This window comes from Abrus precatorius, unplaced genomic scaffold (genome assembly GCF_003935025.1).
Source record: "Abrus precatorius isolate BTA unplaced genomic scaffold, Abrus_2018 Scaffold11, whole genome shotgun sequence".
NCBI lineage: Eukaryota > Viridiplantae > Streptophyta > Magnoliopsida > Fabales > Fabaceae > Abrus > Abrus precatorius.
In genome coordinates, this window is record NW_020874303.1 from 11,274,793 (window position 1) to 11,346,881 (window position 72,089).

Genomic DNA, 72,089 nt, shown 5'->3' on the forward strand with positions numbered 1-72,089 from the left:
AAGTGATTTTGTAGAATTGATTTTATTAACTTTTGGGTATTTATGTATCAACATTGCTATGTTAGGTGTTGATGAATGAAGATTTGATTTAGAATCAAACGCTGGAGTTGTTAAATGTCAAATCCATCAGCGATGTTGGCACTATTACGACAGAGATGAAATTGAGAGAACACCAAAACGTGGTTTCAGAGAGAGTTGATTGGTCTCAGCGTGCCAAGATATGTTATGTTTAGATGACACCACTTCCCATTCCCAATTTCTGCTTTATATCTTTCTTTAGACGCAAATTGTTATGGCAACCCACACCCACTCCAGCCACCATCAATTAGGAAGGGCACGCAATTTTTATATCTTTGGACGAATATTCAAATAAAAACAAACAAGATCTATCAAAATTTATTAATTAGAATAATAATAATTATATTTTTATATACACATGAATAAAAATGTTGAGGTAAATTAAAAATCATATAGTTTAAATTAATTTTAAAAAATATAAACCTTTTATTATAACATCTTTACGTTCCTCTCTCTGTACAAACAATCGAACATGTGATTTAATTGTATCGTCTACAGTATAAGAAAAATATAAATTTATTAAAAAATAATTGTATCATTTATATATAATTTATATAATATCTTGTTATTAAATCCATTTCAAATAAAAGAGAAGATAACATAATATTATCTGAGTTATATAGTGTGCATCAAATATTAAATAGGATAAAATTTTATCACGTTATTTTATTTTTATCTTATTTACTTTTTTTATTTTATCATATTCTATTTTATCATTTATATTAAATAGATCTTTAAAATATATGAAAAAATTAGATAAATTAAATATTCAAGTTAATAAATCATAATTGGAGACAAGGATGAAAAATATTTTTAAAAGTATAAAAAAGAAATTAATAGAATTAGTGAATTTTAAAAAATAAAGGTAATTTTAATGCAGTTTAAAATCATTTATTTTTATGAATTCAAAATGATTTAGTAATTTTAATTATTACACTTTTTTAAAATTTTGTTTGACAATTTAAAGGAAAAGGAGGGAAAAGGTTTGAAGAAAAAAAGGAAGGAAAAAGAAGTTAAACCCCTTTCTTATTTAAATGTTTAATATTGAGAAAAAATAATAAAATATTTAATTATATAAATGATATTATATTTTTTATTTTTTATTTATATTTTTACAAAAAATAAAAAATAAATATTTTTCTTTCTTTAAAAATTAATAATTCTTAAATTAATGTTTTTAAAATTAAAATTTTTAATTTTTAAAATTTTTTAAAAAATAATTATTCAAAAAACTACTTATTTTTTTAAAAAAAGTTAAAATTATATTCGTAAAATAATATGAAAAAGTGAATGAGAGATACTTTATAAATCGAAAAAACTCAAAAACTCAACGTTTAGAGAATTTTTAAAAGTTTAGAAAAATCTCAAAATCTTCTTTTTTTAATTAAGCAATTCTTAAATAAGGGTTAATTTTTTCTAATCCCTTTCTTCTTCTCTTCTCCTCTCCCGAATACAACTCTCTAAAATGTTTTAATGTTTGGAAATTAAACATAGGTGACTTATAAAAGAGAGAAAAAATTTTACTTATCTAATTTAAACTTTCAAGCATTATAATATTAGATGCAGTTTGAGAGAAGACATGTACTATCAAATTTCATTCTTCGAAGATTATAATATTTGAAACCGATGCAGCACAAAAAGATGAATAAAATTGAAAATGCTAGTAGGTGCCAATTGAAACAAAGCCATTAAATTCTATTTTTTACTCACCAAAAATATTTCACAACCATCAAAGAATTTTTTTAATGTAGAGATTATTAAAAATGCTATAGGCTTTTCATCATTAAATTATATATATATATATATATATTCTGTCAATATACTTATATAAAAATTTATTGACACTTGGAATGTAACTTGGACAATTGATTATAGATAAATATTAATCAGGATTTTAAGAATACAAGATTAGTGAATTAAAAATATTATTAATATACTAATAACTCAATTTTTAATGTTCTTTTAATTTTTTTAAAAATAAATTTATAAATTAATTATTTACTTAATATTCTTAAAATATTAATTAGTATAAAAATTCATTAATACTTTAATTACACTACTTAATAAAAATATTTACAATAATTTATTTTCTTATTCTTAAAAAAAATATTACAACGTATTATAATTTTTCTTTATTTAATATTATGGAACTTAATCTAACTATATAGTTTATCTTTAATTATTTGTTCTACTTACTATATTTATTTTGATAAATGAATGAAAGAAAATAGATCCTTCATAAAATTTATAAAATAATTCATAATAGTTATCATTAAAAAAATTTAAACATAAAAGAAACTAGAGGTATTATAACATAAATTAATCATACCATCTAACTTTTTTATAAGGTTACGTTTGAGAAAGGGTTTTTGGAGAAGGAAAAAAAAAAGCATATTTTTAATTTAAAATTAAATAAATTTATAATGATAAATGTATTATTAATATATTTTATGTTAATATATTAAATTATATTTTTTATTTTTAAAATATTAATTTTAAATACATTTATTTAAAATAAAAGATTTATGTCCTTTTAATTCTCTTCAAAATTCTCCTTTCTCAAATATATGACAAAAAAAATCTTCCATTATTATCATCAAAATTTATTTTATAATTTTGAAGTCATTTCTAAATCAAATATATCTTTTATGTTTAATATCATGAAACTTACCAACTTCATTTATTTGAATAAGGACACTACTTTTAAGCCTGATTAGCCTGACTAAAGAAAGTTCACAAATTAGTATCAAATACATGTAGGATGAAAGCAACATGCGCAAATTTTTTTAAGTAAAGTTGATAGCTTTTTTAGATTGTGCATTTAAAGATTGAATTTCATCTCCTGTAAACTTGAACTACTTCTTCTGAGGGGAGTCCAATATTTGAGAATATAATTTTTTTTTATTTCTTTGCTTTCCTTTACCCAAAAATCAAATATATCTTTACATTATTAATAATTATTTCACCTTAAACATGAAAGTATATGCTAATCCTTTTTTTTATTATTAAACAATATAATTTTTAATAAAAAAAATCTTACGATAATTAATATTAAGTTAACAAAAGTGATTAGGGAATAAGTTGTGATTTCTGGTTAGGTGAAGCAAATATTTATGTAGATTATGGTGTCTTGCATGGATGAAAGGAGAGAGAAAGAGTAGATTGGGTAAATGTTGTGGTTGTTGAGGCAACTAATTATGAATATTTATCAATGTTGTGGAATTAGCATATGCTTTGGGTCTTTGTACTTTCTAAATGTCCAGTCTGAAAGCAGTATATGCAACAAGAAAAGTTGTTCCCACCAATCTGATACTATTAATTGATATCATCACAAACAACATTCTATTCACGCATGGCTCCTTTGTCCCCATCTTAGATTAATGGAAGAACCGGACTAGTTCGTACACACACTATTCAACTCAGGCAATTATTTATTCACTCATAAGACATGTATTGTCCACAAGAACCCTTATATATGGAATTTTGTGGCAGACAATTGAAAATATGCAACTTCAAGACATTCCTTTATCTTTCAGTATTATATTATTGTAATTATTTTTATTTTTTGTCATGGATGAAAACAAATGTTTAAACCCCTCTATACCATTGTAGAGCAATTGCTTTACAGAGAATGTTGATTTCTTTAAGGATATGATATGGTTGGTTGTATTAAAATAAGAAAATTGCTATCGATGTCATGCTCAATATATAAATTTTATATTTTAAATATTATTTATTGTTTTCTTAACTAATGTGCACGACCTTAAAATAAAAATCCCAAATTAGTCTATTAGATAATAGCGATTATGTATATTGATAATTTATTTATTTAATTTTTCTTGTCAGTCACTCACATATCACTCACTGTGCGTTTAAGTCTTTGTTGTTAACAAACATGTGAAAAACGTTAATTTTTGTTGTAAAATGTCGTATAGAAGCCTACTAACGTCGTGTGATACAATATCAAAGACTAATATGATTAATTTTGTATTATTGCCTATTCACTCATCTTTGATGTTCCCTCTCAATCCCTCCTTTCTCTCTCTCAGACCTTTCGAGATAATAGGGCTTCAAACAACAATCAATAATGCTCTTAATACAAACACAAAACCTTCAAACTTTAACAATGGCGACACATTTTTGTAAATCTAGAATGTGAGAACTAGTTATTTGTGAGAAGCTGATTGTTGAATTACAAGAGTGTGGCGATAAAAGAAAAGAGAGAGAGAAAAAGGTGGTAAGAGCTTTAGAGATAGGATCATCGTGATCACTGTGACTCTAAAGAGAGAAAAAATTTGTTAACTATAGAGACTATATTGTTTTAGATCATTTAATGGTAAAAGTTAACTTTTTATTTTTTTTACATATTTGTCAACTATAAAGACTTAGTGAACATGTAAAAAACTATTTAAATAAGATTAATATGCTATTTGATAAATTAATTTAAAAATATACTCTAAAATCGAATTAAAACTTGGGTACATTAATTTGCTAAGATATTGAGCCTTCAAGTGTTCTTTTGAAAACAATTAAGTTTTATTTTAAATTAGTTCACTACGATTTTTCTTTAGTTCATCAATAAGTGTTATGAATATAATTTTTGATAATTTCTTTTAAATTTATCATTTAAATTTTTTTTAAAATAACACATTTAATAATTTTTAATAAATTTAATTAATAATAAAGAATTTATTTTTAAAAAATTATATTAAAAGATATATTTCTAGCATTTATCTGGTTTATCATCGCCCATTAATCAATTAATTACTAATATACACGAGACATGTACAGTGAAAATAATTTTTATTTTAAAAATACAAAAATTATAAAATTGGTTTATAAAATTATACATAAATGATTAAAATTAACAATCACTTAATGACCATATAATTATTTAAAAATTATGTAAATTTTTTTTTTAATTTTAACTATTTAAAAAAAATTTAATTATGTATGACATCCGAACCTGAACGTGCATTAGATTAGAGAAAACACCCCTAATAAGCTGAGATTGAATTTTTAATTGAAATTTAATAATTTAAAATCAGGGGACTTATCCAGAGGATATAAATTAACGTTCATTTGTATTTAAATGATCGTGGCCAACAACAGAAGGGACAAAACGAATTCTTCATTATAAGTTCACCATAAGATGTGTAAACATCCTTTGAAAACCAACGGAAGAGTGATCGATGTTGTCGAATCACAAGCCAAAGTGATGCTTTTATCATTTTAAATAAGAAAAATTAATGATATTAAATTAACAGAACTGTAAATTAATTAATTTATCCTTCGAGGAAAGCATAGGCACTTTTGTTATCGTTTTATCTCTTTATAATGCGCATTTCACTTCACAATTATGGAGGTTGTCATGGCAACGTCTCATTTCACTTATCATATGTTTATTATTATTATTATTATTATTTTGGAGTTGTTATTTTCCCTTTTTATATATGCTTATTCTAATGCGTACAGCATATAATTCTAATAAAGTTTTGGGTTGATTGCATGCGTGCAGCAACAGATAAAATATCTCATCGCCAACTTGATGTGCATTACTTACATATTTACTTTTAATAAACACCTATTTCAATTTCAAAAAAATAAAATAAAATTCACTTGACTCAATTTTCCTAAAAGAAATTAAATTATTAAATAATTCTTCATAATTATAAATATGAATTACTTTAATCTTTAAACTTATTTGAATTGTTTTAAGGATTATTTTGAGACCAATAATTTTATTTAAATTAATACAGAATTTACTTTATAAGGGACTACATGTGTTGGATTTAGAAGAAAAGTTGACTAAAGAACTACGATGACATTTAATTTGCACAAAACCAATTTTTCATATAATAATAAAAAATATCAAGAAAATGACATATATATATATATATATATATATATATATATATATATATATATATATATATATATATATATGTTATAAAATTCGTAAGTGAAGAACAACTATATCATGTAACTAAAATATCTAGAACGTCTAATCCCTATATATCACAGGGGCGACTAAAGCGTATTTTATAATCTAAACTTACATTACATTAGCTATTGGGTTCACAATGTAAATATATTTTAAATTTATACATTTATTTTTTTTATGAAAAATTAGTTGTTAAATTTATAAATATGTCTAAAATTCAATCTTTTAAATTTACTAAATAAATATATTATTTCATACCTTTTAGACATATGTGAACACAAATAATATTTATTAACTTAAATTTTAAAATTTTTGTTGTAACTACAGTAATAAGAATGGTTAATAATGTTTTTGTAATTTATTTTCACAGTGTGTGTGAGTGAGTTAAATTATTTTAGTCCTCACTAAAGGATGGCAAGGCATTGGCCTTAATTTGTTGCCTATGGTTGAAGGTGAGACTACACAGTTTCTATAACAAAGACATGCATAATAAATCTTTATCATTAAGTTTACAATGAATGATTAAGATGAAAATATATAAATTACGTGAGTTTCTTAAAATATTTTAAAATAATCACATGAATACTCAATTTTTTTAATCTTTACCGTGTGTACTTGTTTACTCCTCTCTCTTTATGTATATATGCTTTCTATCCCTCTTAATAATAAATAGATCGTGGGCTCTACATTTGACAATTTTCTTTTATGCAAGAAACAAATTCAAAGGTTCTTTAGACCCCAAATTGAGGCAACTTTATGCTTGAGATGAATTTATTTTTTTATGTAAGACAAAAGTTCATGAAAAAAATAAAATAAAATGCCTGACTACGAATTGTAATAAGATTATCAGGCAAATTACAAAAGTTTAACTAAGTATTCCAACCAGCAAGGACAACCACGACAGATTAGAGGCCTACATCTAAGCAGAATTAAAAATAGTGCATCGACATTTTCTTGAAGAAAAGGTATTATAGGCGTAATATGCTTTTATCTGTCTTTAAATTAGAGAAGATAGGTTAAACAACATGAAAGTAGTTAATGACAATGACTGGAACATAAGTTAGATAAAATAAAACAATTTACTTTCTTTCTTGCTTTATTTAATGTTATGTGAAGGAACCGCGTTAAGGATAGTGGTCTAAATTTTATAAACTCATGAGCTTATAATGTCAACATAGAACATTCATGCACTTATCAGTTCTATTATATTCCTTTTATGCGACTTTGCTTCTGGAAGAAGAATGAACCACATCATTTACTATGTGCGCAGATTGTTTAAGCTTTTGATGTATTAAAGCTTTTCTGTGAATAACATTAAAATTTTTTATTCTTTAGAAAAGGAAGTGATTTTATATGCACGTCCGTAATGCAGAATCTAAAGTGGGATTGGCAATACAAGTTTTGGCACTTTCAAGTTCAAGTGCATACCTCATTTGACATGTAGGTTTTAATAAATCATTCAGATCAGGTCAATCATAAGAGTACGATTTATAGTGACTAAATAAGTATTTTATGAATTTGTATAAGTTTTAAAAGAATCGATATTTCATTTTAAAATTTAATTAGCAATTTAACATATTTCTAATTAAAAAGTCTGATTAGGTTTAATATTATTTATATAGTTGATCAAGAGTTATTATTCATAAATTTAATTTGAATTTAATTTTTATTTCAATAGGATTATATTTAGAATTTTATTCATATTTTTTAGTAGAGCTATATCAGGATTTCACTAACATTCTCCCAAAATTTGGTCATAGTTTTTTAATATTAACAATTTGCATGTATAAATAATAAATCAAATTCAAGCAATAAAGAGAGAAAAAATAATTATTTTTTAATAAGAATATTTCTTTAAGTTCTTTCATTATGGGTGGAGCATTTTCTCCTTTTATGAGTTAAAAAATTCTATTAAAATCATAAGTGGATTCTAGTGATGAACTCAGGTCCTTCGAGTTCATGATGACAATATCTCGTTAATCAAAAAGTATTAATAACTTTTGATTTGTGGTTGTAAATGGTCATTAGGTCATGTTTTTCAGCTTTAAATTTGTAATTAAGCATAGTTAGAGTTTATGAGTTTTGCTCACTATATCTTAAATTTTTTATTTGTAAATATTAGTGGGTTTAAGAGAGTTGTATTTATTCATTGTTACAAAGATGTTAATAAATTGCAGTTTATAAATTCAAAGTTTTTCTTACCTAATTTAAACATTTCTATCATTATCATTCTAGAGATTTTAACTTTAAGAATAAAAATTTTGATATGATAATGTACCTTACTTGAAATAGTACTCATTTTTTATTGTAATAGTAAGAAACTTTAAATGCATATTCAGAATGCCCCCATCTGTCTGACAAGAATTGAACATTGCTTTCGATAACGGAGTGTAAACCAAGATAAACTTGTGTGTTCATTTTTCTACCTTTTGGTTAACTCTAGATTTTCTTTGACAATATTTGAAATATCACCTTCTTTTTTATGTAGTAAGTTTGTCAGCCTTTTTTTTTTCTTTTGAATTTATTTTATTTTTTAGCTTAATGCTTCCAAAACATAGTTTTCAATAAGAATAAAAAATAATTTTATAAGATATTACTTTTTCTTGGGCTTCATTAAGCACATGATCGTTTTCTTCTTTAGAAGTTTAAAGAATTTTGCTTAAGAAAATGATAACAAGTTTATTAGCACAGGTAAACACTATTTATCATTTAAGTGAATGTTTATATGATATTTTTTTAGCAAATTTTTAAATTGAAATTTTGACTCTTCAAAACTGATTTTGTACCGTATGGAGTTAGTTATATAATTAGCTATTTAACAAGGTTTAATAAAAATGATTTGATTTTAAATAATGTTAAAATACTAAAATAAAAGATAAATAAATTAAATATAATTATAAATAAATAAAATAATTCTTATTTTTTTATAAATTTATAGAATAATTTAAAAAATAAATACATAGGAATTGATATTAACTAGTAAAAATAGTAGAATTTAATGATGAAAGTGACTTTTATAAATATTGAATAAATTAAAATAAAAATAATTTATTGCATTCTAAACATATTTTAAATCATTTAAAATAATTATAATAAATTATTGCTTAAATATAAATTTTAAAAGTTTCTAAAAGATTTAAACAGTTAAATTGCGGTAGACGAATGTGAAACGGTAATTTTAAAACAACAAATAAATTATTTATTTATTTACAAAAATTTATTTATAATATAAAATTATATTTTAAAAAAATTTGGTTTAAAATAATGTATTTATAAATTTTTACATGCAAGATATGCATTACTAAAATTATGTTTTTAATTCATTGATATATAGACAAGAGATGTTGAACCATATTAAATTTAAGTTTTTTTACTTTCATTTTTTTGTGTACTTCCAAGGACAGAGGGAGCAAAGGGTTTCTTTTCCACCCCACTGCCTAAACAATTGGTTCATAGCAAGATTTAAGGACAACAAAAATAAGAAAGACAATTGATAAGGCAACATCATTTTGTTTGGTGAAAAGTTGGTTCTATTTATTTTCTTATGTTCTATTTTATATTCAGGATTCCGTGACTACATTGAAAATGAAGGTCATTTGTTTGATGGGAGGATATATTCCACCTTATAACAATGTATAATTCAAAAATATATAGTCCAACACAGTCTTAATTAATTATATATTAGAACATAAAAAATCAAGTGAGATAAAAAAATTTAGAATGGAGTATAATCCACGAGAAGGTAGTGAACAGAATTCTATTGGGTCTACCTCTACATATTAAAATAATTGTGTTAAAAGAAACCCTCACCAAAAAAATTGTAAGAATAATTGAAAAGTATGTTTAGATGAAATACATTAATGAATCAATTGATGATGAAAATGAAATTGTACTTGCTTAAAAGTGTAAGATAGATGAAATGTTATCCACAATATTAATAAGTTTAATGAATTAGTATATAGAGTAATGAATGCTAGATAAACCATCAAAGATAAAAATTAAATTTTTTTTTTTCATTATCTCATAAAAACTTTAGAGAACAAATTCTCTGAAGTTACATTATAGATAAATATTCTCTATTAACCGTTCTCTATCGTTACTACTATCTAAAGTTTAAAATTATACTGCTGTTTAAAATTATTTTTAAAAAAAATACTTAGCAATTTTTATTTTATAAATGTAAAATAATGAACTCATACCTTATTAATTTCTTTGCTTTTTTTTATCTTTTATACGTTAATAAAATTAATTTTTTTTACAATATTTTTCTTATAGTTATTTCTTTTTTTTTCTTTCTATTAACAATGACATTTTTAATTAATTAATTTAATTTTTTTTCTACACTTACTAGTGTTTAGTTTATATAAATATAAATTATTTTATTAACACAACATACAAATTCTAATATTATCTCTACACAAATTTGATACCACTCTTCCTAATATCAAGAGAAGTATTTATTCGGATTCAACAATGAATAAGTACATATATAGAAAAACAAGACCTTTCTATAACGACTGCCTGTAAATTTTACTCGAACATAAGGTCGAATAACACAAGGCCAATTACAACCATTCAAGATTATTGGGACCTATTCTCCCAATTACAAGCATTACAAATATAATAACAAAATTTACTATCCTACATCATATCTAATAAACATCCAAAAAGACACTAAAGTCACTCAATTAATCATGATACAAGCGTTAAAAATCATACAATATTATTGGGGCACAAAAATGAATCCATATCAATTCTATAATGTTGAGCAATGGCATAACACCCAGTTCAGCAACCCAACCAAGGAAAATTGTATAATGTATATACAAATAGCATACCCGTAACACAATCACAAAACAAATGCAAAGCCGAGTAATTCAACATAAATGTAGGCGAAGGCAATAAAATAATGAAATGAAGGCTAGGAAGAGAATGTAGATTCTGAAATTGAAAATAATCACATCGATCAAAATGAACTAAGGTGCCAAAGTCACAAAGGAAGGAAAATATGGAACCAAAAGAGCAAAATCGAGAGAGAGAGAGAGAGAGAGAGAGTTGCAGACTTATAAGCTTGAAGAGGAAACTGTGAGTAAGTTTTAGCTTGAAGAGGAAATTCTAGTATAGTTTAGATTGGAATCGTGCAATGATAATATGCTCCAACAGTAAGCTGCATAGGTCGAGTTATAGGCAGAAGCATTATTATTATTATTTTATATATTTATTTTAATGCCAAATATAAAATGAAAATATTATTTTAAATTTTTTTAATAATTATTAATATTATAATTAATTGAATGGATAATAATACAGAGAAATAATTTAATAACAAACAAATTAAGTCAAAATAAATTTTAAAAATATTATTTATATTATTACTTGTAAAGATTATTTTATTTGGTTAGTACTTGTTTCAATTTTAATTTAATATTGATTTATTTACACATAAATTTATTAATTTATAATTAAATTTTATTACATAAAAGTATAATTTAGAAATATGTTAATATTAAACAATGTTATCGAAATTTGTTAAAAAATTATTAATTAATAAAAATATTGCCTGAGATTAAATTGCAACACAAATACAATTATGGTATAATGATGTAACTGTAAATTTATAAGTATATTCAATCTGTACCAACTATTTTTAAAAGAATATCTACTAATGTTATTATAGTTTGACAAATTAAAAATGGTAAGATAATTCAATCTGAATTACCTCATTTCTCTCAATATCAATTACCCAAAGCGAAAAATGATAATAATAATTCTCTTATGGTTACATCTATTTATAATAACCTTAATTTTACCAATAATTAAATATCTCCTAAAAATATTAAAGATCTGGTGGAACAAGTTGGTATAAAGGCTAAAAATAAACTACATCAAAAGCCATACAAGAAGAATCAATACAAATCATGAATGGTTAAAGGAAATGGTGGAATTTCTTGACTACAACGTAGAGGTTATACCTTTTGAATATTTGGGGATTCTGATCTGAGCAAATGCTAAACGTGCTGCTACTTGGCAAGCCTAGTAAAGACAACGAGAAACAAACTAAGGAATTGGGAAAACAAGTTCATATCATTTGAAGGAACCCTTGCTTGCCTATATATCTATTCTTAGCGTACAAAGCCCGAATGAAATTTTTTAAGTTGATTGATTAATTGCAAAGAGAATTTCACACGAGGGAAATAAACATAGAAGGAACACTGCTTGATTACGTTGACATCATATATGTAAAGAGAATGATGATGGGATTCAGATGTTAAAAAAATATAGAAAAGATGAATCTAGCACTGTTGGAAAAGTAGAGGTGGAGGTTGCTTCATGAAATTGACTATTTATGGTATAAAGTGACAAAGGTGAAGTATGACGTATTTAAGGAAGGTTTAATAGGTGATGTCACGAGTGAATCACTTCTGTGAAGGGAAATTCGAAGGTTGGAGGATGCAAATAAGCAGAAAGTGTAGTGGTTAGATGAAACATTCCAACTGGTCATTGGAGATGAAGAAAGTACTTAATTGTTTTTTGGAAAGAAAATTGGGAACATTTAGAGACAATCAATAGAATATTTTCAATATTTTTTTCACATATAAAAAGTAGACAAATGATTTTATAAATAATATTCGGGGAATTAGATGGAGAATGAAGATGAAAGTTTAAGTGAAGGAGAAATTTATTTTAATGGCAGAGAGAACTAAGGAACAATTTTATTTATTTTTTGTCTACGTTATTTTTAAGAGTAAATCTTATTTTGATTGACGAAGTGGATGAAGGTTAAGGGTCTATTAAGTGATGAAAGCATACAAAACACTAAAAACAATTACTGATGTAGCCCTCAAATTAAGCTTACACAAGAACAAAGTGGTATCCGAAAGGTATACATGTGCTCTCATGTGGAGGATCATATAGGATAGGATTCTCACGAAATTAAACTTATGTAAAAGCAGAATCATTTCTGATGAGGAAGAGCAAAGCGATTGATGACATAAATAATTTGTTCTTTAGATGTGAAATCAGTAAAAATTAGGTATTACTGTTCCAATTGGTGGGTATATATGTTGTATTACTAGGCTCATCTGTGGATTGATACGGTGCACTCAAAATATGTTGTGAAAGAGGTGTGGTCCCTATTAGTTATGAAACCTAACTTTTGATTTTTTTTATTTTTATTAAATATTAACATTTACTAAAGACAAATTTAGAGTATAAAATCATTCTAATATGTTACAACTCTAAAGAAAATTAACAATACATGATAAGAGATTATTAATATAATTCACATATACAATCAATCTTTCAAAAGTCTTGTTCGAATGATACTTAATAGAATTAAACATTTCACTAGTTTTTAATACACGGTTGAAGATAATATTATTTCACTAAAACTAAATTGTCCATACTACTTTAAACTATATAATTATAACTCCTCTCTATTTTTTTTTCTACATTAGATTTCACACATTCTTAGTACTTTAAACTATATAATTATAATTTCTCTCTATTTTTTTTTTTCTACATTAGATTTCACACATTTTTAGTAATGTTAATGCAAATTTTCAGGTAAATATAAATTAACACAAAATCATTCAAATACCATGTACCACAGTTTCATGAAGATATTACAATGTAAAAAAATATGCAATATATTCTCATATTTAGAATTACACAACTCACAAGCTTCTAAAAGAATCGTCAATTTATGTTTGGTTAAGTTCTTCCACACCAAAACTGCATTAAACAATAGATACAACTCTAACTTTTGATTAATTGAGTGTTGGAGGAAAAATATTTGGTTTTTAAACTCACTTGGTCAATAGGATGACAATGTTGTTTAGAACATAAAATGGATCGTGTGGAATTGATTATCTTCTCACAAGCAAATATTCTAATGTCACGTTTTAGGATTATGACCCGGTGTTTCAAAAATTTTCAAGGGACGTTGTAACTAAGAAACATTTAGGGTGTAATTATTTATTGGGAGAAGATTAAAAAGGAATGTGTAATTTCTGCTCTTTATATGCCTAATCCAACATGTATTATACAATACCTTAAAAAATTGTATTATATATATATCATAAAACCACAGATAACTATATAATAGATATATGCTCGTGCATGTATGTTCTCTTGAGATTAATAATAGTTTGTTTTTTTTTTAATTAGAAGAAAAAATATTATTGAATATCATTGGAAAATATAACACTTTTAAATGCTATTAAATGTAACATGAAATGCTATAAGATGTCTTTTTGGTATATCGTGATTAAGAAATATTATCTAATGAATGACAACAATAAAATGAGTCAATTTTATTGATTTTTATGATTCTAGTATAATTTGACGTGCTAAAAAAATAGAATAAAATAAAAATAAAGCACAAGAGATTCAATTATATAAAGTTGCTATGTTTTGTGCACGTACTCAATTGAAATATGTGGATAATGGAATTAAATTATATGCTGTGTTTTGTCATGAATGGTTATATCAAATCATTGATGATCCACCCCAACACGAAAGCCAACCCCATTAGTGTTTTATCGTGCCTCAAGCAGAAATATCTACGATTAAAAAAATTACACAAAAATTATTAAAATTAATAAATTATTTAAGTTAAATACTTATATAACTTAATAACTTTTATATAAAATATAAGATTAATTAATTTATTGGATTACAATTTTTAATTATTAAATAAATTTATTTTATAAAATTTTATATAAAAATAAAATTAATTAGTATCTTGTCGCATTATTTTATTTTAATAAAAGTTATATTTTAAAATATAAGCTAATATTAAATTTTGAATAATATTATATAAAATTTAATATATATATATATATATATATAACTATTAAAATAATATAAAATGATTTAATAGTTAAATTGATTAATTTTAAATGTTAGTATATATTAGACTTTAAATTTTTAAGATGCAGATAATTGCCAATGCATGTATTTGCAAATTATGAAGAGAGTAATTAATCTTATCATTCATTAATTAAGTAGTATTCACGAACACGGCTTATGGCTATAATATAAATGCATGAGTAGTGACGAAAATATGTAAGGAAGGCCAATCTATCACCGCTTGACGTTATAACAGTATTTTTTTCATACATAAATTTTAAAATTTTACCTATTATTATATTTTTAAGATCTAAGTTTCTTTCATTCAATTAAACTAACATAGATTAATATAAGTTAGATCAATTGATACTAAATGTTAAATTTAAATATTTATAACCTTAAATAATTTTTTTATAAAATATAAAGTTAACTAATCTAATAATTGAATTATCTAATATTATTTTTATTATATATATATATAATTTTACACAATTTAAATACTTATAATTATGATATTTAATAATTATTTTTAACTTATATTTTAAAATTATATTATTGTTGCTGTTTTTAAATGTATATGAAATTTTATAAACTTAATTTATTTTATAAAATCTTTTAAATGAATGGTTAGATTGTAAAAGTTATTAAATAATGTAATTATATAATTTCACACAGTTTCAATAAATTTTAACTTTATTAATATATGCATAATTATACGTAAAAGCTTTTAGGCTTACGCAGTGTAAGAAAATCTTTTCTCCTATATAAATATTACTTAATTATAAATTACACTCTTTTATACTATTAATAACTTAATATAGCAAATAATTTTTATCAACTTAACTATTAAATTATAATTATATATTACATATGTTATTTGTGTTAAATTTTATTAAAATTAAACATTTATAAGATTATTATCAAATAGTCTTTAATTTCATAACTTTTAAAATTATATATTACATTAATTGTAATGTATATGAATAAGTTATTTAATAGCTGTGAATAATCTAAAATTTTGTATATATAATCTATGTGATAGAAAATTTTAATATAATGATTAGTTTTATAATTAATTATAAAAAAGTTATTAAATAATATAGAAGTAATTCTTATATATATATATATATATATATAATATTTAAAATAACAAAATTTTATAAAAAAACAGATATATTTATAATATAAAATTAATCTCTATATTATAAATAAACTATTATTTAAAAAATAAAGAATTAGTGAAATATATTCTCTTCATAATTCATATTTTAAAATTCAAAATTGATTGAAAATGACGTATAAATTATATTATTTTTTACTTTATCTTTTACTCACATTTATATTAATTTTATTTTAAATTTTAGATATTAAAATTGATATTTAAGTTTCTTTTATTACTTTATATAAATTTTTATATTTTTTATAAATATTTTTTATATTAATATAAATTTTTTTATTTAGAACTTAATTTAAAGTGTCTTATCTTTTAAATATATAGTTATTGATATATTTTAATTATTAACAACTATTAAATATATTTTATAATATATAATATTTAATTTTATTAAATCTTTATTATTTTTTTGCTAATAAAATCTTTATTATTTTAAAATATATTATTCATAGTTATAAAATCAAGTCAAAATAATTATTATTTAAAATAATTTATCATATATAAATATTTTTAAAAATTAAAATTTTCATCTCTAATTATTAAATTATTTATATATTTATTATAAAATAAAATACATATATAAGGACTACTAAACTAGTTAATTTAATCACAATCCAATAAAAGTTAATGTTAGCATAATAAATATGTGGCAGTGGTGGGAAAGTTCGCTGTGATTTCAAAGCATTTGGAATAAAAAACTTCACAACACAAAGTATAATTAAATATATCAATTAATTATTCTTGAAACCAATCTTTCTCTCTCTCTCTCTCTCTCTCTCTCTCTCTATATATATATATATATATATATATATATATTCTTTTTTTTTCAACAGTATTATTTTCAAACAAAATTATGCATATTTTTTCATAAGAAATAATTTTATTTAAATGAAGACTATTTAAATATAATGTGATAGAGTTAACTGTCTTAATAATTTTTTAAAACAATTACCGTAGACAAATCAAATGTATGTTAGTTAAATTAATCACTCATTAGTTTTAGACAAATGTTCTAAAATAAAGTGAGTGAATTAGGCAGAATTCTATGGGAATTATTATATAAATTACTAAGTAAACCTACAGAGCCCACAGATTGTGGAGAACGTAATGATGAAGTTCAATGAATTACACCATATCCTTCATGTCCTTTTGTCTTTCTTTAACTTTTCAACTTTTGCTAAGCACGATCAATTAAATAAATAAAAAAAATACTAACTTTAATTCTTAGGATTGAATTTAATTAATTAATAATATTTAAAAAATATATCATAGTTTTATAATTTTAATAAAATAAATATATTTTTAATTAAAAATTACTACTTTTAATTATTTAAATTTAACTTTAAATTTTGAAATGAATAAAATCCATTAAATAAAAGTAGGAAAGATAGTGCTCCTAACTAAACCCATTAATCATTTAATTTTGCTTACCCAGTGTAAAAAGTTGCACATAAAGAGGAAAGACATGGGTGACATGATACTAGTGCAACAAATGTAGTTTAGGAAGATAAAATTTCAATGAATAAAAAGGTTTCAATTTCGTTAACCTATATAAGTTAGTTTTATATAAAATGAGTTTTATGAATTAAAGTTCTAAATATTAAAAAAATAATTTATATGTAAATCTTAATTAGAACTTTTATTTGTATAAAAAAATATTTTGAAACCAATAGAAAGAGAAATAGCTAATTTAAATAGATGATCTATCACTGAATTTCAATTGTTTTCTGCTCATATTTTAATCTGTGAGCTAGTGATTCATTAGTTTTCAATGGTCCAATCCAGCATTTTATTAATCCTTGTGTGCTCCACGCGAAAGTGTATAAACTTGTGATATTTTTATTGCATGAGTGCGTGCCTTCCACAGGTAAATGGAAATGCCAACTAAGTTGCTGTGTAAAGTATTAATTACACTTACAATGTTGATCAGTGTGCACAATATTGTGTCCATATATGCATACTTTTAGTTCCCATGTATTTAAAGTGATGCATTTTGTTGAATATAAAATATCTAATAATGCAAAGAAGGTTCTTTGTAATTGTAGATATATGCAGCATAAGCTATAAATAAATGTATGACTAAAAAGGTAAGCCATCAATAATCTTTACATGGGATTGTTTAGTGAAGGCATAAGCAGCATCGTGTGTCTAACACACGAAAGTATACTAAGTGTTATTTTTTAATATATCATGAGCACGCGGTTTCCACACGAAAAGGTGAAAAATTCCAAGTTAGAGGTGTGTTGTATGATTATTATTATGATTATGACCTAAGTGATATCAGCATAAACACATTCTTTTCAACTCTTTTAATCCATTGTGAGATTTTTTTAACACCACTTGTACCTTTGTACTGTCGCTCAATTATAATGACAAATAGTCCCATGGATTAAGTCACCCTATAAATCATTTTGATTAGAGTTTATTCATTCAATAATCTTTTATCTGTTAAATTTTATTGATTTAATTGTTAAATAAAGTTATGTTTTTATATTATTTCTACGTATTAAATTTTAAATTAATCCAAGATTCGTAAATATGTAATTTTAGAATCAATATTTTTTTTAAATATCTATTACTTATTAAAATAGAGTTATTTCATAAAATTTTAATTATTTTTTAATTTGTATATTTTTATGTAATTTAATATTTTTATTAAATTTATCAAATTTTGCATATAAAAATATATTTAAGGGGTTTTTATTTTCATATATTTTAAAAGTATAAATTATATATATGTTAATAAATTTTAAAATAATATATTAATTTAAATTTTATAAATATAATTTATATGAAAATTTTTAATTAAATACCATACAACTATTCAATAAAAATTATTAAAAAAATTACATTAATGTTCTTTGATGTTAAAAAGATTTACTTGATATATATTCTTCCTATTTTTTAACATTACTTTATTCCCTCATTATTCATACAATTGTATAAAAATTAAATATAATTAATGTAATTAAAAGGAACGTACAATATTGCATTCATAAATTAAAATAGATTTAAGTAGAATAAAAAAATATAAAATAAAATAAAATTTAAATATAGAAAAATTAATATAATTAATGTAATTAAAAAGAACGTATAATATTACATTCATAAATTAAATAGATTTAAGTAGAATAGAAAACAATATAAAATAAAATATAATTTAATTTAATTTAAATTCAGAAGTTATTAATGTAATTTGGCTAAAAATATTAAATAATAAAAGTGAGTAGCCTCACATCACTGTATTTATAATATAATAAGTATATGGAAGTGATAAAGACAATAAAATTATATTTTTAATTAAAAAAAGAATTTTTTTAGCATTATCTTTATTTTTTATTTTATAAAAAATCATTTTTATTTATATATCTTTGTTTTTTGCTATTATTTATATATCTTTTTAAAAGTTTAAAATGATGTTAATTATTATTTTCTTGGTTATACCCTTGTAAAAAACGGAAAATAGTACCGTATGAAATTTTAAAATAAGAGAGAGATAAATGATATTAGAAAATTACTACAATAATTATGATATAAAGAAAGCGATTAATAATTTTTTTAACGTGTGTGCTATAACTTAAATGAAAAGTTTTATATAAAAAAATAGAGGGAGAGTAATTTAAAATATTTAATAAAATAAATTTAATATTTTCATATTATATTTATGACACAATCTCTTAATTAATTATATTAATACTAACTAAAGTCTGATTCTTAATTATGTATATCAAAAAACTTAATTTGGTAACAGAAATAAAGTCCATTCCAAAGATCTCTAAACCTAAAAGCATTAATCCTTAGCCATCATCTAGAAGATGTCCTTGATTTACAAAGATCAAAAGAAAGAAAGAAAAGTATGACACACCTACTCCTTAGATAAATTCATTGCAATTAATATATTAGTGATCAGTGTATGAAAAATGGGTTCTATTATTTATATTATTAAAAGATTATATTGTGAATGAGATTCTATATAATTATTAAGAACGTACTCTACTTATAAAAGACACATCTTAAAATATCTCATTTGGTAATTCAAAAAAAGCTTTTTATAGAAAACATATAGATAGAAATGATAAACAGACAAGGAGAGGGAGAAAAAAAGTAAGAACTCAACTACTTCATTATACATGAAAGAAAATATATAGATTAATAAGGGTTTGGTTTATATTAAATTAAGATCAGAGTAACATGATAATTAAATACAACTAGTTAGAATGAGTGCACCGAATAAACAAAAAGCAAAAAACAAACAACCCCTGGGCGCACGTACTCACAATTGAAAGTGATGATATGCATATTCAAACCAGAAAAAATTAGGTCAGATTGTGGCAGTAGAATTTAATTTCCAAGATTGGGATATTGGAGCTTAATGGGATTCCCACGTAGCCCACAACGGTGTTCCCTATGATCCCAATGAGCAACGAATGAAAAGCACCACAATTTGTAGCCTAAAGTAGAACAATATTATATACTTGACCTTACAGCTTGCTTATCAATCTATGATAGTGGACATCAACATTTTTTTCTTCTCATACACTTTTGTAAACGACAAATATCTAATTACCCACAACTTAACACCTGTAAATTGTGGGCAATGCCATAACGTGTCAGACTAATACTGCACTCTATTTTTTTTTTTTCTCTTTTTCCCTTAACTTCACCTCACTCAAAATAATGCTATGTGCCTCTTTGTTTTCTATTAATGATATTTTTCTTCATGTAGTGGCAAGAGTCAAACTTAATGTTGAATTTTGTACCCGATCCAAGTTTATAGTATGGGAATTAGTGATTATTAGTCATTTTATAATATGAATTTTGAGTTTAAAATTACAACTTTATCTAAAATATCTAAAATTATTAGTCACTTTTTTTATCATCAAACAAGTTGTGAAACTGTATGGACTTTGATATTGTGTTAAACTTTATGAGCTAGTTCAAATCAAGTAATATTATAGAGTGAGTTATTGATCTTTTGAATATGGATTTTGGGATTAAAGTTACAACTGTGTCTATTTTGCACTTAAAGATTACAACTTTGTTCAAAATGTTCAAAGCAATTAGACTCATACCCACATCTTATTTATATTTTATTTATTTCTCCCATCGCTGACTGCAAGTCGTTTGTGGGTTAAAAGTTATTATTTTTGTCCAAAATACTTATTTATATTTCCTTTATTTCTCTCATTTTCAACCAATAAAAAATTTCTTAATTTTAAATACTAAATTAAGGTAAAGCGAGGTTCATCGAATGATTTGTGTACTCCATGATGATAATCAAGAGTTATGAGACGTTGGCACCAAAAAAATGTCGTCGTAGCTCAATAGAAATTTCAACGGTAAAACCAAGAGACCTTAACAAAACGAAAATAAAAGAACAACTTTTGAAAAACAATAAACTATAGAAAACAGTGATCTGGCTCATGGATTACATATACATATACATATTTTGCTCATGTATTAAATATATTTAGAATACGTAGGGAATTACAGATGGGTAGGTTGAGTGGGGCAAAGGGTACTTATAAAAGGGCAGTAGTGTGAGTTGGGTGTGTCTGTGTGGAGTCTGTGATCTGTGTGAGCGAGTGATCATAGTTATCGCAGACTTGCATTCAAACTCTGAGGTGAAGGATCGAACAGCACCACTATTCAGGTATGCTTTGTCCTTCACTATTTGCTTCCTCATGCATGCATTTCTCATTTCAGCTCGTTAATTCATCCATTTGCATGCACTCCACAAGTTCATTTAATTTCTTACTCTTACTTTTTGACATATACATGTTTATTCTCATGGACGAAGATTTACCAAGCTAAAGCTTTGCATAATATTCATGTTCACCTCTTTAACCTCTTATAATAGTACGAAGCATTATTCTTCCATGAATGAAAATGGTGATAGTAAATCATTACATCGGACAAAGATGCATACTTTTACTTTTTCCTATCTCGTCATAATTAATTCCGTACTTTAAAATGGAGAAACTCCTTTGTAAACCATGCCAGTACTATAGGAAAATAATTTATAGTAAAATAAAATCAGTAACTAGTGTCTTAATCAATAAAAAAAAATTATTCTTTTATAAAAAAATTATAATATTTTAAAATTTTTGATAAAAGTATATTTAGTTTTGTAAGAACATATATTTTTAATTCTTTAATTAGTTTCTGTAAGAAATTAATTAATTTTATCTATTTAAAAATGAATTGTTGTTTTATTTTGTTACATACACAAGTTTAATACTAATATTTTAGTAAATAATTTAAACTCTTCAACTTCAGCCCACACTTGATCAGTAACAAAGCTAACTTGATCATTAATCACACCTCTAAAGCTAAATTCATGCAACTTGCATACTACTACGTAGCTTCCATGTCATCTAAGTGCTGCTTAATTGTTACTTATTGGTATTTTATATCATGCTCTCTTTTTTTGTCTTGTAAAACATACTCTAGCCCATAAACATTTTAGTGATTTGTAATTATACAGACTGTAAAATTAGGCCTACGAAGTTATTCACAAGAATAAATAAATTTAAAATTATTAAATTATCAGTAAAATTGATCTCATGTCCGGAGCTTTTTTTTTTTTTTAAATAATAAATTTTTTGCCAAATTTTATAGAAAAATAAAAAAAGTTATTTTTTAAGATAGATTAAGCATAACATTCATTAAAAAGAAACTTAAAGAAAATTTTATCAACAATATTAACTATAATAGAAGGAAATAATTCTGTACAACATGACAATTTATGTGGTATATATAGTTTCTTACTAATGAAAATCCCTCTCTCTCTCTCTCTTCCTCTCTATCTGTCTAGTCTAATTATACTTTAAGTAGCATTACTCTTTATAGAAGATACGTGTGGATATATATAGACATCTTATTAAGTACTCATGGAGATAAGAGGGAAAACAGTGAGAGATAAAAGTCAAAATTATTTTTGTATATATGTATTGAAACATTGGATACCCTTGTTATAGTAATTCTTATTTGTTCATGGTGGCAATCAATGTTTTAAAATTTAAACAAATATTAAACTTATAAAATATATCATTTTATAGTTTAGTAGTTCAACTAGGGTAAATTAGAATCGAACAAATCATAATTAAATATATATTTTAATATTATATATTATGGTAAATTATAAATTAATATAAAATTATAAAAAGTCTAAGCTAAATAAAATTTTAAAGTAATGCAAGAGTTTGAATTGCATTAAATATTTTAAAATAAAAATAAAAATTAAATTAAATAATAATTATTTATATAAATTTTAAATATGATTATTTCAAAATTATTTTTAAATTAAGAAATTTAAAAAAATTGAAAAGTATATTTTTAATAAATTGAACTGATGGGATCATTAACATTATTCATACTCAATTTTAGTAAAATCATCACCGATTAACACTATATTGATTTTGGAGGTATCTAATTAATGACCAGAATAATTTATGTTACTACTGTCTAAATAATTTATTTGAATAAAAAAAATTAAAAAAACAAATAATAATATTTTTATTGAATAAATAAATAGTTTAAAAATTATTCACAACATGTATGGATTGCTTTGGGACCCACCAATAAAGAAATTACCCCGCTAAACCTTGTTCCGCTTCCTAGGGGCTAATATATGTTTGTTTTTTTTTTTTTGTTTTTTTTTCTAATTTCCAAAACATGTCACCTATAACTTTATTCTGTTTTCTTTTTCTCATTTAATAATAGTTTAAATATAATGGTACAATTTATTCTTCATTTATTTATTAATCTTAATAATACTCTTTTATTATTATTTAGGATACAGTAATAGATTATTCTTAAATTATATTTCCATAAACATTTGATTATAGTTTTCATAATAAAACCTATGAAATTTGTTTTATCATTGTAGTAAATACTTTTCATAATCTTATATAAACAACTGTTGAAATGTATTATTTAAAAATAGTAAAAACTACCCATTACAAAGACAGAACTTGGTCAAAACGTGTCATTTTGGTTCTTTTATAGTTTCGTGATTTGCTAGGTACAATGAAATGTGCAACTTTATATAACAAAAGAAGTGATTTAAATTGGTGATAGTGGAGAGATAGTGGCGAACAATGTGGTGCATTAGTTCTTTAGTTTGTGGTGCGTGCATTTTGGTGCGTACACACAAAACTATATATGCAAGGGGTAATTGGTTATATATATAAGGTCATTATCCTTAGAATTCTATCTTATCTTTAAGTTGTTGTATGTACAGTGAGAATCCCATATTCTTATATTAAATTTTTGTGTTAAGTTGTAATAATAAAACCCCTACTTGTTGCAGCTTTATGTGCTTAGGAGGAATTTGGATAAGCTTATAAAATTGAGATTAAATATAGTGACAGTGTAAAATCAAGAGATCTAACATATATTTTCAGTAGTTTTGCTTCTATATAAGCTGTCTACATAAAAATATTGTCAATCTCTATAATTTAGATTAGTTCTCTTATGGTACTTTTGACCATGCATTTATGTATTTATTAATAATAACACTTTACTTTTGTTAAAAATAGATGTTAAGCTTTAATTTCATTTTCGTCGATTTTTAAATTTATTTCTATTTTAAATAATTTTATCTGTTATTAGTAGGGATTAAATTATTATTATTAGAGAGAACTGAAAATTATTTGTTTATGTTAAATCTCAGTTGTATATTAATTATAGATTACCTTTTTAAATACTAAAACATAATAGAATTTAAAACTAATAAAATTGAATAGAAGAGTTTTTTATTTCGAAATATTTATTTTGTTTTAATATTTAGAAAAAATAGTTATAACCAAAAAATAAAAAAGTAATGAATGAAAAGATTTAAAGAAAAATAATAGTTAACATTTATCTTCTTTGTTAGTAATATAACTCCAGCTTAATAGAAGAATGGGAAAGACCAATCAGCATAGATCTAAAGTTTAATATGCCTATTTACATAAAATATGAAGTTTAAGAATCAAATTAAATGAGTTCAATATATCTATTTATAAAATATATAAAACCAAGAATCAATTGAATAAAATAAAAGTTCAGGTATTTGTTTACAAAAGGAATAAAATTTAGACATGCTGAATACTCTTTTTGCTATAAGTAAAAAAATAATAATAATACTCAAAATTAACTAGCAAGCTTATGAACTTGATAATGAACAATTCGATGTACACATTACACTTACATGGCGACAAATATAGGAAAGCAAGAACAAATATAAACTAGGTTCATAAATGCTAGTAGAATTTTGTAGTCCCATATCTGGATTTGGGTCGAGCGATTCAAATTCGATAAGTTTATTTGAAATATTTTTTTAATCTCTTTAATTAATAAATAATCAACTCATCAAAATTAATAAAAAATAATTATATATAAATTTATTTAGTATTTTAAAAATATTATTAAATGGTCATGTTAACACAAATCTTTTAATAAATAAGGATGCAAGAAAACTAACAATGTATTTAAAAATCAGTCTTTATTTCTTATTATTTAAAAAATTATTTATATCTTTCTATGTTCATTCTTTTTCGAGTTTGAGAACAATGGAACCCGCTTTATTGAGTTGCTAAAGAACCTTAAAATGTTAGCTATTGTTACTATCGATACTACACTGCATATATCTAGGTGCTTTTACTTGCATGTTCAGTGTATTTAATGTTAGTTATAAACAATTCATCAAGTTCATTCTGTTTCTTTTGTTGATGCTCATCTTTAAAGTGGAAAATACTAAAGTTAGATGAAAATTGATTGTTTTTTCAAAACCTGCTCTTTCTTATTTTCGTGTCGGTAATTTCTTGGTCGGTGACATGTTCTTAGTTTACATTAAGCATATTGTAGTGTCTTTGAGCTTATCAAGATGAATAGTTCCATTCAAATATATAATTATTGGAAGAGATAAAGATAAGTTGTCATTTTGAAAACGCCATACGCTTTTTATGCAACACATTAAAATTTACATTATGTCATTTTCGTTGAAAGTGTGACGGCATTCCCTTTCTTTTCTTCCTTTTCTTTGATGCATAATTGATGAGTCATCACTATAATTTAAAAATACAACATCATATGTAGATTTTTGTCATCCCAAATTTCACTCACGAAAGTGCATATCTTTCTTTTTTTCTTATTTAAATTTCAACATATTATATCGTCAATAATTCAGGTTTTTTAAATAAAACAAAATTACCTAAATAGGTTGCAATAATAATCTGTTCATACTGGGAGATGGGGACTTTTCAATGATTACAGAATGGATTTCCTTTTATGAATGTGCAGTCAGTGGGTAGAAACTTGGCTTTCATGATTTATTCCCATCCTACTCAGCTTGTTTTGAAATAAGCATTTTTAAGATGATTGTAAAAGTAAATTAGGTACATTTAATGTAAAATTTTCAATTCAAAACAAAAACTACATTTTTTTACTTCAGGACTAACGTGCTTTTACTTCTGTCTTTTTCATCGCCCTTTTATTTGTTTAGATTTTCCCTTCTCCATTTTGAGATGGTGGGCAAATAAAATATTGTCATGTTCTGCGTGGAATTACGCACTCGAGCTGAGTAAAAAGTCTTGCAATTCGTTAATTATTTATTTGCATAACTCTTCTTGTGAATTAAAAATTAATTAAATCATTAGTTTGTGCCATTTCAATCTATGTTTCTATTCCATTTGAATCGTTGGTTGCTGATATATGCTACATTATCCAGTTACTACAAGCTTTGTCAGAGTGTGGGTATGACATTTTGTTTCTTATTTTAGCGTTATTTCTTACATGCTTGATGCTTTTCAAATTTCAATTTATAAAATAATAATGAATAAATATTTGACTATACATCAAGTATACCAATAAAATTTTAGTTACTAATCAGAAATGTTACCTTCAATATATTATCTATAATCTTTTCTTCAACGATAAAAAGAAAATATGGGATTTTTTTGGTCATCCGACGAGTTACTAAGTAACGTTTCAGAAATTATCATTTGGCACTTTTAGTACAGTGAATACACTCCACTTGACCGAAAGATAATAAGAGAAAAATATAAAAAGTAATAAATGTGATAAAAGATGAAAAGAAAGACATATAAAAATGTAAGATGAGTGCAAAAGTTAGTAGGAAAAAATAAAGATTCATAGCATTTAGCTAGCCTTCTATTGTTTGTCCTGTAAATGTCGCTCTCCTAGATTTGCATGGATCCATATAGTACCCCACATGATGGGAGATCTCCATACTGTATTCTAACTTGCTTTCAGATGCAACTGGGGAAGTTAAAGAACCTTTATTGCAGGATTTCACGAATCATGATATAAAATATAATACACATTCTTGTTTTGTTTAGAATTCAGTAACATAGGTTTTTTGTTATGTTGCTATCAGGGTGGGTATGGAGATGGGGAAGGTTCTTGCATTACTATTTGTCACATTCTTCTATGTTCTGCCTACCCATCTTTCAATTTTGCATCTGATGATAATTTAGTTCAAAATAGGCAGGGTTACTTTAACACAAAATGGCATTAAAACATAATAATATATGTGAGGAAGGTTCTGACTATATTAAACATCACAACGACCATAATTATGCTACTCTTGTCTGTTACTTTTTCACTACTCAATCAATGATAACGCATAGATTGACATTTGGCTTTTCGATATCTGCAATGACAATTTAAATAGATGATCATTCCTTTTGTTGTGATCATGCAATGCTACAAAGTTAGCACATTATATATTGCATGGTGACTAATGTTCATACATGCTTGTTTTTTATTTTGATTGAACAGATCACTGAACTAACACCTCAAACTCAAAACTTGGCAGATTATTGAGATTTGGCTAGCCCATTCTAAAGGGACACTCCCTTGCACAATCCTCTTCTTGATTGAGCTGTTATCTAAGATTAGGATACCATGGACGAGAATGGTAACTCAAATAATGCAACCAAGAACAAGAGGAAACTGCCTCTCTCAGTTTTCTTCAAAGATGCAAGGTAACCCCTTATTATCAACCCTGTTTCTTGAGGAGCAGCATCGTGCTGACTGGAAACATGTATGTGGTTACAAAGATAATACTAATACTTGGTTATATAAATGTTAATGTAGACATGTTTTCAAGATGGATTCCCTTGCTAAGGAGATACTTGGGATTGCATTCCCATCTGCACTGGCTGTTGCTGCTGATCCCATTGCTTCTCTTATAGACACTGCATTCATCGGCCACTTGGGTACATTTCCTTGTCATCGTTATATCATGCTTGCACTAACTAAGTGTTTGGTACATAGAATCTTTTTTTATTCCTTGAATTATGCTTTTTAAGCATCATGATTTCTGAGAATGTTATAAATTTGTTTCTTATAACTTTTCAAGCTAACTTTGCATTATTCATGTGATTAGGGCCGGTGGAACTTGCTGCTGCAGGAGTTTCCATTGCTTTGTTCAACCAAGCTTCAAGGATTACCATCTTCCCTCTGGTTAGCATCACAACTTCATTCGTGGCAGAGGAAAATACTATTGAAAAAATCAGTACCACAGCAGCAGAAAAGCAGTTCACTGAGAACATTAAGGCCAAGTCTAATGAAGTCATTCCCGATGATCATTTGCTTCAAGACATAGAAAAGGGTGCATGCAAAGAGAACAATGAGGATTCAACAGAATCTTCTGCTGCAAGAGGTGATACACCAAACGAGCTTGTACCAAAAAGTTCTGTACCTGAGAATGTGGAAGTGGATGGTACTTTGAAAACTGAGGCAAATAATGGAGACGGTACTTTCTCTCTAACCCTTTGAAGCTTTTGCTTTCCATTGATGTGTATAAGTGTCCATGTTATTATGAGTTTGCTTCAAATTCATAACTATTTAAATCAACCATAGATATCATGTCAAAGGTAGATGAGTGGAGGGAAATGAATGCATTTGATGTTTGGTTGTGTTCAGAGATTTTAATTCAATAATTTCACTGGTTTCCTTATCAGATTGCAACACAAATATAGGCAAGTCAGGCTCAATTACTAATAGTAGCAATAAGAGTATATCAAAAGCTGGAAGTAAAAGAAGACACATTGCTTCAGCATCAACAGCACTACTTTTTGGCTCAGTGCTTGGCCTCCTTCAAGCTGCAACACTTATATTTGCAGCCAAACCTCTATTAGGTGCAATGGGTCTGAAACCTGTAGGTATCTCAATTATAAAGGGTATATGTTTCACATATTACTTCATGATCTAGAGTACATTTTTCTATGTTTTACTAAAGTGGAGCTATTTCTCTTTTGTGTAGGATTCTCCTATGCTAGTCCCAGCAGTAAAATACTTGAGATTGAGATCCTTAGGTGCTCCTGCTGTGCTTCTCTCATTGGCCATGCAAGGAATCTTTAGAGGGTTCAAGGACACAACAACTCCTTTATATGTCATTGGTAGGTTGAAATGATCTATTGTCTTGAATGAAGCCTAAATTGAAACAAATCATGGAAAGACATGAACTAAAACTTGCCAGTCAAATTTGAATGAACTGTGCATAAAAATGTGCATAAAGGAACTCAATAAAAAAAGTTAATGGAAGATATTTTGTTTTCAAATTTGTCAACACAATTCCTTAACTTGGTTCATTTGTCTATGTGGTTTTATTTAGTTTCGGGGTATGCATTGAATGTTGCTTTGGATCCAATACTTATCTTCTACTGCAAATTGGGCATCAAAGGTGCAGCCATTTCACATGTGCTATCTCAGTAAGTCTTACTTTGTTTGATCCTAGTAATATTCACTCATTTTGTTTGCAAAATGTGAACTTACAAAATGTTGATCCTTTTAGGTACATGATGGCATTAGCCCTCTTGTTGATTTTAATGAGAAAAGTTGAGCTCCTACCTCCAAGTATTAAGGATTTGCAGATTTTCAGGTTTCTTAAAAATGGTATGGTAGAGGCTCTAAAATTTTGGATATTGGTTTTGCAGTGTATACAACTAATGAATCTCATTTTCCTCTATTAAATACCAGTATAGTAATCAAACATATTTTGCTCACTTATCAAGCTGAACTTACTCATTAAAATTTGTTTTCAATTTCAATAGGAGGTTTGTTGTTGGCCAGAGTAGTAGCAGTAACATTCTGTCAAACTTTAGCAGCTTCACTGGCAGCAAGGTTTGGCCCAATTCCAATGGCTGCATTCCAAACTTGCCTGCAGGTGTGGCTGACATCTTCCCTTCTTGCTGATGGTTTGGCTGTTGCTGTACAGGTGCAGAAACATTTTTTTCTTGTTACATATAAGCATTTATTTTTAAGTAATTTTCATAACACACTCTTGTTATATTTTATTTTTTTATTTTAATTATGATGTCACTTTCTTTTTATTTTACATACTTCTTACTTTTAAAAACTTGTATAAGAAACAATGAAAATAACTTCTCATTATGTCCACCGTTTTCAATACAAATATTTAAAAATAAAAAGTAAAAGAAAAATAGAAAGCATTTTATAATTAAAAGTAAAAATAAAAAATAAAAATCCGAGGGTATTGCTAATTAGTTTCCCTGGCTCACAGGCAATTCTAGCTTGTTCCTTTGCTGAGAAAGATTATGGAAAGGTGATTGTGGTTGCAACACGAACACTGCAAATGAGTTTTATTTTAGGAGTGGGACTTTCTCTTGCAGTTGGAGTTGGATTGTACTTTGGAGCTGGAATCTTTTCCAAAAGTGCTCTTGTTGTGCACTTAATTAGGATAGGCCTACCGGTATATATTATTATTATTACACTCCTAATTGCTCAATTTGCAAATTTTTTACTACTTTCTATGTGTGATGATTTTCATTTATTGCACTTTACCAACCAGTTTGTTGCTGCCACACAACCAATAAACTCATTAGCGTTTGTCTTTGATGGTGTCAACTATGGGGCATCTGATTTTGCATATGCTGCATACTCCTTGGCAAGTTCACATTCCTCAATTTTTTGTTATTTTTTCATAATGGGTCATCTCTATTCAAAATTTATTTACCAATTTGCCATGCTTTAAATTTCTTCAGGTCACAGTGTCGTTGGTAAGCGTTGCTTCATTGTTCCTTCTCTCTAAGAGCAAAGGTTTCGTTGGGATCTGGATTGCACTAACCATCTATATGAGTCTTCGCATGTTTGCTGGCATATGGAGGTAAACTTGTACATATTCATAAGTAGCAGAATATAGAGTATCTTAAATAATAGCTATGAGATTATGATAAGGAGAAGAAGATCTGAATATGCATATGCTTGCAGGATGGGAACAGGAACAGGACCTTGGCGTTTTCTCAGACGTCGCTCATTCTCTTGATGATGACATCTAACAAAAGAAACTTCGTTGTTGGGAGCAAATGTTTTGTATCAGTTTTCACCATTTAGGATCAGTGATTGTCATAATCTTACTATATTTTGTACTGCTCCATTTACACGTGCTAGTGCTATATTCAAAGTATCGTTATTTCTTCTTCTTTTTTCCTTTTTATCCTGTTTAATGTATCCTCTGCTCATTGTCATTTTGTTGTGCTTAGGGGATTCTTCTTCGTACTGTTACCATGTAAACTGGGGAGTGCATATTTATATATATAAGAAAAATAAATTACTTTTCAATCATTTTAGTTCAATTCCTTGCTTTTTCTCTTATGATTGCAAATTCAATCATCTTCGGCTTGTCTTTTACCTTTCTCGTGATGTGTTGGTTCAAAAGCCTAAAATAATTAGAGAACAATATTTAGATTATTAACTCTTAAGATGAGCGTCTTATTATATATATATAGGCTTAGGGGTACAATAAAAACGCAAAAACTACAATTCAAGTGGAAACGTAACATGGATTTTACAGCTAATAGTTGGGAGGATAATTTGCATTTAATGGGTGGTATAAAATTTCAAACTTTTACTCAAATACTTGCTTTATTGTTTCTGCATTATTCATTATGGATAGAAAAGTATAATATCTTTAATTTATATTTCAAACTGTGACATAAATTATAGCAAAGAGAAGTAAATAAAAGAAATATTTTTATTTTTACAGCTTAAAAAATTGAAGAAAAAATTCAAACTTTTATTTTGTTATTTAATTATAAAAATTTAAAGGTATTCAAAATTTTTAAAGGAAGCATTTATAGAATTTAAATTTGTAAATAAAGTAAAAATTAAATTTGTTTTTTTAGAAATTTACTTAACCTATGATACATACATATAAATAAATTTAAAGTACAAACAACATTGTTTTCTAGCAAAGTAAACTTCTATAAAAATAATATAATCTATATAGTTAAAATAGCTAACTATCAATGTTATAAATACACTTCAAATTAATATTTACAACCAGATTTATTAAAGTATTATAAATTCAGAAATAAACATTTAGAACCTTGTCAATTTAAAATAGAAGTTTAATAAATATTACAATTCTTTAGAATATTCTAAACCCTGTAAAACAGTCATTCCTTACAATCTCACTGATAATATGACTCTAGATCGGGTCAATCTTCTTTAATTTTCTTCAAAATTCATTTCCTTAAAATAGTTAGTAAGGGTGAATATTATCTGTCCTACTAAATTCTTTATTTGACAAAATAATTATATAATACTGAAAATACTATTAAAAATACTATGATAATCATGCTAATGATTATCATAGTATAGCATATACACTAAATCAATTACATTTATAATATTCATAACATATTTTTACAGTGGTTTGTATGTCATAATACATGTATTATATCACATTAATTAGTATGTTATAATACATGTGTCCTAATCGTACTCGTTGATATATTACAACACATATATTGTAACATCCCTTATTTATTTAAATAATTTTTCTCTAAAGAAAAAGAGAAATATCAATATGATGTGATTAAAATAAGTAAAAGATAAATAAATATAGAAAGAATTTTCATATGAGTAAAATTTTAATCACTGACAATGAGCAAAACTTTAAAACTTCATACATATAAATCTCGTTTGTAATAGAATTGATGATATAATTTTAAAATTATCAATTTATAATTACAGAAAAGCTAAAATTTCTATATTGACAATTAAATTACCAAATATTAGACATGTGCTTTGAATTGTCATTTACAATAGATTTATTAAAATAATTCAAGCTCTAATTAGAAACTTAATCAATGTAATTTCATTCTTCAAAATAACTGGTCCTAATAGAGCAGTCTCTTTCTTACTATCCCTTACGAGTATGATCCTAGAACAGATCAATCTTCTTTACCTGAAAATATTTGTAAGGGTGAGTATCTCTTGTCCCACAAAATTCTTATTTCATAAAATTAAAAAAAAAAGTAGAAATATTTCTAATGCAACGTATAACAAATAGACATATTTCACTCTTAACAAGTTTAACCAAATAATATTATCATATATATCACTCATCATTTAATCATACACATTCTATTTCTTATTTATTAAAACAAAAGTTACCCATGTATCTTATTTTACACTTAATCAGACATCATTATCTAATCAAATTCAATATCTGATCAAATTCAATATCTGAACCTATACCATTGACTTATTGTACAATTTTCAACCAAATGAAAGTTATCCACACATATTACTTCATATTATACCAACATTCATTCATCACTCAATCAATTAATGTCCATTTCTCCTTTATCAACACGATAATCCATTTTCTCAACTCATGCCATCATTCCAATTCTAAAATATTCATCAAATAAGAGTACTTCTAGGTACTCACGAGCACCCAAATCACTACCAATGTATTCTTCTTAGTTCGAAGAAGTTACGCAGCATGGATAGTCATTGGTCAGTTAAACCACATACGAATACAACATGCGCGCTTATAGCCTTTTATATCACTCTCATATAACAGTAAACTTCTCAATTACGCATATAATCACAAGGCAAGCACATATCATCACAAGTTCAATATAATCATCATGTTCTATCATTTCAGCACTTATTCACAAGACACTAACATATTTATCACATGATTCCATGCAATATGCTGAGGGTCGGACACCCTCGAACTCAGCTCAAATCGTGCAATCCAAAATATACTGGCGAAGATCACATTCTCTTGGTCTTAATAGAATCTTCTAGTCTAAAGTTCATCATATTTCACCTTTTTATCATTCAACACATATATTATAAAAAAAATAGTAACTTATTCATAAAACTAATTAACTCATTCTTACTCGTGACTATTTATGATAAACTTCATCTTAAGTTATTTTAAACAGATCAAAAACCTTTTTATACCAAAAATCCATTCAAGCTTATGTAGTTTCAAGAAAACTTTATGGATTTACTTTTTACAATAAGATAGCCCCCTTCTCTCAAGATTAATAAACATATTTAGGTAAAACCTAAAGTTTAGGAGTACTCTCCTTACCTGGAAATGTATCTCAAGAACAAATTTCTTCGTGGGCTCTTAAGAGAAACTCCACGTCTTGACCAAAAATACTACCGAAGGACTAGAGTTCTTCCTAACATCACAAGGTAGATTATTATTATGAAAAAAGAGAACAAAGAAATAGGAACGAAATTCAAGGGATAAACTCTGGAAACTTACTTAGATTCGAGTGGAATAGACGTTTGAGCTCAGATCCGAGAAAGATCTAGAGTTGTTGGAGGTTTTCTCTGGAAAGGGAGCAAGAGAGAATGAAGAAAATGGAGAGAGAAAGATGATTTCGTTAAAAATGATGCTTTTAGGATGAAAGTTCTTTAAATATCTCTCAAAGCTACAGCGAAAAACTTAGAAAGTTTTCTTCCTTTGTTGTCTGTCATTCTAGCTACAGTGAGAATACTGTTGGATCGTCTTTATCCACTTCACGCTACAACAAGACTCTCTCGCTATAGCGATAAGGCTTCAGAGAGCCTGATTTTGGATGACCTGTCTCGCTACAGCAAGATATCCTGTAATTCACATCAATTGAACACTCTTAATTTTAAATAATATGCACAATAACTAACATAAATTGCAATAATAATAAATAACAAAATGAGGGTGTTACATATATCATAACAACAAAAATTGATATGCTACAACACATATATTATAATCACACAATTACTATACTTTATCATATCCATCACATTATCACTATCATTGTCCCTGAGATCCCTTGAGGTCTTTATAGTATAAATAGTTGCTAGATAGCCGCTACACACAAATACAATGTGTGCCCACTTGGCCCTTTTAACAAAAGTGTGGTCAGGGATTTAGGTAAAAAAATAAGTGCGAAGCTTGTGGTGTCTTTTCTCTCTATTTTCATTAATTATGCGCATTCAAAGAAAAGCATCCACCACCCTTATTTCTCCTATATTTCTAAAATCACCCATCGTCTTTCACACTCCTAGTGTATCTCTATAACTATCAATACATATTCTTTGCATTTCTCATATCATTTTCTTAGCATTTCTCAAATATTCTCATCCATTTCCATGTACTTTTCACAAATTAGCATGTCATAATACGTTATTTATGATCATATAAATCAATGCATTACGATATTATAAGTACACCATTCAATGTATCACAATATTTGTATTATAATCACGTCCATCAATCTATTATGACTTACATATTATAATCATACACCTTACAATTCCACAATCATGACATATTATCTAGTTTTATACATAATATTCTTTCTTCATTCAAGAATAGTTAAACACTTTTCATCAATAGTATAAATTCACCAATTTCAATATACATTAGCTATCAGACAAATATTCATATTTATTGTATCATATTAATCTAACACAGATAAATTATTAATTATTTTCACATCATACAAGTCAATGAAATGTGTCAAAGGTCAGACACCTCCAGATTTAGACTAATCATACAATTTAATATACGCAATTTCTTGGTATTAATAAAATCACATATCCTAAAGTTCAATATCTTCTAATACATATATCATGCATAATAATATTTCAATATTAATTGTACATACATAATAATAGCAAAATTGTAAAACTCCTCAAAAACTTAGTTACTTATAACTTTTACTAAAAAATTTTGTCTAGATCATTTTTGAAATAATTTATTGGTCTTTCATGCCCAAAATTCCATTCTTAGTACTAAAATCTAAAGAAACATTAGGGCTTTATTAGCCACAACAAGAATATCAGAGTTAGGGTTCAAGCACAAGAAGAATATTAGAGTTAGGGTTCAAAACAGAGTTTTCTCACCAAAAATTCGTTTTCTACATCATGATTTCAAGGAAAGGCCTTATAGTTTCACTATTTAGAATAAGGTAGTACAGGCTTTTCTAAATCAAAATACATAGATGAGACTTAGGGTTGGGATTAACTCCCCTTACTTGGAAATAGGTTTCTTAGACCAAGTTTTCCTAGAGATCCAAGAGAGAGGTACAACGTTCCCAATGAACGATATCGTCTTAAGGATCAAGATTTCCTTGAGTATTACAAAGCATAAAACTTTAGATTAAGAGAAAACTAAGAAATTGAAATGAATTTGGAGAACTAGGCTCCAAAAATCTTACTTGGATCTGAATGTAATAGAGGTTCGAGCTTAGATTTGGAAAAGATTCAGGATTCGGAAGAGTGTTTCCTAAGAGGGAAGGTGAGAGAACAGAGAGAAACGAGAAGGAAAGTTATTTGGTTCTAAAATAAAAAATCTTGAACTGAAGTCCCTTAAATACACCCCTCCAAACTCGCGCGTTCTCGCTTGAGCGAGCGAATTTTCACTTGAGCAAGACCCTCCTTACTAGGCAAGAAAACCAGACAATGGTTTTACCTAATTTTTTGATATTCTCGCCTAAGCGAGATGCATTATCACCTGAGCAAGAATGGGTCTAGAGAATTTCCTATTTTTTTTATGCGATACTCCATCTCGCATGAGTGAGGCCCTTCTTGCTTGGGCGAGACCTCTTTTCGCCTAGGCAAGAGAGGATAGTTGGGACAACTTTATCTTATCTCGCCTGAGTAAGATGAATCTCACTTGAGCGAGAGTATTCTAGAATAGTTGGCTCAAAAAATTTATGTGTCACCTGAGCAAGAAATATCTCATTTGAGCGCAAACCTTAAACCAAAATTCTTATTTTCTATACAAGGACAATGTAACACCTTAATTTTAATTTAAATTAAATAATGATTTTGCAAATCGGATAACCAAATTTTCATAAAAAAAATTTTAAATAAGTGAAGGGTTACAAGTTAATATCAAATAACCGCTACAGGACTGGTTCATTTACAACGTTTTCAAAATAAAATTTAAGTCCTATAGCAGTTCATCCGTCCCTTCGTTGAGCCCGGTGCTGATCATCTTGGTTACCTGAAAAATGAATGTAAGAGTGAGTACTCTACACTACCCAAAAACACATAATAAACGTAGAGTCTCACCTCCAGAACATTTCCAATGCATTAAACAAACACAATCACAAGCAGCATTTCATATCCATAAGTATAATTCATAAACTCATGCATATGCACGTCAACCACATTCACTGCAACACTGTAATCACAGATTTACACCATGAATGGTTGCTGATTACCCCCACCTCACGGATACCACGTGGGCAGTCACGGGTCACTCAGCAAAGGTAATGGTCAGAGGTATAATCAGGAAGAGAGTGTGTGGCCGGTGGTGCACCCGTTCCACAGTCAGTGTCACCACCACTCCATTTTCCCCAAGGTATTTCTACCGTCCTCATTTCTCACACCCCCAGTGTATCGCTGAACCATTTACAGCACATTACATCAGTGCTACACGCCCCATTTACATACATTTCATTTACACATGCAATATTCATGCTTGCACACGGCACACAACCTATATTCAATTCACATTACACGACACATAGCCCACATTTTATCCACAATATATGGCACATAGCCTTCATCCATTCACAATATCATTAATTCACCAATCAAAGGTATTCTATCACACACAATCACCCACACGGGGCCTAACTATTCCAGCACACATCACATTGCACACCAATTTTCATCAAACACACAATTCCTACTCTCTATTTCAGCCACATTGCATTATTCATTGAAATACACAAGAATTACAATACATTGAGATAGAGTAGAGTCTCCCCTTACCTTGAATTGACGTCTCACACGCTAAATCCACCAAGAAGTGCTTCCCTTCATGGATTTCGTCCTAAATACATGGAGAAATTTCATGAGAACCAAGGGAAACCACGAAAACAGAGAAAAGGGGTGAAAAACGGAAACCCTAACCATTAAAACTGACCTCCAAGCGTTTCCCACACGGATTTAATCTTCAATCTATCTCCCAAACGACTTTGGAGGCAATTTAATCGGCAGAAAAGGGTTTGGGAATGAGAGAATCCAAGGAATTTTGAAGGGAGAGGGAGAAATTACTCTCCCCGAACCCTAGCCCCATTTAAATCCTTTTCTGGTCGCCACAGCAAGATATTCTCACTGCAGTGACACGCCCTCTCGCTACAGCGAAAAATCAGAGAAAACTGCACTCTGGTTTCTATAGAATCTCGCTACAACGAGACCCTCTCGCTACAACGAGACCCTCTCGCTACAGCAAGACTGTACCCAGAAATGCATCCCAAACTGTCGCTTTCTCGCTACAACGAGAAGGTGACAGTTTCAGTCCTTCTCCCAGAGCCCTCTCGCTATAGCGAGAACAGTCTAGTAATACGCCCTGCACTTAGGCACTTAGCCCATTTCAGCCCCACCAGTCATGCATACACACACACACACACACATATATATATATACATATTCACAACATATATCTGAAAATACACACATGAATGTACATTTAGATTTATATAAATAATAATAATTAATATTATAAAATTAGGGGCGTTACAGACAACAAAATTAAGAGTATTACAAAAAAACTCGATACTCAAGTCTAGGCACAATCTTCATCATGTTAAGGTGAATAATCAACAACATTGAAAGTAGAAAAAATATTGTAAGAGTCTTAATCAGTACACTCAGTACTCGTTAACCTTATTATTGTTCATTTTTCTATAAGGGGTATAAATTTAATTTAGATTAATTTATTAATATTTTTTTAATAAATTGTATAAAAAATATAATAAATAAATTATTTGTATCAATTAACAATACTAACATATAATTTTTTTTTAATAGTCTTAAAATTGGACCGATGATTGAAGCAGTAAAGATATGGATTTATGATTTATTCATTTAACTGTAATTAAACTATGGTCAAACTGATAATAATTTAATATATATAAGATTTAATTAATAAATAATATAATAAAAAATAATATTTTTAATTTGAATTAATTAATTTTATTATATATTAATAAAAAAGTTATATTTTATCTCCAAAAATATATTTATTATGTAGATTTATTTTAATATGTTTTGTATATATTAAACATTTTGATTTCATTATGTCCAAACAAAATAATATAATATAAATTAGTGGTTAAAAGCTTTATTTCTATGTTGTAGGTTCAAACTTTCTTATGATCATTTCTTAGATTTTATTTCTAAGTTAGAGTTACACTACCTTATGCAATATATAAATTGTTTTCTAGATAAAAAAAATTACTTTTGTTAATCAAAATATATTCTTTAATTATTAAATGTAAAAATTTATTAAATCATATTTTCAACCTCAATTAATCAATCTATATCTCTTCAAATATTTATTTATTAATCATATTAAAACTATTTCACTTAATTAATAGAGTCGTTTATTGTAACGCCTTGAATTTTATAAGAATATATACATATATATATATATATTATTTTATTCATATGAATGTATGTGTGTTAAATTATGTGACTGGTTTTGGTTGATTTGGGGAATTGGCTAAGTGTGTAGTGCAGGGGCGTTCTCGCTGTAGCGAGAAGGCCTTGGGAGGAAGGCGTGAGACTGTCGCCTTCTCGCTGTAGCAAGAGAGCGACAGTGAAGGGTACATTTCTGAGTGCAGTCTTGCTGTAGCGAAAGGGCCTTACTATAGCGAGATGCTGCAGAAACCAAAGTACAATTTCCTATGAGATTTTCGCTGTAGAAAGAGAGGGTGTCGATGTAGCAAGAATGTATTCCCACCTTGTGTATTTAAGGAGTTTAAGGTTAGGAAAAATGTATTCCCACTTTCCCTTGTTCTCTTCCTCGTTAGTTCTCTCAATCCTTAGCCTTTTTCACCGATCAAATTCCCCCTTAAGCCGTTTGTGCCATATATTGAAGATTAGAATCGTATTTGAAATGTTTGGAGGTGAGTATTTTGAGTTAGGATTTTTGGTTTTTACTCTTTTTCATCCCTTTTGATTTCTCATGGATTATTTCATGTATTTAGGGTAAAAATCCGTGTGAGGGGTGTTTCTACTGTTGATTTCATGGTGGGTCTTCATTTTAAGGTAAGGGGGAGTAAATCTCAAACCCTGACCTCTCTTAGGTAGTTCAAAATGGGAAATCATTAACTACTTAATAACTATCTAAATGTAAATTATAATAAAGGCTCTAAATAAAACGGTCTTTGAGGAACATTAGGATTTTACTCAGTAAACATTGTTAAAAGTGGTCGAAATATACTATTTGATGCTTTTGCAACAATAGATTATGCTAGACCTTAGGATATATGACTTTATTATTATCATTGGGAAGATGTGCATGTTGAATTGTATGATTGGGCTGAGTCTGAAAGTGTCTGACCTCTTACACATTATATTAATTTGTGTGATGTATGAACTGTTTGAGGATTTATGTGTCGAGTGTATGTTGATGATTGTGGTATGTAGATATTGGTTGAATTAGATTGTAATGAAAGATGTTAGAGTATTGTAAATGAATGAGTTGGTTGGTAGTTCCGTGAATTACTGAACGTTGTGATGTTTGAGGCATGTTGAGACTAATTGATAATAATTTGTGAAGCATGATATATTTATGTTGTTTGATAATTGGGTATGCCAATTAAGTGAAACCATGTTATTGATATGAATATTTGACTATTTTTTTAAAATAAAGAAAATGTTTTCTGTGTGATGTAATCATGATGCTACGGTGAGCGTGGCTAAGTGCGGTGAGCACACGTGTGAATAAATTAAATGAAATGTTAGAAAAAGTTATTATAATATGGGAGTCGGAATAGATAAATGGTAGTGATTGCAATACAAGTATTGTGGTACGACCCTGAGAGTGTACTCATAATATATGTATTGTAATACACCAAGTTATTTAGTCAAGACTCACGTATTATGACATGTTACCTTATGAAAGGGTGTGGAAATGATTGAGAAATGTTAATGGTGAGTTTAAATAGCTACAGAGATATACCTGGGGGTATAGAGTTCGGAGAAAATTTGGAAAATCTTAGGGAAATGAGGGTAGTGAATGCTAAGTGTGAATAAGTGCACAATGATTTGTTGAAAATGAAAGCATTAACAGGCCACACACTCATTTTCTGACAAGACTATTGACCATACCTTTACTAGAATGGGCCGAGTCGACACACGTGTACCCGTGTTGCTGCGGCTAACCAGCGACTATCTAAACTGTGAAGTCCTCACAAGGGATCCTAGGGGCATTGAATAAATTGAAATAAATGTGAAAGTGCGATGTGTGTGACATGGTATAAAAATTGTATAGTCATAATATATGCATTGTAACATTTCGGTTGATGTTGTTATGATATATGTGTTGTAACACATCGACATGTGCGATTAGGACACATGTGTTGTGACATATTGATTGACGTAGTATAATACATATACTAAGACGTGCAGATTAGTAAAAAGATGCATGATTTGAAGTGGTGAACATAATTGATTGTTTGTCCTGTGTGCTCCTTGTGATGGCGATTTGGATGATCTAAGTGTTATTGTTAATACTAATCCATGTTAAATAATAATTCTAGCATTATATATATATATATATATATATATATATATATATATGTGTGTGTGTGTGTGTGTGTGTGTAATTATCTTCCTTATGTTAACAAGAGATTTAGTGGGGTGGAATATACTCACATTTACTAATATTTTTAGGTGATGAAAGTGAAGAGATAAATATGTTGGGTTTGTCCTAAGATCATAATTCAAGGGTATTGGAAGGAAGACTGCTCTGTAGGGACTAGGACCATTTGAAAATTTGTATTATTTTATCTTAACTGCTTTTCATGATGAGTAAATTTGGCAATAATTTTAAATGTCAAATTTTAGAATTTATGATACTTAGGCGAATTTCATTGTAATGAATAATTTGAAAATGTTCTTAGTAAAAATTTTAAATTTGTATCTGTTCAATATAAACCAAATAAGTTACTAGATGTAAACATAAATTTTATTTATCCCCTTTAAAGTTTCAGATCATTCCCTTGAAAAATCCTAAATGTTTTAGAATATTATGAAACTTTCATGAGAACAATTTTATTTTTTATTTTTTATTTATCTATTTTTGTTTATTCGTTATAAATTTATTTATTTTGAAAGACGAAATTGAAGGTGTTATATTTATTCTCTTTTTTTTTTTGCTATTAATATTGTTATATTTTAACTTTATTTCATTAAATAATCATATTTTTTTGCTATATTAGGATTAGAAGGCCAAAATAACAAACAACCAAGGGACCAACCCTAGAAAAGCATATGCTAATAGCACTAAGGCATAAGAAAGGGGATATTTGCAATCTAATTAATTCAAATATACTTTTCATTCTTTTTATAATATTTCTCTTTTTATTAATAATTAATTAATTTAGTAATTTAAAATTTAAAACATACCTTTAATCAGATAAACTAAAATAGCTAGATATTTGATTTCTTCAAATTATTTTTTATTTTATCATACAATATTTTCAAATGTTGATGTATAGTTTTCAGTTCTTGAATAAAAGATAATAAAATTACGTATAGTTTATGTTATTTTAAATTTTTAGCAATACAAAATTTCTAATTAAACTATCTACTCAAAAATATTTAAAATACTTTATTTTTATTATTAATCTTCTTTTTCTTCTAAAGATTTATAACATGGGTGTGTAATCTTTTTTTGATCTTTTGTATTGTTTATCATAGGATATTATATATAGTCACGCTATCTTATATTCTAAACATTATAATTTTATAAAATTATTTTAATATTAAAATAATTCTCTTTTGTTAAAATTTGAAGCAACAAATATTTCTTATAATATTTTATATAGAAATATATGTCTTTTAATTTTCTATTATAATTAGGATACACAGAAATAAAAACTGGACCCATTCAAGCAAAATAATTTTTAAATTATTTATTATATAAATTATGTTATTTTTAGAAACAAAATAGTAAAAATTATTGTTTAAGTTAGACAAATATTTTCAAAATTATAATAAATTTGTATAATTAATTATAGTTATTTAAAAGAATGAAAAATGTTAACACTTTCTCTGCATGTAAATAAATCTCGAATTCATATCTAGTTTCTAATGTGATTTAGTTTGAATTTTTTTTTTAATTTCATTAATAATACTTTTGCAAAGGTTCAACTAATTTTTTCAAAAATATTTTTAATAAATATTTTTTAAAACTTTTTTGTTGTCCTATTTCAACTCATCTTACAACTCATCACGCAAGACTTAGGTAATATAGGTACACGTAGACCTTATCAATTTATAACTCATAATAGTAGAGAAGCTACATGTTAGTTAATGTTATAAATTTATATAAATATGTATTATGTATCTATTTAATAAATTCAGAATGTAATTTGTGATAAAATAAAAGAATACTAGACATGTAATTAAATTACATAAATATTTAAAAATTATTCAATACAGTAAAAGATAATCATGTTAAAAAATGATATAAATGACTAATTAGAAAGTAAACAATGAAATAAAATAATATAAAGATTGTAGTGAGAATATAATATGATTGTACGAATTAAAACTTATATAGTGCCTAAATCAAATTTAATCATTTTATTATCGTTATTATTCTTTGAAGTAATTTAAAAATGAAATTAAAATAAGTAGATTTAAAGATATAAAAATAAGAGAAAGGATATTTTTATTTTTTTTATTAGTCAACATTGGACTTTAGCTAAAAATAAAGGTTGCCAGATAGATACTGGGCTTAGCCTGGAAATAAAAGTTGCAAGTAAAGTATTGGAATTTGTCAAAAGTGTAATGTAAGGTATTGAAAATTGTTTTGACTCAACAGGTTTAATTTATGCTCCTACGTATCCTCAAATACAATGGAGAACTCAAAGTTGTAACATCCCTTCTTATAATTCAAATAATTTTTTGTAACAATACATATTATTAAAAATATAATAGATGAAATTCGCAAGGATTTTGATAAATTTAGAGGAACGATACAATATATAAATACAAATAAGTAAAAGTTGGTAGATTTTAAAATTTGTCTGGTTATGAGTCTCATTTTTAATGAAATAAAAGTATATTTTCCTAATAATAAAACTTTTAAATAAAAACTCAATTAATACTACTACATTCCTCAAATTAAACTAATCTTAAAAGAGCAGTTCTTCTGCACAATCCTTTGTGAGTATGACCTAGAACGGATCAATCATCCTTATTTCCCTCTCCTCCATCTTCTTGAAAAATGATTTGTAAGGGTGAGTATAATTCATCCCATTAAATACCTTATCTAAAGAAAGAATTCTATAATATTTAAAATAGCGTCTAATATAATTTTCAGATTATATATTCATTAATCAAAGACACATAAATCATGCAACTCATTATCACCACAGAGCACATATACTTTTACACTGCTTTATATGTCATAGTACATGTATTATATCACATCGATCAATATGTCACAATACATGTGTTCTAATCACACCCGTCAATGTATTACAACACATATATCATAACAACGTCAATCTATATGTTATAATGTATATATTATAATTACATAATTCCTATACTACTTCACATTCATCATATTCCATAATCATTGCCCTTGGAATCCCTTAAGTACTTTGTATGATAGATAGCTGTTGATTAGCTGCAGCAACACAGATACACACGCATCCTGGCCCCTCTTAGCAAAGGTGTAGTCAGAGATTTAGGTCAGGAAATGAGTGTGAGGCCTATGGTGTCTTTTCTCTTTATTTTAATTGAATTTGCACAATCTTGGAAAAGCATCCACCACATTCATTTCTCCTAGATTCTCACAATCGTCCTCATCTTTCACACTCCTAATATATCCCTGTGACTATCTATGCTTATTCTCATAATTTCTTTTTTCATTTTCACATACTTTTAATCGATCAATGTGTTATAATTTGTGAGTTATGAATATATAAGTCAATGTATTACAATACATGTATTATAATTACACCATTCGATGTATCACAATACGTGTATCATAATCACTTCTATCAGTCTGTTATAACCTACATATTATAATCACAAATCTCATAATTCCACGTTCACATTACTTTGGTATATCATACCCTTCTCTCATCCAAGAACATTTAAACATTCTTCATCGATTATATGAATATATCAAGTTCAACATATTCCATCTATCATACCATATACATATTCATCATATCATCTAGCACAAAAATATTATCAATCAATTTCACCCTACACATATCAATACAATGTATTGAAGGTTAGACACCTTCAGACTCGGCTCAGGCGTGGAACTTAATACATCTACTTTCTCAATATTTGTAAAGTCTCCTATCCTAACATTCAGTATCTTCCAATTCATTCATTATTTAGAATAATGGTTCAATAGTACTTATACATATGTAATAGTTGTAAAATCTAAAAAAAAAACGTTTAGACTTCGTTACCCAAAACAAGAGTATTGACGTTAAGGTTTCAAAATGAATTTTCTCCCAAAAATTCATTTTCTACCTCAAATTAAGGAAAACCTTATAATTTTGTTATTTAAACTAGGTACTATGGATTTTTCGTGAATCAAACTACATAAAGAAGACTTAGGGGTCATGATTTACTCCCTTTACCTAGAAATGGGTTCCTCAAACCAAGTTTTCTGGAGATCCAAGGGAGAGGTACAATGGTCTCGATGGGGATATCGTTCGAAAGATTAAATTCTCCTAAGTATTTCAAAGTAGATGTCTTATTATGAAGAGAAACTAGAAGAAAAAAGAATGAAACTAGAGATCTGAGCTCCAAGAAACTTACTTGAATCCGAATGAAATAGACTTTTGAGCTTAGATCCAGAAGGAATTTAAAGTTTGGGAGAGTTTCTCTTGAGAAGGGAGGGAGAGAGAATAGAGAGAAAGGAAGAAAGAAAGTTGTCTGGTGAGAAATAAATATTTTTAGGGCTAGAGTTCCTTACATAGCCCTCTAAACCCGCCCATTCTCTCTTAAATGAGCAGATTCTCACTTGGACAAGCCTTCCTAGCTTGGGTGAGACAATGAGACTACTTCTTTTTCTACTATTCTCACTTGAATGAAAACATTCTTGCCTGAGTGAGATCCTTTCTCGCTTGAGCGAGAAAATAGTTAGGTTAGCCTTATTCTTTCTTGCTTAAGCAAGAAACCCTACACCAAAATTCCTATTCTAAAATTAGTTGATGTTCAGTGGGCAAGTGTACCTGTCAAAAAGTAATAAATGATTCTTAAATTAAGTTTCAAATTTTCATCTCACAATAATTGTTTTTCAATTACTAAGAATTTTTCAATTTAATCGTTTAAGTTTAAAGGATATCAGATGAATTAAAAATAAAAATTTAATTATAAAATCAATTATAAACTCAAAATACAATGCATGTCTTAATTGAACTTATCAGAGAGACATTTATGGCATATAGGTTTCCTCATTCAATCTTTTATGTTATTTTTTCATTTAACTCTAAATTTGATTTCTTTGTGATTACCAATCATTCATACAACTACAATTCATATCCAATGGTCATGCAAGATATCAATTCAAGAAAGCTTAAAATACTTATGAACTTGTTAATTAATAACGATTGGAAGAGAAAGATTGGTTTAGTCCATCTAATCTTTTATCTCATTTTATCCTATAGATCCATTAACTAATCGAGGTATGGCCACCTGATGAAATAATTAATTAGGACTATAATTATGCGCAATCGGATAAAAGCTAATCACGAACAGAAACTAAATATAGATTCAAACTTCAAATCCTATAAATTCATGAACAATAGTTCTCATAGCCCTAACTATGGACTTAGTTACTCATGCTAAAGGAAAGAACTAGAACAATCATAAACAAAGACATAAAGAAAAGCAAACTAAAATGAGATGAGTTCCTCGGTTTTCAAGTACGGTTGCTCGAAGCTCCGTTTTCCACTAAGAGTATGCCAAAGATCACGTGCAAGAAAGAAAAGATGAGAGGTGTATCAAAGAGCAAAACCCGATGTAAAATGGTCCCTTAATCAAGATGTATGAGGTCTCTCTTTTATAAGGTTTGAAAACCCTAAAAGCTTTTCATAATTAGGCTTCTCGCAAATGAGCACGACCGTGCAAGGCCTTATCAGTTGACTAAAATTAAATTTAGTAAAAGAAAGTTTATTTTGAGATTAAAATTATTTTATCAAATTATAATGTTTATAATGCAAGATAACGCGATTATACATATATCTTATGATAATCAATATAGAAAGCGAAGGCTCTCACACAATTATATATAAATTGTTAAAAATAAATGAATTGTTTAAAAAAATGTTTTTTTATATTTATTTATACTTAAGAATTTATTCTGGAGTTTGTAGATTTATAACGAAAGAGAATTTAAGATAATGTAAGTTATATATAAATCAATTTTAATTTATTGAAAAATAGAATGAATGTAAATTACACATCGATATTGTGAAAAATTATATAATAAAATGAAGAAGTAAAATTAAATAATTAAAGGTTTGGTTATTTACTTTATCAAAATTAGAAACAACTTAAGAAAATTTAAAATATAAAATTAATTCCATTTAATGAACAGAATAAACATATTTGATTAAAGATTAAAATATTATATAATAAGTTTATTGTATAGGACCCACAATAACGTTGGTACATAAAAATTTTAACAATTTAAAATGTATAAAGGTAAAAATACTATACAATAACGTTATAAATAGTTACAATAAAGTAATTCTTAGCTCAATTCGATGAATCAATTAATAATTTAAAATTTAAAAAAAAAACTAAACAACCATATTTTGATCAATTAAATCTAAAATAAATATTTAATTGGTTAAAGTTAAAATATATTAAATTTTTATCATGCAAAACCTAGATAACATAAGTACATATAGGTATTATCAATTTATAACTTATAACAATAAAAAAACATATACGTTAATGTTATAAATTGATATAAATATGTATTATGTGTTTATTTAATAAATTAAAAATATAGTTTGTAAACTAAGAGAATATTAAACGTGAAATTAAATTAAATTAATATTTAAAAATTATTCAATACAATAAAAGATAATCACATTAAAGAATGATATAAATGAATAATTAAAAAATGAATAATGAAATAACATAAAAAGTAATATGCTTGTATGAATCAAAACTTATATGATGCCTAAATCAAATTTAATCATTTTATTATTCTTTGAATTAATTAATAAATGAAATTAAAACAACTAAATTTAAAGATATAAAAATAAGAGGTAATATATTTTTATTTTTTATTAGATTAAATCAAAATATATTCAGAAAAAAGAAAAAAATAATTGTTTAAGAAAAGAAAAAAAAAAGTTCAAAAAAGTCAACAACAATAAAATTTGAAGCCAAATCCAAAAACATAAATGGGTTGCAAAAGTCCTGATCACCGAACCAACTAAAAAAACAAGAAAAAGGGGCAAAAGATAATTTATGATTAACGACACCAGACTTTGCGTGTAGCAGCATAATGATGCGGCTCCTTTCATGTCACATTCAGGTAAGAAATATATTAATATTTAAATAAAAAATATAACAAAATAAAATAAAAAAAGAAAGGCCAAACAAAAGTTGGAACCTTTTCCTTTTCCTTTTCGAGCATTCATTATTTGGTAGCTTTTCAAAATAAGATTAGAAGAATGTGTGTATTTTTCTTATTTTAAAGGAGTTTTCCCTTCATACTTCCATTCTTGAGTCTAGACTTTTTAGGTATTTGGACTCCTAGAATATTGATTTAGTTGCTTTTCTATTCTTGGGCTTTTAGCCCCATTAAATAACTAAAAAAAAAAACAATACATACATTTATCCTATACACTATGGGAATAATGAGAATTGTATTTTACACTAAAAAATAACTATAATTGGAGATATTATTATTATTTCTAGTATAGAAATTTTATAAAAATAGAAAATGTCTATCCGTTCAATATAGTTTGAACTATTGATTTATATAATTAGAAGTAACTAATTAGGTTTACAAGGAAATTTAAAAATTAATTACTAATCCAATTTAAATTCCTCTACAAAATAAACCTCAACAAAAAAAAAACTAAAAAATAATGTAAGTGATTGAATTCAGTAATTTCTCATAAAATTATCAACTCTATTGATATAGTAATTTAAAAAAGAGAAAATTATCTAAGAGTATCAACAAAATTGGAAGCACACTTTGTTTCAAAAAGATAAAAATAAATTCTCATTTTATTCGACAGCTCAAAGGCAAATTAAAATATAAGCAATAATAATTTTATAGATTCCCTAAGAAAAAAATAGAAAATGTCTTCTAATTTTTAAATAAAAAAATATTTTACATTATTTTTACAATACTACTTCCTATAAATTTTTTATCTCAATCACATTAGTTGTCTTATCTCATATATTTTTTTAATCTCTATATATATTTTTAATTCCTCTCTCCTCTCCCCAAAAGAAAAAATTGTGTTTGGTTTTTGGTCCTTCAATTGTTGGCTGATGATCAAACGAATAAAAAATAGTAACTAACGCAAGAATGATTGCTGATGATCCAACGAAAATCTTATTGAAATGTAATAGTTGGGCCGTATTGGACATTCCATAATTATGAATGTTAAATTGAATCACTCAGTTTTACTGATGAAATTCATAATTGCTAAGTTTCGGTGAGGGAGCTTTTTCACCAAAGATCTTTGTCACTTCTCACAAGGACATTTATTTTTATCAATTTTATTATATTATTTAAATATCTAAAAATTAATACTGAATATGATATTGGGTTTTTTTAAAAAGAATATTCACCCCTTATCATTAGAAGATATTCATCAGAATTGTACCATCCTAAGCCATTAATGAGTTCTTGTGCACTTCAAACTGTGGGAGCTTTTAAAGCCCCTTTCACCCAATGACTACTCTAACAGCTTACATTTGATATACCATAAGATCTCTTTCACAATTATAGAAAATATAATCTTCAGTAGACTATACCACATTGAACAAAGTTAAGCTAGAGATGTACTTTACTGTGCCTACCCATCTTTCAAGGAGTATCTCTATCCCATTATCACACAGTCTCAGAAAAAGCAATTTAATAAAGCTGATCTCATATGCATTTCAAAACATAATCTTTAACATATTTCATTATTAAAAATTAAAATAGTCTAAATGAAAATTAAATTAAAATTAATTTTTAAATTTTAAATTTTTAATAAATTTGAGTCTGTAATAATAATAGTAAGAGAAACGGTTTTACTAACTTAATTAAAAATGACATATATTTTAGTCATTAACTTTTTAGTCCTTAAAAATTACTTCAATCATAAATTTTTAATTCTTAGGGAATAATTAAAATTATTTTATCTTTATTACTACTGGGTACAGGAATTAATTGACAAAATTGTCCCCATATAATTTGTAGGGTTAAATTTCAATAAATACAATTGTATTAAATATTAAAAAAATTAAATATATTATATGAGACTTGAACAGATTATTCAGTCTAGACATTTGAAAATGCATTAAGAAATGTGTTAGAAACAGTTTCGTATGAAATCAGCATCCCAGAGAAATTCACCAATTCGCAGTTCATTGTGGAAAAGGTAAGAAAAGAAACACACATTATGAGATTTTTGAATAGATTAACATCCTATTTTATTTATTTCATTTGGACCCCAACGAAGCAAAATGTGGTCAAATTTTATAAACGTGCTCCATTCATAAAAATAAGTCACATCTAAATCAGTATTCACATTGATCTATCCTTGTCAACTCGAGTGTTTTCAAAACACGTTGACACTCTTCTTTATCCCTAAAATTATACTTTGTATTAAATTTCGAAACGCATTAACTTCCTTATATTTTAATCGTTTTTTGGAATCAATTAATCTTGTATAAATAACTTAATCCCCAAATTTTGATAATTTTACACATATTTTATTTATAATTTACTTATGTTTTTATATAAAATAATATGAATAAATTAGCATAATAAAAAAAACTGCATAAATAAAATGTCACCTTCAAATATCAAATTATGTAAAAGAAAACCAAAGTGGAACACAGTAAGTACGATTAATTTTCTAGTCTGGTGGATGTAGGGATGGTAATGGGTAAAGTACCCAATAGGCACCCGCAAAATTTACCCATAATGGGTAGGGTATTTACCCGCTATACGGGTACGGGTATGGGTGTGGGTAAAACTTTGCAAATTTTAATGGGGATGAGTGCGGGTATGGGTATCTAAGTACCCACCCCGCCCCATACCCGCATATATATATATATATATATATATATATATATATATATATTAATTATATTATATTATTTTAATTAAATTTATTATTTTTCTTACAATTTCAAATTCAAAAGTTAAAAAAAATATTTTATGTATCAACTTTCTGTTATTAGTATTGAACTTTTCTACTTTAACTCTATTCTCATTCTCAATGTCTGTCTCACTAAAACTTAATAACTATGAAATGTTATTCATTAGAGTTAGTTGTTAATGCCGTCATAAGAGGTTACTAAGTGATCCCACACGAAGGGACAACCATTGTATAGATCTATTGCGTTGTCGTTTTGACATTACCAACAATCAAATCTCACACAAGATAGAATTATCACTCACAAATAACTTGTGTGTTTAGTTTTTTCTTATTGTTTCTAAGAATTTTAGTTTAGAAAATTATTATATTAAGATACATTTAACATTTATGATCTTTGAATATTTGTTTTTTATCTATATTTGTACCTTGTTCGGCAACTACATATTAAATTTTTGTATTATTATGCTACTTATGTGAAGTTATATAAACATATTTTTTTTTTATAAATATTTTTTTCTCAAACAAGCGTGGATAATGGGTACAAGACGGGTATGCGAGTACCCAGAGAGTACGAGTACGGGAATTAATATTCATACCCATGCGGGTATAAGGCAAAGTATGGGTATTTTTTTAAAATACGGGTATGGAGATGGGTACTATAATACCCTACCCATACTCTACCTATTGCCATCCCTAAGGTGGATGAACAAGTTATACTGGTGGATGAAAAAATATATAATGGAAGCAGACCATGGTCCCATGCTGGCCAACACAATATTCAATGCAATGTTCATGTCAACCAGCAACGGTCCGATATCCTTGAAATCTTTCACACGTAGCAAACAAATCTACAACAAGGAAAACTCAACCATTTCTCATTTTTGGCCCCAAAAAATCCACCTACCTGCTTTTATGGCGCCATTGAGGGACCCTCCATTCTCAATTTTATGATTCAAAGCAAAACGCATTGTATCCCTCCATTCATTTTTCACTTCAGAGTTCAGAGTGGTAACGCAGAGTTACAAGCATTCGATCAAGCTTGTTTGATTTACAACTTAAAAATAGAGAGATTACATATCTTCCAATGCATAAAAACTCAGTTTTTCCTAAGCATCCAAATACTTCTCACGAACTCCATTGCAAATGAAAAAATATACAAGCCTGAATGGCCTTAATACCATTCCACATCACATGATGACCTAAAACACTTTGCAATGAATTGCTTGCTCAGGTGGAACATATAAAGAATTATTTTATTAAATTAATTTTCATATATTATTGATATAAAAAAAACCCTATTACATATGACATTTTTGGTAATTATTACAAAAATTAACAGGGCATAATATTGTTCAATTAAATTCTCCTATTTCATGTTTAAATTCTTTTAGAGATAATAATATTTTTATCTAAAAGCTTATAAAATAACCATTTTTTAAAAGATAATAATTATCTTTTAAAAATAAACATGTAAAACACACTAGACGCATTTACAATAAAACGTTATAAGATTGAATTAATCAATTTAAAACAACATATCCGATTCTATCCCATCTAAAAAACTTAACTTAGTACTGGTAATAATTAATATAAAAACCATATTCATCAAAATACACTAGTTACTTTACATAATATACATTAAAATTAAAATATATATCAAAATTAAAGTCGCATTGAAATGTCTAATTGTAAAAAAATTATAAATTAAATTCTAATTATACTTGTATGTCAATTGGAATTAGATTGAATATTAAAATCAAGGCAAGAATCTATCCATCCCATTAGGAAAAATCAATGATTAACATTTTCCATTTATTTTTTAAAAAAATTTGTAATTATAATTAAATTAGATCAGTTCATTAACACGCTTAAAATAACTATTACATTGAATATAAAAATAACCAATACAACAAAGTTTATACACCGATGGAACACAGTGAACTTCGCTATAGCTAAACGATCTGCTGCTAGCAGTAAAATATTCAATGGCGCAGATCACCTCTATTTCCTTAACAGGAAACTCACTCTAACCTATACATTCAACGCCAAAATACTGATAGATTCTTGCCAGGTAAAGGAGAACTTGAATACAAATGAAGCTATTGGTTTTGTTGCTATATAAAACCGTCCCAGCATGGCTCGAAGTAAAATGAAGCTAAAAAGAGAGTCCTGAAACGACACATTTTTGGAAGAAAATTTTTCTTTTTCAATGGAAATCTTCAGCCCAGAGAGAGGCTCTCTTACCCCCTCCTCCCCTGAAGCTCTTAGTAAAATAATTGAATTGACAAATTTAACAAGAAAAAAAAAAAAACAAATTATCCTCAGGGAACTTTGCAGCCATCCCTCTCCTTGCTTCAGTAACATTACATTCCCTCCTTGCTCCACCCAAAAAATTTTCACAAAAAGAATATGTACCTTGTGAATTAAATACCTCCTATCACAAGATGGAAAGGGTCAATTTTTGTAATTAGACTAGAAGCTGATCCAGCTGCATTTGCTCAAGCCAGGCTCCTAAAACAGAATGATCAATAGACTCTACTTGAGGATTGGAATTCAGTCCATCAGCAGATGCAATAGGGCCAGAACCTGCCAACCTGTCTTTGATCTCGGGTGGGGATTCCTTGACAAGGGATTGGACCCAGGATAGATCAGGCTCTTCCCCATTGTTTCCAAGCTCAAATGAGGATGATCTTTGCAATCGACCTAGCTCATTTCCATTTACCGACCAATCTACTTTTCCATTCCCATTAGGAGATCCCCACTTAGACCAGGAGTTAACAGGGGACCCAACAACTGAGGCAGGATTGTTAGCACCAAGGTCCCTTGAACTAAGGCTCCGCAGCTGTTGCTGCTGTTTTTCACGCTGAGCATATGCTGCTAATCGGGAACTCATTGGAGAGATTGGTTCCATACTTCTTGGAGACATCCTTCCAGGAGAAGAAACACCAAATGAAGCCTGTAATAGAGGATGCTCCACATTCCTAGGAGATGAGACATTGGTATTTATGGGTGACAGAGAACTTTGAAGCTGCTGAAACTGATTTAAAACAGCAGATTTGTGTGTTGGGGAAAACACAGAAGCCACTGCTGGGTCAGCATACCGAGGAGATGAAGAAATCTCAGCAGAAAATAGATCATCAAGATTTGATGGTGTTAGTGTCTTAGACCAACCTGACCGACTCACTGAAATGGCACCAGGCCGGGGCTGTGAGAAACAGCCCAAGTCATTCAAAAGCTGTTGCTGACCATCAAAATCTTGCAACACATCCAAGTCTTCAGGTGGCATGTCACGAGCACTTAGAGAAGATCTCAATCGACTAGTTTGAATATTGCTTCCAGGTAAATGAAGAGCTGGCACATTTGGCTGTGGCCAAGCAGATGAGTGAGAAATGCTACTTGCAGATGGAGACATTGGCTGTGCAAAAGGAGATGGAGACATGGAAGAAATTGATGATGGCGAACCAGGAAAGAGGCTCATGGCAGCAGCCATGTCCATGACATTAGGAGTGGAGGCAGATGAACGGGGCGAAGGTACAGCAGATCCAGTTGACACATACAATGGGCGCAGCTCTTCTGCTGTGTGAGCGAAAAAACAGACCCTTCTATTGCAACTAGTACCATCTTTGCACAGCCTTGTTCGATACTGAGCTGGGTGTAGCCAGCACTCAAATACTCCATGAGCATACTCACACATATCCCCTCGTCTACAAGTCCCTTTTCTAAAATCAGGGCATGGCACACAGCTGTAATGGAACTTTCTGGGATCTCTCCTACGAGCATTCTCTCCAGGATGAACAAAAGGACACTCAGTCCAATCATGTGAATATGCACGGGAACAAGGACGAACCTTGAATGAAAACATGCGAAATTCATCTGTTGCATATATGCTGTTCTTTATATCTGGAAGTGATGGATCAACTGGATATTCTTTCTTCTCTGATGTAGAATTAACAGCTGTATCAGTAAACTTTGGTGCCACAGGAGAGGATGGCAACCCATTTTCAGATGATGATAAATGAGAAGATGAATCAGGACTTGAATTATCAGTTACAGGAAAAGAACAGTCATCAACAGATCCATCAGAAGCACTATCCGAAAGAAGATCTTCAAGAATTGCTTTAAAACCATCCAGCTTAGGAGGAACAATAATAACATCAACAGGGCGATTTCCATTAGCATCCACACAATTAATATCAGCACCAGCAGATAAGAGCAACTTCACAACACACACTGCATTAACAGAACCACCTGAAGCAGCACAGTGAAGGGCAGTGCTTTTATCTGATCCGCATGAAAAATTTACATCAACCTCTGGACATGAGAGTATAAGTTTAAGAACATCTATACTCCCGTACATAGCAGCAACCATTAAAGGAGTTCGGTGCTCAAGAACAATTTGTTTAGATCCACTTTGACGGACATACCAGAGGCCAACTTCATTTAATAGAGAAGTATCCCTCTCTAAAGCTAGCTTAAAATCTTCAAAATCATTGTTAGAAGCGAGCTCAAGTAAGCAGCAAAAAGAATCTTCAGTATGAACAGTTAGATTTTTCATGTCTTTCACGTTAGTTGAACCTTCTACTGCAGATGAGGACTCAGTTGAAAGAGATTTTGATTTCTCAGGACCACCGCACATGCTTCAGTTAGCTGGACAATAATAATCATGAATTTCAATAACTAACCACAGATAAAAAAGAAATTAAAGAAAAGATAGTTAAATCCCCCAGAAAAGTAAAGGACAACAAATAAAACAGATAGATAGAGATCCACAATTACAAAATTAGCCGTATAGCTGTGGTTCTTACAATTGATTTACAAGCGTTAAAGTAGTTGCAAGTCCCTATACCTTACAAAAAAAGCTCAATGATTCCTATAATTTAAAATTTATAATTATAAATAGGTGCTTCTAACTTAAATAAAAATTAATTGGGTTCCTCGAAATCTATGACGGACAAAATTACAAGGACCTCTTCGAATTTTCCAAGATACAATATCAGGGTCGAAAAGGATATCAATTACCCTAGAAAGTCATGAAATAAAAACTAAACAAACCAAGGAGGAAAAAAAACAACTGAATACAACATTCACATGACAATCAAATGAAATTTAAATTACAATTAAGGTGAATAAAAAGGGTAATTAACTCAGAACAAAACACCACAAGCACATCACAGACATGAGGTGGGAAAATTGCTTAAATGTGTGTTTGGTGTAGCTTATTTTGAAAGGAAAAAAAAAATCATCACTTATTTTTACAAGTTTCTTTGACACAGCTTTTTAAAATAAGCTACTATTTCTTAAAAAATAAAATCACCAAAAATGGATCTAAAAATAGCAACAACATAATAATCATTTCATACCTTCGGAATAGGTGAAATTAAACATCACAAACAAACAAGCTTAAAAAACAGGCGCAGGATTGCAGAATACTCAACACATAAAGTAAACCCAAAAGAGCCAAGATAATATTCCAGCAAAATCTACGCAATGGCACAGATCTCAACGCAATGGCACAGATCTCAACGCAATGGCACAGATCTCAACAAAATCCAGAATCAGAATCATATCAAACAAGATGACTAAAGTTAAAACCTTGTCACAAAAAGCATTTTAAAAAAATTAAGAGAAGGTTGAAAAAAAAACACATGAGAATGATTCTTATTCCCAACAGAATACAAAAAAAAAAAAAAAACTTTTGTATATATCAGGAATCTATACCACCAAAATCCAAGGTAAAAAGAAACTAATTAAAAATTAAAGAAAAAGCGAAAAAAAATGCAAAGTAAAAGAAGGCCACAAACCACACCGAATCGTTAATTTATTGTTAAAACTGAAAATTATAAACGATTAAAATCAATTAAACTTCACGAGAAATTAATTTTACGTAGTAAATCGCACCGTTAAAGCACAATTTCTTTTCTGACCTGCAATCAGTTCAAGCGTTTCAGATCGAGTAATAGACTGGATTCAATTGAAGAGTAAGAACTCACCGATTACGAATGGATAAGGAGAAGATCGAATTCCGAACCCGATCAAAAAAATAACGGGAAGAGGAAAGTTTCTGATTAATCCAAATCAAAAGCTGAAGAGTGAATCTGAAGCACAAAACGAGATTCGGCGAAGGCAAGTTTCAGAGCTTCCATCTCCATCTATAGAACCGAGGAAACATGGTAAGAGAGTTCATGGAAGGGAGAAAGTAAAGTCTTCGAAATGGAAATTGAAATTGAACTGAAATGAAATGCTGGGAAATTTAGGGCGAATTTAAAAAACGAACCTATTGGGGGAGAACGGAAATGGCAGTGAAATGAGATGAAATGATACTGAAATGCACGCCAAATGAAGTAGAGGAGTGGGCAAGCGGGGAACCGGAAGAGCCGGTAGGAGGAAAAGCTGGGACCGAAAGGTGTCGGAGAGAGGAGACAATGGGTTGAACCGGTTGACCGTGGAGGATTTGATTTGGATGATTAAATGAAATGAAATGGGATATTTGGAATCCGCCAATCAGAGGGTGGCAATTGTAAGAACAGTAAGGGCTAAGGATAGCAGTCAATTGTAGAGTCAAATCGAGTGAAAAAAAAGGCTCTGTTCAACAGGACAAAAATCTTAGCAAAAGTCCAAATCATTAAAAAAAATAAGATTGAAAATACATGCATATGGATTTTTTTTAATTAATTTTTATATTCAAAAAATTATATTTTTATTTTATATAAATATTTTATTATAATTTAGTTTTTATCATTGTAACGTCATTAAAAAATATAATAAAATATTTATAAAAAATAAAATAAAACTTTAATAAATATATAAATTAATTCATAAATAAATATTATTATAATAACTAAATAAATATTTTACCTAAGTCAAAAATAGGGGTTTTTACTAAAAAAATAATGAAAAAAAATTATTTAAATGTTTGGATTAGTTTTATATATATAGCTTTTAGAAATAATACATAAAAATATAATATTTTAAAAAAATTATAAAAATGAAATTTAAAAATTGACATTGAAAAGTATTTATATAAGTAAAATATTTAGAAACAAAAAAATTTATAAAAAGTCAAAAATTGATAACTTTTGAAAAGATATTAAAAATGTTTAAACAAACAAAAGTTCTCATGGATGATTTTTAAAATAATAATAAAATATTTTAAAAATAAAAAATCATCATTAACAATATTGGTAAAAAAAATTATATTATGTAAATTTGTTAAAAAATTCATATTTTATAATTTTAAAATTAAGAAATTATTAAAAAAAAACTACATGTTTAGGATACTTTTTGTTAAGTCAGTAAAAGTACTGTCCATAAAAGAGTGATACTTATTTAAAAAATATTTAATTAAGCATTTAATTTTTACAAAAATTATATTATTTGAAATTTAGTTTTTATAAAAAATTTAATTACGATATAATTCTTATTTTTTTCATAAATTATTATTTTTAATTTTTAATTGAAATGATTTATTATGATATTATCAAGTGTCAATTTTTTATTATATCACATTAATTAAAGTAATTAAAAATAATAATTTATAAAAAAATAGATTATAAATTAATTCTTTAAAAAATTAAATTTATTCAAAATAACATGATATACATTACACGTTTGACATGTAATGTAATGTGCATGCAGTCCGTACCACACATTACAAAGCAAAAAGCAATAATGTGTGTTGGGGGTGAAATGTTGCCATGTAATAACATAGAACTAGTCTTGTCCTGTCCTGCAATATGTGAGACTAGTTTCAGTTGTGATGCAATAGGTTTTCTTTTAATTTCATCAACAAATACATGTAACTTGAGTCTTTTGTTTCAGATTATTTTTTTCACAGCAAATTCAATATCCATATATAATATAATATTTTACCTATATTCAAGTTTGTGATATTTTTAATATTTTATTTTGTTTGGTTTATAAAAACATATTATAAAGGTTAAATTATAACATATAGATGCTTAGGATTTATTTGATATGAATAAAAGATATCATATAAATAAATTATTAAATATTATTTATTTATTAAATATTAATGAATAATTGTTTTTTTGTATTTATTTTATATATTTTAACTTTTGTTGTTAATTTAATGCTTTTATTATTTTTTTATTTACTTTTATAATAAAATTATATTCAGACCTAAATGTTATTATTATTTATTATATATTTTGTCATTGTGGCAGAATAAATAATTATTTATTCATTTATTTTAATATATATATATATTACACTATAAATTAAAATTTTAATTGATAAAAAGTAACTCATTAAATTTTTTGGTAAACGCTTGTTAATATTTTTATCTTTTTAACATTTGAATTTTAGTTTTTTTATAAATTAAATTTATAAAATCACTTTAATTATTATTTACTATTATGGCATTATTATTGTGTGGTAAAATTTTTATTATTTAATTTTTATAATTATTAGTACACACTGTATTGTTTATTTTGTTTCACTATTTTATTTATATACAAAAAACTTATTGGGCTATGGTTAGTATTTTCTATTTTTTATATTAAAAGCAGCTAGTATTTAATTTTTTTAATTATACTTTTGTTATAAATTCAAAATATTTATAGAGTTTGATGTTATTGTTGTTTATTAATATAAAATTTATTTATATTTTTATTGATTAATATGTTTTTAGCTTAGATCACGTAATGTTGTTAATTTTAAAAAAAACTTATGTCATAGATATGTTTTCTTTTATTATATTTAAAATTGTTAGCATTCTAATATTTTAATTTTAATATATTTATAAATGTAATTTATGTTAACTTGAAAAAATATTATATATATATGGCCTCATAATTTATAATTAAAATGTTAGTTACTTATAATTTATGATGAATTAAATATATTTCATAAATAATTTATATAGTGTTTTTAAATTATAAATTATTAGTTAATACAAGTCCTTATTTTATATATTTAAAATATTGTCAATATTTGAAACTTATGTAATTAATGATTGTTGCATTTTATATTATTAACACAATTATAATTTACTTAAATTTGTTAGATAAATTTATATAGTAAATATAAATTCTTTGTTGAATATATATGATATGAAATTACTTTAATTTAGTTTTAATTTTTAAAAAATGTAGAATAAGTAGAATTGTTATTATTATATATTAGAATAATAAAATATTAGAGGAATGAATATGATTTTTGAAAAAAAAAACTAAAATTTAAATAAAGCATGAAATAAGTTTGATGTTACAATTGCAAAAAATTTTGCTGTAATTGTGAGAATTGATTTTACTTTCATGTGATAATGAAAATGACAGCTCTTTATCTATACGAAGTTAGTAAAAGGTTAAACTTTAGTTATAATTATTACATGTTAAAAAATGTTAATCATGTAATTTATATATTAATGTTGTATACGATTGACAAGAAATTAGTATATATATATATAATGTTATAATAAAAGTATACTTAAATTATATGTTGATATTGTAATTGGCGTACTTTTTCAATTTTGTTGTAATTATCAAACTTACTTGATTTTACTTTCATGTGATAATAAAAATGACACCACTTTAGCTATATGAAGTTAGTAAAGGTTTATTTGTGGTTATAATTATTACATGTTAAAAAATATGTTTATATAATTTTAATAAAAAAAAAATTTCTTGTACATTACTAAATGATGTTGGGGTTTGGGGAGTAAAAACATAAATACAAATTAAAAGATGAAGATAAAAGAAAATTTCTAATAAAATATTTTAATTTACAATATTATTTTAATTTAAATTTCCATGCATGATATGAGAAGTTTATATATGGTTATAACTTCACTTGCATTACCAATATCGTATTAATAATAAGCATGAGAAGTTTAGAGTAATAACAAACTGATTTTTAAAATTAAAAAATCAATTGTATGATATAATAAATTACTATGTTAAAATAAAATATTAATTATATTTATTAAAAATTAATATTTATTGATTAGTAATTTAAAATATTAAGTTAAAGTACCAATCTGACTAACAATAAATTATCCGAAACAAAAATGTGAACAACTGAATTATAAAACTAAATTTATATACCAACTAATTTATTTTAGTTTAAAAATTATTACAATTACCTACTAATTAAAATGTAAGCAACAATAAAAAATTTTAAATTAAAAACTCAAGTGTATTTTATAACAAATTATTAATTTAAAATAAAGATGTAATGCTATTTACTAAGATTTAGTTTTTAAACTAATCAATTAGTAATTTAAAATATAAATTTTAAAAATATTTACACAAAATTCGAATTAAGGTAACAAATAAGTAATTTTAAATTTAATTTTTAATTACTAATTATTAAAACAATTTAAATAACAAATAACTTAATGTTGATTACAAATTTAGACTATTAGCTAATATTTAAAGTTTAAGTGACAAAAATTTATTTTTAAAGAAAAATTAAAGTCCACTTACTAACAATTTAAATTTAACTAACAATTAATATTATATAACTAATTAATTATTAATTTTAAAATATAAAACTATTGACAAGGAATTAAAATTAAAGTAACAAATAAGTATTTTAGAATTTAAATTTAGTGGTGTCTAATTAATAAAACCAAATTAAGCCAAACAAATTACTCGTTTAAAACATAAATTTGTAACTACAATTAAAATTGTATTTGGGAACAAGTAAATTCAAACTAACAAATTAATTACTTAAAAAACTTCATGCACTAGTTTAAATTTAAAATTAAAACTTATTCAATAACAATAATAATTAAAGTAAAAATATATGATTTAAATAAAATTTCAAACTATATTTACTAAATAAATTTTTAGTCATTTTAAGACTCTATGTTATAATTTAGTTTTCATTAGTAAAAAATTTATATATCAATTTTATATAAATATTTATTTTAAATATTGTCTTTACCATTACAATACATTATGATAAATAAGTTAATTTTCTGTTTTATTTATCAAATGGTTATTTAACGTGATTTGTTATTTATAAGATTTAATTTTTTTTAGTTTTTTTATTTATTTTTTAAATAATTTAGTTCTTACGAGTAGAAAGGTTTATATCAGTTTTTATATAAAAATTTATTCACAATTTTATTTTTATCATTACAATAACAATTTCATATTAATATCAAATGATATTTTTTTATTGACTTCATAGAAATATTTTAAATTCTTTTAAAGAAAACTCATATTTTACTTCATACTTCTCTAAAATAGTACAGAATTAATGTGAAAAAGACATATTTGATTAGTTATGACTTATGAAGTTTATTAAGTTGGGTTGATAGACTCGTAATCCAGTACATACTTCTTTAAATACTAAGGTTTTAACCAAAACTGATCTATCTATTCGAACCAATAGGTTTTTAACAATATCGCCTTAATGATACACTACATGCGCAATACATATAATGTATATCACCCTCATAGTTTTAAATTTATATTTTTGTTTAAAAGAATACCCTTGATATATATATATATATAATTTTGGTAAAAAACTTTAAATTAAGTGTTTAATTACAATGATGTAATATTAGAAATGTTTATAAGTTAGCTGAAACTTTCTTAAAGATAAAATAAAATTTAAATTAACTATATTTTACTTGATTAATTTAGTTCACTTTTTTTTAATTAACTTAAATTTATATAATTTAATTAAATTATGTTAGTTTGATTTGAATTATTCTTTATTAGTAGTGAAGTGTAACTTAAATTAGACTTTGATTCTTTCTAATAATCTATGGAATTTTAGGGTTGTGATGTAGATTAAAAACTTGGATAAATTAAAAATTAGTAAAAGTTGTTTATTATTAATTTTTTTTTACAATACACCAATTGTCAACTAATTTTAACTTTGTCCGTAACTAACTATTTTTAAATTTTTCTGTATTGACAGCAAAGCATTTTTACTGTAGAAAACAAATGTTTATTCATTTCTTTAAAGCAATAACTATTTTAAATTTATAAAAAAAAAAACATCAGTTTAAACTTTTAATACAAATTTAAGGAAATAAATTATTTAAAATATATATATATATATATATATATATTAAATTTTAACTATATAAATATAGACTAATGAATTAGCCTATTTTAAAATAAGTAATGAAAAATAATTTAAATTGTTTTCAGCTTGTCAATCTCTGTATTAAAAATAATTAGTCCGGTGTATATTTTTAAATTAATATTGACTAACAATTGTAAGTAAATTATACTTTCTTATGTAACAATAATTTTTCTTTTATATTTATTAATTCTATTTTAAATTTTAAAAATTAAAGTTGTTATTTAATTTTTCCTTATTATCTTATCTAAATTTTATATTTTGCATAAATACTTATTTTATATTTATTAAAATAATCTTATTTTTTCTATTTTTAAAATTTAAAGTTATAAAATTATCTTATTTTTATATTTAAAATTTTTTATATTTTGATGCATTGATAGTTATAAAGTTAAGTTAAAATTTTAAAAAATATTGTTTAAAATAATGTTATTATATATGTATAATTATTTAGAGGATATAAATTTTATTTTTAATTATTAAATTATATATTTTTTAAAAATAATAAAATATTAGTATATTACACGTATTACTAAACTAATTTTTATAAAATTCACATTGATAAATTCATTCTACACTTAGTCTTATAATGTAATTCATGAATGATAATTGAGATTTTTGAGTTATTCATTGAGAGAATTTATTATTAAGTCCATTTTGTTCATATTTCAGGAAAGAAAAGGATCAAGAAATGAAAGTTTTAAAGGATAGTGGGAATTGAAGCAAAAATCAGAACCAGAGATATACACAGGCAAATACATGGCCGTGTATTTTAGCGTACAACTCATTGGTTGCATCAATCAAGCACAAAATCAGAACCAAATATATACACGGGCAAGTACACGCCCGTGTATATGGGTGTGTATCTAGCTGGTCGTATCAATTGAAGTACATCATCCAAACCAGAGATATACATTGTCAAAGTACATGATCATGTACATGAACGTGTACTTCCCAAAAAAGTTGTGAAGAGTAATTTTTAGAAACCAAAGATGTACACGGCTAAAGTACATGGCCGTGTACATGAGGTGTGTACTTTTAACTTACGCTAGAATTAAACTTCTTCGACAAGATAAGCTATGGGACCATTGATATAAAAAAAAAAACTTAGCACAAAAACCTAGGGGACGCTATTTTTAGGAAAGAAAGAGTCAGTGACAGCTAGAGAAGGGAATCAAGCTCTTTAATTTCTTTCTTTTGTAATTGTAGTTTCGACATGTTTAGGTTTTAATTTTCCTTTGAGTATCTAGACGTAATGAATCATATTTGACCAAATCTTCTTGAATTCTTCTTAATGCTATTTTATGTTCTCTTCTCTTGGGTTTAATTGAGTAGTATTAATTGTCTCCTATCTTATTTTCTTGTTTGATTTTGAGTAAAAATCTTACATGAATTTACCATTACTCAATTAAAAGGACTTAAATGTATTTCTAGAGATAGAAAAACATGAGTTTTCTATATTAGGAATAACCCTAATTATGAAATTCATAATGAACTTAATGCAACTTAAGAGAATTAATTAAGGAAGAGATTCTGATTAATTAATTGAAAGTTAGGAACCATTATCCTTGAGAAAGATAGTGGTTTATTTCAGGAATTCCTGCAGCAACAAGGGACTAGAACTAAGTAGTTGAAGGAGAATTCTAGTTATTTGGACATTTAAGAGAATTTACAATCTAGATACTCACTTATTTCTCTTGAATACACTTAGTCATACTTTTCTAGGTTTTATTTTGATAGAAATCTATTCCTTTTAATTTGTTATTTTCTTAGTTCAGCAATTTTATCAACATAATCTCTTGCTCATATTCATTAACAATTGGATAATCAAAAAAGCAATTCTTAGTAACAGTCCCTGTGGATACGACACTTAGTACTCTATTTTTTGCAATATTACTCTGATAATGAGTGCACTTGCCCAGTAATCAATTTTTATACATCAAGTTTTTGGCGCCGATGCTGGGGACTGATTAATTATGATTCCCTTGATTATGTATTTACTAATTTTCTTTATTTCTTTAGTCTTGAATTAACTTTTCTATTTTGCTTTCATTCTTTTTAGGAGCTGATTTTTCTAATGTATGACCAGAACCCGTTCTGTTGCACTATTTGAAGAACTATTTGAATTTCACCCAGAGATAGAAAAAACTTTGTGAAAAATTCAGAAAGAGAGGCGACTGCTAGTACAGAGGAAAAACGCACAAACTCACATGGAAGGAATGACAAACAATGAAGAGCAACCAAGGACCATGTCCGATTATGCTCGTCCATCATTAACTGGGACATAATCTAGCATTATTCATCCGGATGTGTAGGAAAATTTTGAAATAAAGCCCAATGTTATTCAAATGGTTCAACAGTTTGTTCAATTTGATAGGTTACAAGATGAAGATCTCAATGCTCACATCGCTAATTTTCTGGAGATTTGTGATATGTTCAAGATTCATGGAGCTACTGATGATGCAATCCGCTTGAGGTTATTTCTATTTTCTCTCAGGAGTAGAGCAAAATAGTGGTTGAACTCTCTCCCATGTGGATCTATTACTTCATGGGAGGCCATGGCAGAAAAGTTCTTAGCAAAGTATTTCCCTCCCACAAAGACTACTAAGATGAGGAATGATATCTCTTCCTTTTACCAATTGGTGTCAGAGACTTTATATGATACATGAGAGAGGTTTAAGGAATTATTAAGAAAGTGCCTACATCATGGGATTCCTGATTGGCTTCAAGTGCAAACCTTCTACAATAGATTGAACTCCGCCACAAGACAAATGATAGATGCTGCAGCTAGGGAAACTTTAAATAGCAAGACATCAAGGGCTGCACAAGAATTGTTTGAAGAAATGACAATGAACAATTATCAATGGAGTTCCACTCAATCCAAACCTGCGAATTCTGTTGGGATTTATAGTCTTGATGCAGTAACATCCTTGGCAAGACAAATTGAAGCCTTAGGAAAGAAAATTGATGTTTTATTTATGAACCATCCAGTTGCTCCGGTAATGAGATGTGATATTTGTGGAGGAGGCCACCCTAATCATAAGTGTCAAACTACTCAAGAAGAGCATGCCAATGTGATAGGAAATAGACCACCTTACCAACATTTTAATGGCATGAACAATCTAGACTAGAGGAATTATGCAAACTCACCATGGAACAATAACCAACAGCCAATGAGGAACAACATACCCCTAGGATTTCAACAAGCTTCACATCCACCACCACCCCCACTTGAAAAGAAATCAAACCTTGAGGAGCTGATGACTAAATTTATTCAAACTTCAGAATCTCGATTTCAATCCACCGAGACAGCACTAAGAAATCAACAAGCCTCTATCCATAATCTAGAAAATCAGTTGGGTCAATTTTCTAGACTCCTCCCAGAAAGATTCCAAGGAAGCTTGCCTAGTAATATTTAGACATATCCTAAGGAGCAGGTCAAGGCAATGACATTAAAGAGTGGCAAAATATTACAAGAGAAGGGGAAGTAGAAAAAGCAGAAAAAACCCCCTACAGTGAAGGAATTCGTACCTACACTTCCCTATCTAGCAAGATTGAAGAAAGACAAGGATGAGGAACAATTTGGTAAATTTCTTTCTTTATTTCGTCAACTTCATATCAATTTACCATTTGTTGATGCCTTGGCACATATGCCCAGGTACGCCAAATTTCTGAAGGATCTATTATTCAATAAGAAGAAGTTGGAGGAGTTGGTCACGGTGACTCTGAATGAAGAATGCTCAGCAATTCTGCAAAACAAGACACTCAAAAAATTAAAGGATGTAGGTAGTTTTACTCTTACTTGTCTCATTGGTAGATTGATAGTCGATAGAGCTTTAGCTGATTTAGGTGCTAGTATTAATTTAATGCCATATTCTATTTTTAAGAAATTGGGTTTAGGAGAACCTAGGCCAACTAGGATGAGTATTCAACTAGCTGATAGGTCAATTAAATATCATAGGAGTATCATTGAGGATGTGCTTGTAAAAATAGACAAATTTATTTTTTCTGTTGATTTTATGATTCTTGATATGGACGAGGACACTGAAGTCCCCTTGATCTTAGGTCGTCCATTTTTAGCTACTGCAAAGGCTATAATTGATGGAAAGTTAATTTTAAGAGTTGGAGATGAAAAAGTCACTTTCAAAAGTCCTGATGCAATGAAAAAGTCTTTGAAACAAGATGATTCTTGCTACTTCATTAATGTAATTGATGATTGTGTTTCTGAGTGTGCATAGGAATTCTTGATTTCAGACCTATTGGAAAGAAGCTTAGTTCATAAAGGAGAAAGAGATGATATAAGCTTGCTAACTCAAGAACAGTGGTGTCATTTAGAAGCCACCAAGCTATTATTGAAAAAGAGGGACTTTGAAGTTTTGGAGTGGAATTAGAAGAAGCAACCCAACTCATCCACTAATGAACCACCAGATGTAGAATTGAAGGTCTATTATGATAAAAAAAATCAAGGGAGGTAAACTATTTCAAAAACATGATTTAGTACTATTGTACAAATCTCGCCTCAAATTATTCCCAAGTAAACTAAAACTCCGTTGGTCTGGACTGTTCTCTGTGCATGGGGTATTTTCTTATGGTACAATTGAATTAACTCATCCAGAAAAAGAAAACTTTAAGGTGAATGAACATAGGCTGAAACTGTACCAAGGGGGTCAACTTCAAACTTTTACAAATGAAAAGTTTAAACTCCTTCATGTTGAATGTTGAATTACATTGAATAATTTAGGTTAGGTAGGTTTATTTTATTTTAATTTAGTTATTTATTTGCTCATTTATTTATATATTTTTGCTAAAAAAGAAAGAAAGAAAAAAGAGAGAAGTGAGATATATAGCCATTTACACGACCATGTAGATGGCTGTGTGGCCGTGTACTTTTATTTTGCTTAGATGTGGGTCGAGCAGAGATGGACACACTTGGTTTACACGCCCATGTACTTTGCTTCCCTTTTGATTTTTTCGGGCAGTGATGTACACGGTCATCTACATGGCCGTGTACCCAACCATGTAAACACCCAGGTAAGCCCTCTTTCTATCTACTCAGATGATGCTGCAGCATTTTAGTTTACCATTAGGATAGTCTTAGTTGTTGGATTTCTTTTACTTATGTTATTTTCAGAATTTAAATTGCTCTTATTTCTTTATTGCGTTATTTTGATTATTCCTTTCCTTTTGTCATTTTGAACTGAGTTGAATTTTTCTATAAATTCATTTTGATCAGGTTTCTTCTTCATTTGAATCTCATATTAGCTTTAACTCCTACCACTCCTTGCATATTTCTATTGCTTTTCAAGGAAGTTTCAGTTTTCACTTTAATTCTTATATTTGATTGAGAACAATGCAAATCTTATAGTGTGGGGTGAATACTTATAAATGTCTGAACTTATTTTTTGTTTTGTTCTTGAGCAAATATTGAGTCAGTTTTGCTTTTGCATCAAAGATGATATTCCTGGATAGTTACATAAATAAAATGTTTTGTTGAAAAAAAATCATATGCAGTTATTTTGGTTATTTGAATTGTACTTTTAATTGTTTCTTGACTGAAGTATTAGAAGACATTTCTGATTTGAGGACCTTGAATCTATACTAAATGTTTAAGAATATATGCAATTAATAGAATAATTAATATCTAAAAAAATTGGGACTCTGCTAAAAAAAAAGAGCATGCCATATAAGCATATCTAGTTGAATGTGGATTGCAGGCATGTCCGAATACCACATCCTAGAGCCCCGAAATTGTTTGAGGTACTGATATGGAAAGCAAGAGATGGAATATCCATTAATACCTTGTGCTAATTGGGATGGAGCATAAGATGCACCATGTTAGTTGATCATGGCTCAAAGTGAAGAAATAACACCTTGGAAGAATTCAAAATGTTAAGTGTGATTTTTAAGAATTAATGGTATAAAAGGTCCTTATTCAGTTTTGTTTGAAGTTACAAAGGTTGAGAGTAAAAGAAGGCACAATTTGATGTTTAAGAATTATTATCCCTCCAAAAATTTGAATAAAATAAAATAAAAATTAGGAATTTGATTCTTTGTTGTCAAAGGTAAATTTGATCCATTTCTTTGCTTGGCGACAAGCAATCGTTCAAGCTTGGGGGAATTTGATAAATTCATTACACACTTGGTCTTATAATGTAATTCATGAATGATAATTGAGATTTTTGAGTTATTCATTGAGAGAATTTATTATTAAGTCCATTTTGTTCATATTTCAGGAAAGAAAAGGATCAAGAAGTGAAAGCTTTAAAGGATAGTGGGAATTGAAGCAAAAATTAGAACTAGAGATATACACGGGCAAGTACATAGTTGTGTATCTGAGTATGTAACTCACTGGTTGTATCAATCAAGCACAAAATTAGAATCAGAGATATACACGGGCAAGTACACGCCCGTGTATATGGGTGTGTATCTAGCTGGTCACATAAATTGAAGTACATCATCCAAATCAGAGATGTACACGGTCAAAGTACATGGCCGTGTACATGAGCGTGTACTTCCCAAAAAAGCTGTGAAGAGTAATTTTTAGAGACCAGAGATGTACACGGCTAAAGTAAATGGCCGTGTACATAGGGTATGTACTTTTAACTTATATTAGAATTAAACTTCTCCGACAAGATAAGCTATGGGACTACTGATATAAAAAAAAACTTGGCACAAAAACCTAGGGGATGCTGTTTTTAGGAAAGAAAGAGTCAGTGACGACTGGAGAAGGGAATCAAGCTCTTTAATTTCTATCTTTTGTAATTGTAGTTTCGACATGTTTAGGTTTTAATTTTTCTTTGAGTATGTAGACGTAATGAATCCTATTTGACCAAATTTTCTGGAATTCTTCTTAATGCTATTTCATGTTCTCTTCTCTTGTGTTTAGTTAAGTAGTATTAATTGTCTTCTATCTTATTTTCTTGTTTGATTTTGCATAAAAATCCTGCATGAATTTACCATTGCTCAATTAAAAGGACTTGAATGTATTTCTAAAGATAGAAAGACATGAGTTTTCTATATTAGGAATAACCCTAATTATGGAATGCAACTTAAGAGAATTAATTAAGGAATAGATTCTGATTAATTAATTGAAAGTTAGGAACCATTATCCTTGAGAAAGATAGTGGTTTATTTCAGGAATTCCTATAGTAACAAAGGACTAGAACTAAGTAGTTGAAGGAAAATTCTAGTTATTTGGACATTTAGGAGGATTTATAATCTAGATACTCACTTATTTCTCTTGAATACACTTAGTCATACTTTTCTAGGTTTTATTTTCATAGAAATCTGTTCCTTTTAATTTATTATTTTCTTAGTTCAGCAATTTTATCAACATAATCTCTTGTTCATATTCATTAACAATTGGGTAATCAAGGAAGCAATTCTTAGTAACAGTTCATGTGAATACAACAATTGGTACTCTATTTTTTTGCAATATTACTCTCAATAATCAGTTTTTATACACCACACATTTAAGAGCAAAATAATAAAATAATAATAGAAGATATATAGTAAGAATAAAAAAAAAATATTATCATACGTATGTTGTTTTTTTAGAAATAAAGACAAATTCATTTATTTAATTTTATATTCTTTTTATTTATTATTAGATTTTATTTATACTTTTAATTTTATTTATTATAATTTTATATTCTTTTTATTATTACGAATTTTATCTTATTATTAATTTATTATATTCTATATATATATATAATATTCACTTAGTTATAATCACTAGAATTCATATATACTTAGTATTAATATAATTTATCAAAATAAATAATTTATTAAATAAATAATAATCCAAAATACGTAAATATAGCTCAAAACCTACATAAAACTAACTAGGCAAATAATATACTTTAAACTATACTTAATTTAGGTACAATCTAACTCAAATTTAACACAATTTTTAATAAGCTATCCAAGATTGACAACTCTAGCTTCAACCCCACACGAAGGAGGCTTTCAAGCACATTTTAATGCAGCCTTTAGTAAGCAAAAGGTTTGGGAGCGTCGAGAAGTTGTCATATTTCAATGGGTTTTTGCTTTCTTAGAGGAAGATATGTTTAAATTAAGTTAGATTATTACAAGTGATAAAGTTTTTTTAGTATTAAATTTAAATATAAAATTACTGACTAAAAATGATATATTATGATCTAGTTTGAATAAGGTTATACGTAAATTTTTATAAAATAATTAATATACAAAATAAATAATTTTTTTATAAATTAAAAGTAATTTGTTTGCTCAAATTTTTAAAAAATAAAATAAAATAAAAAATATAAATTGATTCTAACTCATGAGAAGGGTTTAATTCTTTTTACTTCTTTATTTTTTACTT

General features: G+C 27.0%; 3 protein-coding genes and 1 non-coding gene across 10 annotated transcripts; 2 read left to right on the top strand and 2 right to left on the bottom strand.

The window, feature by feature from the left end:
• The first annotated feature begins 27,962 nt into the window (after positions 1-27,962).
• Positions 27,963-31,347, top strand: LOC113854894 (protein DETOXIFICATION 43). Of its 4 annotated transcripts, XM_027486211.1 has the most exons (13): positions 27,963-28,042; positions 28,155-28,276; positions 28,447-28,695; positions 28,762-28,782; positions 29,024-29,220; positions 29,326-29,461; positions 29,677-29,773; positions 29,857-29,957; positions 30,116-30,279; positions 30,586-30,774; positions 30,874-30,969; positions 31,067-31,188; positions 31,293-31,347. In XM_027486211.1, exons 1-13 carry the CDS (start codon positions 27,963-27,965, stop codon positions 31,345-31,347), a joined length of 1,629 nt encoding a protein of 542 aa, XP_027342012.1. The 4 variants fall into 4 exon arrangements, with proteins under 4 accessions (XP_027342012.1, XP_027342010.1, XP_027342011.1 ...); XM_027486209.1 differs by having other exon boundaries at positions 28,447-28,815; XM_027486210.1 differs by having other exon boundaries at positions 28,447-28,782.
• A 22,120-nt stretch (positions 31,348-53,467) lies between these two features.
• LOC113854153 (zinc finger CCCH domain-containing protein 30-like) lies at positions 53,468-57,993 on the bottom strand. Of its 4 annotated transcripts, XM_027485027.1 has the most exons (3): positions 57,957-57,993; positions 57,673-57,831; positions 53,468-56,329 (listed from the first exon to the last, which is right to left on the bottom strand). In XM_027485027.1, the coding sequence occupies exon 3, from the start codon at positions 56,316-56,318 to the stop codon at positions 54,150-54,152; it is 2,169 nt and encodes a 722-aa protein (XP_027340828.1). In that variant the 5' UTR covers positions 56,319-56,329; positions 57,673-57,831; positions 57,957-57,993; the 3' UTR covers positions 53,468-54,149. The 4 variants fall into 4 exon arrangements, with proteins under 4 accessions (XP_027340828.1, XP_027340830.1, XP_027340831.1 ...); XM_027485029.1 differs by lacking the exon at positions 57,957-57,993 and having other exon boundaries at positions 53,550-56,329; positions 57,581-57,929; XM_027485030.1 differs by lacking the exon at positions 57,957-57,993 and having other exon boundaries at positions 53,550-56,319; positions 57,673-57,917.
• An 8,100-nt stretch (positions 57,994-66,093) lies between these two features.
• Positions 66,094-67,983, top strand: LOC113855620. The gene is made up of 4 exons (XM_027487252.1): positions 66,094-66,221; positions 66,495-66,744; positions 66,916-67,100; positions 67,404-67,983. Exons 1-4 carry the CDS (start codon positions 66,094-66,096, stop codon positions 67,981-67,983), a joined length of 1,143 nt encoding a protein of 380 aa, XP_027343053.1.
• On the bottom strand, positions 66,352-66,458 carry LOC113856774. The gene has a single exon (XR_003503007.1). It is a non-coding gene; the product is annotated as a small nucleolar RNA R71 (small nucleolar RNA).
• Positions 67,984-72,089: the final 4,106 nt, after the last annotated feature.

Bases quoted from the DNA above. Each gene is read 5' to 3' on its own strand.
- LOC113854894 (XM_027486209.1), top strand. From the start codon at position 27,963: ATGGACGAGAATGGTAACTCAAATAATGCAACCAAGAACAAGAGGAAA. The intron at 28,043-28,154 runs GTAACCCCTTAT...ATGTTAATGTAG, and splicing joins GTTTTCTTCAAAGATGCAAG to ACATGTTTTCAAGATGGATT. The intron at 28,816-29,023 runs GTACTTTCTCTC...TTTCCTTATCAG, and splicing joins TGAGGCAAATAATGGAGACG to ATTGCAACACAAATATAGGC.
- LOC113854153 (XM_027485027.1), bottom strand. From the start codon at position 56,318: ATGTGCGGTGGTCCTGAGAAATCAAAATCTCTTTCAACTGAGTCCTCA.
- LOC113855620 (XM_027487252.1), top strand. From the start codon at position 66,094: ATGGTTCAACAGTTTGTTCAATTTGATAGGTTACAAGATGAAGATCTC. The intron at 66,222-66,494 runs GTTATTTCTATT...CTTCTACAATAG, and splicing joins GATGATGCAATCCGCTTGAG to ATTGAACTCCGCCACAAGAC. The intron at 67,101-67,403 runs GTTGGGTCAATT...ACATATGCCCAG, and splicing joins ATCCATAATCTAGAAAATCA to GTACGCCAAATTTCTGAAGG.